This window comes from Dreissena polymorpha, chromosome 15 (assembly GCF_020536995.1).
Source record: "Dreissena polymorpha isolate Duluth1 chromosome 15, UMN_Dpol_1.0, whole genome shotgun sequence".
In the NCBI taxonomy this organism is placed as follows: domain Eukaryota; kingdom Metazoa; phylum Mollusca; class Bivalvia; order Myida; family Dreissenidae; genus Dreissena; species Dreissena polymorpha.
Window position 1 is genome coordinate 16,607,144 of NC_068369.1, and position 72,089 is coordinate 16,679,232.

Consider the following 72,089-nt stretch of genomic DNA (forward strand, 5'->3'; position numbering starts at 1 on the left):
TTACAAGTCCAAACCTGGGTCGGTAGTGAACTAAATCCATTAGAGTGGGGCTGGAGAAAAGAGAATGACTTGTTGACACCTGTAAAGTGTAATATGTTAGCAGCGCCTGAGCGGTTATTAAATGTCATACGATGTAACTGTAAAACCGGTTGTGATACCAAAAGATGTAGCTGTCGGAAACATGGTTTAAAATGCACGGGTTGTTGTGGTGAATGCAAAGTAACAAGTTGTAGTAACGTACAGTCAATTATTGAAGAGCTGGATATCTAGAATTAAAAAAATCAGATATCTTTCAATGTAAATGCAATTGGTAAAGTGTATAACATAAACCATCAAATGTTTTGTAACTTGACATAAGCAAAGCATAATTGCTCAGCTAGTAGCGTTAATTGTTACGTATCATCCTTTTTTAAATTCAAATCAATAATGAGATGAGATTGTATATTTCAAACACACTTTCCGTGTTAAATGTTTTAATATATATCATATTATATTATATATAATATAATTTTATACCTAAACTGTAATGTAGCTTGAATATTGCCTTTAACAAAGAATTATTGTTAAGTTGTTAATGCTAGTTGTTATGATTTAATTATTCAATAAGCATATTGAAAATGCAGAAATATCTTGATTATAAAAAAACTTCATCAAATTAACGCAAATTTCGATTTTTTAGTCAATTTGTCAAATGTTGAATTAAAAATTTTCATGTTAACATTAAGCTAAATCAACTGTCATAAATTTAGAGTTCTCTTTTATGCAAAGTCTTAGAATGAACTATGATTGATTAGTATAATTGCTAGCGTTGAAACGATAAGGGTTCATGCTTTATCACATGTTATTTCATCAAATTACTTACAAAATGACTAAAAAATGTAATTTCTGAAAAAAATATCACTTATTCAAGATAGATAATTTGAAAAATGTTACATATATATCATATTCCACCATAAAATGATAAATTAACATTGAAATAAATGGAAAATGTATGATTATTCTTTCGTAGTAGATGAATTCCAAAAATGTGTGATGAAAATTAAGAAAAGGGCATGTTTCCCCCAAAAAACACATTTCCCATCAAAATACAGCTTAGGACTTTTTTTCTAAGCTTCTCCTTTCATTTTAGAATAGAAAACTGTAAATACCAATTGTGAAGGAATTAGTTTGAGGTTAAGTGTTTTTGGGGCTAATATACCTAGCCTATAGAGATTTTTTTTAAATTAAAATAATGTATCTAGTTGAGTCTAAAACTGAAGTGGTTTTTAGCAATCTTTTATTTAAAAATCGCTCTCAAGCTAATACAAAAAAACTAGCCGGAAATGAATTTTGTGATTTAAATGAACAAGTATCGGAGTTATTCGCTTGCAAAACTGTGTAAGATGTCAGGATATGTCTTTTTTTTATTATTGAAAAGGACATATCAGCTTTTGTCTACAACTTTCTTATATTATTATTAAATAACGTTTTACATGTTGCCTGAAATATTATTAAATTTTCTTAATAACATCTTAATTCACGATTGAAATGTTCAACATGAAAAATAATGAGCCTTAAATAAACTTAAATAGTTCCAATTGTGTTCTCTAGATTTCCTAAACGTATGTCTTTATTAAATGTTCGTAAAACAGTCTACATTTACGCTTTAAAAATAAAAACACGCACAAAATAAGTGATTTATTTTTCTTTAATTACGGATTATTAATGACAGCAACATACATCTCTTGAAAAAAACATCAGCGATAAAGGCGCGAACGAATTCGATCAATGGGAGGCGATGTTCCAAGTGTGGATTAAAAGCGTTTATGGGTTTGCCCGTGACACCACATGTCTGCACATGTGTTGATACCGAAATTTAGATAAGATACCACGCGTCACCTTTAAATAACATGTTAAATGCAGATGAACCTTATTTCTACTAATTACGTAATTTAAATTTAATTAAAAAAAACACGAACTATTATGTGGTTGTCAGATCGATAACAGAAACTCTTTAAATCCTCAAATATATTTGATAAACCCGTTTCGCTTCCTTGTTTTGCGTAGGGACCTATACATACATATATAGGTCCATGTTTATTTCTTCAGTACCGTTTTGGAGGCGCGCGAGAGTATTCAGGGGCGGGTAATCCGGGAAGGTATCGATTTCTGGGATTGTCTATAGATATAGAAGGACCAATATCTCTGAGGTGTAATATTCCTTAATAGCGTCATTCTCTATACAAATCCCATCCACATTAAAATTACATGTAAATACCGTCATGCACTTCGCTTTTAATAGGGCTTTGCAGTACATGTACGTTTATTTTCAATGAACCACTGACACATTCTATCACTAATTTGTTATTACTCTAGTGTACGCATGCAATTGATTAGTATTATTTTATAATTAGATGTATCATTATTGTAATTTATTGAAGCTTTTCTGCAAATAATAATACGGCTAATGCATATAGCTTTTTGTTGTGTCAAATTGTCCGTCTTTCAGTCGTCAGACAATCTTTACTTTGATGCTAATGACGCGTTCTTTTAAGATGCAAATAAATGTGTTAATACATTCTTTTAGAACTAAATATTGTATTTTTGAAATATTATTTAGGTGTTGTTTTTTTAGTTTCTTTTCGATTTATTGACTAAACAAGTCTCGTAATCCATATGTTTTGCGTTAGCTGTAACTAATGCTTTTGCCTACCAGTGCATTACGCATGCGCGAAAATCGGGAATCAAAACAATAACAATGAATTGGTCTATACACGAATATGTGTACACTTATATACTGACGTAAATTCAAAACGAATTACCGAAACATGTTCTTATCCCTTCGGAATATGATAATAAAAGGGCAAGGGAAGTGTAAAGCTCAATATAAAGGGAGTTTTCCAATCTCTTTTAAATTTTGTGGCTACGCATTAATTAGTATACATCGTCTTCGACTTCATGATGCGATTCTTATGAGCACCAATGACAAAGGATTTTATGAGGTGTATTGGCCGCTTTAAGAACCCTTGCTCCCCTTATCTAGAGTCCTGCTATAAGTTATATAATTTTCGATGTTTGAAATTTATTGAATGAGTCGAAAATTACTTTCCCTTCACTATGAATTTGCCGCTAGAGGCGCTCTAGAAGCACGAGGTTTTCGTGCATGGTTAAAACGTGGTCAGTTTTCGTCATTCAGCTTTGGGAACTCGCACGGTATACATGTTATTTTTTAAAATAATGTGTTAATATTTCATATTATGGAAATTATGTATGAAATTGAATAATTGATATATGTATTGAACTAAATTTACATAGAATGTCACTGTATGATGAATGTTAGAAAGATTGTATTATGTGATGTATGTTTGACGTTTTGATGATGGTTATTATGTTAAGTATAATAATAAATGGACAGTCGGTATGCGAGTCCCTGCGGCTAGTACCAAAAAACAGAGTTTTTGTTTGTTTGCTATATAGGCAAAGGAGGGATGTAAGGGAACAATTGAAAACAGTCGTGTTGATCCACATGATCCGTTGTATTTTCAATTCTCTTAATCTCAATTTACTACTTTAAAAAACAAGTTTATTATTTAGACAATTATTTTCGGTCGTCACTTGAAATATATCACTACAGAAATAAGCATTTGAATCTTATTTAAAATTTGCACTTATAAATGCAATTATTCTCGGTTTAATAAATGCGGTATAGTATGGTTTATTACGTGTTATTTAGAAGAGAGATTATGGTAATGGTTTAGCGCGAATAATGCACGGGTTTTGTGTGCATGTTTTAGCGCGAAAGCGCACGAGTTTTTCGTTTTGGGGTATATATGATTTGCACATCTATTGAGTCGCCATTCGAGGGTGTATTTGACAGGCAAACGTTATGGAACAAGAAAACGAAAGGGTGATAACCCCGCCCGCCCTTAATGAGCAAATGTATGGTTAAATAATTGGTTACATTGCTTTTATGTTTATAATTTTGCAATGATAAAGTCTATATTTAGTATATTTTCAGTTCGGTTTTTAGTCCATGTGAGATGGGATCTCAACACAAACCGATTCCTTTACTGGGAAAGACGATGGGTGTATTTTCATTTAAGTCTTAAGCAGCCAAGTTTTCTTCATTATTTTGACTCATTTTTTACTTAATATTGTGTTTGAATGAGGTTTTTTAAGTTATGGGTGTCATGTTTTTCGAAACTCTCACTTCCTGGAGATAGTACCTCCAGCATATTTATTGAAATATTGGTATGCTTAAATTTCAGTGTTATTATTTTTGTTGTCTTTCGTAATGAACGTTTAATTTTAAAGACATTCTTATTGTACGATTACTTAATAATTCATTTTGGTGTGACTGGTTAGATGTTGAAGTCGGTTTAATATAGCTGTTCGTTATATGCATTTATATATTTCTCGGAATACTTATGATTTATCAACATTCTTTTTAGGTGCTTTATGGATTTTATGGTTTGAGTGATTTGTTTGTTTTTATGTTGATGTCCGGGGTGTGTGCGGGATGCTTTTGATGTTTTTTTGTTATGTTAATTTGCGCAATGAAATTGATAATGTTTTAATTAGATTTTTTACTAAATAATACTTAATGTTTACAGTATAATAACAGCTGCTTATTTGTAGATTTCTCTAAAATTAGAGGTTTCGGGAGGTGATGAAGGCACCTAGACACCGGTCTCGAGCCATGGGTCCTCATACATCCCCCCTGCCATTAAAAGACAAAATAAGAAAACAAAAATGGCAGTAGGGTTGCGTATCCCGCTCGCGGTTTTACCTGAATCGTTCATTACTACTGATTATTGTATGGGGTGTACGTGAAGTCATGTACACTTCTCTTGATTGGTGGTGATGGATGAATCTTGCAGATATTAGCAGCTTCTTTGAACAAATTAATGTTTCACAATTGTTAATTTATAATATTTAAGCAAGTTAGCGTGATTGATGGGCATTGGGGGCGTCCTGTGTGCACTTTGGGCATCGGCCGGGATCAGTTTATTCAAACAGTAACTCTTTATTTGAGATATATACATGACGTCTAATTGTTATGAATAAATTTGCATTTTTTCACATGACACACATGTGCATGTGAAGAATTCATAATTACATGCCCTACAGCATTTAAATAGTATCGTTTCAGTTCTTTTTACACCTGAACAAAGATGTTACACCGTTTCCAGTCGTCTCGAGGCTCATCAATTGAGCGGTGCCGTTGAGGTCTATATCCATTTCACATACAACACAAACGGGCGTCAGAAGAATTGTTTTTTGCATTTATATGTTGAAAGTCCTGTCAAATACAAGCACTCACTCCTATTTTGTCTTTGGTTAATTATTTGTATGATAATGATAATGATGATGATATGGGTTATAAAGATGATGAGATTTTAATAGTATTTTGAGAATAGAGAATAATAAATTTACTCATAACTATGAGTAATTTTAATTATCTAAATTAATAGTAATAAGATTTTTGAAAACGCACAAGGCCATTTGTTATATTTTACATGTGTATGTAATTACTTTATGCATAGATTCCCAATGTGTCGGGCTTGACAATGAAAATTGATTCGTACATCAAAATGTTTGGTAAGAATAGCTATAATATACATAAATGCATTTCAGGTAGAAGATAAAACTCGGTTATCAGAGTGCCCAATTTGTTGAAAGTCTCTGTTATCCGAAGTGCCCTATATCGGGAATAAAAGTATCCGCAACTTCATGAATACCAACTATTAAAACATGCTCTATCTTCGTTTATATTTCATTGAATACTATCAAAATTTCAGTATTTTAAGCACAATGATTACTCTACATGCTGCCTTTTGCTGGAATATCAAAAACTTTCTTGCAATATTTCTAAGAAGTTTTATTTTGTTAAAATGTTTGCTGTTCATCCAGTTTATGCTGTTTTCCGACCAACTTTTCTATTATTTATTTATTTATTTTTTTTGGGGGGGGGGGGATCAAACATTCTTCCGTGATGTTTTCCTTTGCAATAGAAAATGATACACCATTTATAAACTCGACCATGCGCCTTGTCTAAAAAACTAATCTTATGATATAACTTAAAAAAAACTAATGAACTTACCTCTGACTTTTGTTGTTATCTGGTATCGAAGTGCCATCTGTTATCAAAGTATCCGCATACCCAGCGTGGAAATATGTTCAATTAAGATATTCAGCGAGATAATTTATCGCGCCACTGTTTGTGAGTTAAATGTTGATGTTGTGAGCCTCTTTCTGGGCTTTATGCATGTGCGTTAAGTGTCAACCCAGATTAGCCTGTGCAGTCCGCACATCATAATCAGGCACGACACTTTCAGCTTAAATGATATTTTTCGTTTAAATGAGTCTCTTCTTAGCGAAAATCAAAGGCGGACAGTGTCGACACTGGGATGACACTTTAAGTACATGCATTAAGCCCCGTTTTCTCTGAACGAGGCTCGTATGTGCAGAGTGTCATTTTGTTTATAACATTAACAGTTTCATATTAAACGTAAACAAAAATATTTTAATGCGTAATAGTAGTCTTGAAGCTATTTAAAATGGGAGTTATGTTAAAAATACGAAAAAAAGGAATAACAATAAAAGAGAAAATACTAGTTGGGTATATGTCAGTTACTGACATATAACCATTATTAACAGTATTTTCCCTTTGAAATCAAACCTCCTCTAGAGTCATACTTTATGTAACATTTTTGTGCAAACTGTGTTGTAGATGATAAACATGTTATCATTTATTTACTTTGAAACTTTAGAGAAGGTTTGATTTAAAAGAAAAAATACTAGTTAGGTATATGTCAGTTGCTGACATATAACCATAACAGTATTTTCCCTTTGAAATCAAACCTCCTCTAAAGTCATACTTTATGTTACATTTTTGTGCAAACTGTGTCGTAGATGATAAACATGTTATCATTTATTTACTTTGGAACTTTAGAGAAGGTTTGATTTAAAAGAAAAAATACTAGTTTGGTATATGTCAGTTGCTGACATATAACCATAATAGTATTTTCTCTTTGAATCAAACCTCCTCTAGAGTCATACTTTATGTTACATTTCTGTGCAAACTGTGTTGTAGATGATAAACCTTTTATTATTTGTTTACTTTAAAACTTTAGAGGAGGTTTGATTTCAAAGAGAAAATACTAGTTGGGTATATGTCAGTTACTGACATATAACCATAATAGCATTTTCTCGTTGAAATCAAACCTCCTCTAAAGTCATACTTTAAGTTACATTTCTGTGCAAACTGTGTTGTAGATGATAAACATTTTATTATTTATTTACTTTGAAACTTTAGAATACTACATGGGTATATTTACTGACACATAACCATAATAGTATTTTATCTTTGAAATCAAACCTCCTCTAGAGTCATTCTTTGTCACATTTATAAATAAAGATTTTTGATTTTCAAAGGTTGCTTTTCCTTCTTCACCAAACATCATACATTTCTGAAATCTTTAGACTTCAGAAAGATGTTGATTTACTTGTAATATACCATAACTTTATATCACAAAATAAGGTTTTTATACGCATTAAAATTCACCTGGAACAGTGCTAAATAAAAACAAGAGCACCGCCTTGCGGGTGCAGACCGCTCATCTATTTTCTTTTCAAAGGTGAAGGGACTCTCATTTTCAATCACAAAGGAGGGAGGAGTGGAGTGAAGAGGGGTGTATAGTGTGGGGTTGTGGACATTTATTACATTATCTTCTAAAAAAGCGAAAAAAAATAAATAAATAAATAAATAAATCGGGGGGGGGGGGGGGGGGGGGGTTTGGGTGCGATGGTTGGACGGTATTTCAAACATAACCGTTTTTAAAAAAAAATGGGGGGGGGGGGTATAGTGTGAGGGTGTGGTGATCATTTGTGAGATGATCTTAAAAAAAAAAAAAAAAAAAAAAAAAATATGGGGAGTGGGGGGTGGGGTGGGGGGTATAGTGTGAGGGTGTGGTGGTCATTTGTGAGATGATCTTAAAAAAAAAAAAAATTAGGGGGGGGAGGGGGGAGGGGGGGAGGGCACGGGGGATGGTTTGGGTGAAGTCTATTGTGGTATGTCAGGTAAGAGTAGTTTCATCAAAGTATCAATCAAATCTAATCATAAATAAAGAAGTTATAACAATTTTAGCAAAATTTAATAATTTGACCTTGAGAGTCAAGGTCATTCAAAGGTCAAAGTAAAATTCAAGTTGCCAGGTACAGTAACCTCATGATAGCATGTAAGTATTTGATGTTTGAAAGCAATAGCCTTGATACTTCGAGTGGATCAAAACACAAAATTTAACCATATATTAAAAGTTACTAAGTCAAAAAAGGGCCATAATTCCGTAACAATGACAACCAGAGTTATGCAACTTGTCCTTTTACTGTACCCTTATGATAGTTTGTGAGTGTTCCAAGTATGAAAGCAATATCTATGATACTTTAGGGGTAAAGTGGACCAAAACATAAATCTTAACCAAATTTTCAATTTTCTAAGCATAAAGGGCCCATAATTCCGTCCAAATGCCAGTCAGAGTTACATAACTTTGCCTGCACCGTCCCCTTATGATAGTTCATAAATCTTGCAAGTATGAAAGCAATAGCTTTGATACTGTAGGAAAAAAGTGGACCTAAACACAAAACTTAATCAAATTTTCAATTTTCTAAGTATAAAAAGGGCACATAATTCTGTCAAAATGCCAGTCAGAGTTACATTACTTTGCCTGCACAGTCCCCTTATGATAGTTAGTAAGTGTTGCAAGTATAAAAGCAATAGCTTTGATGCTTAAGGAATAAAATGGACCTAAACACAAAACTTAACCAAAATTGTCAATTTTCTAAGTATAAAAAGGGCACATAATTCTGTCAAAATGCATGCCAGAGTTATTTAACTTTGCCTGCCCAGTCCCCTCATGATAGTAAGTAAGTGTACCAAGTTTGAATGCAATAGCATTGATACTTACTGAGAAAAGTGGAACTAAACGCAAAACTTAACCAAAATTTTCAATTTTTTAAGTATAAAAAGGGCACATAATTCTGTCAAAATGCACGCCAGAGTTATCTAACTTTGCCTGCCCAGTCCCCTCATGATAGTAAGTAAGTGTACCAAGTTTGAATGCAATAGCATTGATACTTTCTGAGAAAAGTGGACCTAAACGCAAAACTTAACCGGACGCCGACGCAAACGCCAATGCCGACGCAGACGCCGACGCCAAGGTGATGACAATAGCTCATATTTTTTTTTCAAAAAATAGATGAGCTAAAAAATATAAGGGAGGGGAAACCCCTCCCACACCATCCCAATTTCGGCCCCCCTGTTAAAAAATCCTGGATACGGGCCTGTATAATATACTCACACTTAGTAAAATAGTGGGTCCAATCATATATACCTGGCAATTGGGTCCATTTTCTGACATTGTTCAAATGAGCTTTCAAAAGAAAAGAAACAACTGCCATGCTTTTCTCTGTGTATACATTACTTCGTTTCGCACATATCTCTATATCTGATCTATATACTCAACAATTTAGGAACTGTTGGGTGTTTACCTTGTCTTGTCTCTATATATCTAACAATATACTTACATTACAATTGGGTGTTTACGGACCCGACCTTGTCCTTTCTCTCTCTTTATATAACTATATACGTTTTGTTGGTTCCTTACATGATTGTTGGGTGTTGAAGGACCCAAGTGTGTAGAGTCTGTATATAGAAGTATATAATTTGTGTTGGGTTGTAACTGAGTATTACATATTGCTTTGGTCTCAAGTAAGTGTTTAAAATAGTAAATCAATTCTATAGCAATAAATCCAGACGCCAGTGTTCCTGTTTGGGTCATTATTAGTTTGTGTTGACTGAATTGTTAACACCAGTCTTACAGAAAATACCTAGATTATCAACATACACCAAATGAGGGAATTTCCTTTTTAACACTGCGGGTTGCTGGAAACTGTCCCACCTTAAGTTAAGATTGAATGTGAACAATTGAAGCATCTTTGGCCAATCTGGCATAGGCCGAATACTGGCATGGTTGGACCCCACTCGGTAAAATAGTGGGTCAACTCATATATATATCGTGCAATTGTGTCCATTTTCTGACAATCGTCAAAGAAGCTTTTGACCACCCCAAAATTGAAAGGGTGTGCAGGGGAAAATGATGGTCTGCAACAAACTCATAAAATCTCGTTGAAATGGGATTGGGTTAACTAATGTATGCCTATTGCAGACTTCCAGCTGATGATATGAAATAATTTCTGAAAATAATTGAGATAACTTATTAGATCTGCTGTGTCATTATAATAATAATCATGAAAACAGTGACGAAACATAAACTGCCAATTGTGAGCGTTGTTTATATTGTTTCACTGTTTTCAAATGTTGGCTGCTATGAAACGTTCAAAGTATGCTGCAGGGACAACATATAACTTCAATTGAATAGTAGTTGCTTGATCGAGCCTAGATTGGCAGTTCAGTATCTAGGATATTCCTCCTTCATTATGATCCGGGCATCGCAATATAATTTAAAATTGTTGACGAAAACAACAAAATAACAACAGAAGTTACACACGATGCTTATTTCATTTTTATATAAGCAAAAGATGGTTCTAACAAACTAACAAACATATTCTATGAGTTAAAAATATAATGTGAACTTCCACGCACGTCCTTTAAATGTATTCAGTGCTTTAGAAAATTCGACTCAAAGTAGATTAAAAAAAAATCAATACTAATGTCAGTATTATTACATTCTTCATCATTAGCCCTTTGCATGCTGGGAAATTTGTCGTCTGCTAGATTTCTAAAATTAGCATTTTCTTTGATTTTTTTTCAAAGAATACTATCAGAATAGCAAACAGTTTAGATCCAGATGAGACGCCACGTTCTGTGGCGTCTCATCTGGATCCAAACTGTTTGCACAGGCCTTCAAAATTCGGTTCCCGCACTGAAAGGGTTAGTCAACGACTTATAGATTATTGTAATTTCAACAAGAGATGTGTTTGTCAGAAACACAATGCCCCCTACTGCGCCGCTTTGAAGCCAAATATTTGACCTTGACCTTTTACCACTCATAATGTGCAGCTCCATGAGATACACATGCATGCTAAATATCAAGTTGCTATGTGAAGGGACATAGAAGTTATGAGCATTTTTCCAAACCTAAATGCAAAACCTAAACGGAAAGTGTGACGGAAGGACAGACAGACGGACGGACGGTCCGATCACCATATGCCCTCCTTTGTGGGCATAAAAAGACAAAACATTAACAGTCCAAACAAACCAAATGTCATTCCAGAGACACAAGATCTTGTTCTGTTAAGGAATTACCTGGTGAAGAAGTTAAGAGACTGTTGACCAGATGAAACAGAAACCAACTGCAGCTGGCTTTCAGTGGCTTTCTTAAGTGACAATGTGCAGACTAATACTTTTCAACAAAAGGAAGGTTCAAGGTCAAAGGGGTCAAAATTTGTGTGAGTATGGAAAGGCCTTGTCAATATACACATGCATATCAAATATGAAGGTTACATCTGAAGCGACATAGAAGTTATGAGCATTTTTAGAAACCTAAACGCATATTTTGAAACCTAAACGCAGATCCTAAGTTCAAGGTCAAGGTCAAAGGGGTTAAAATTTGAGTGCGTATGAAAAGGCCTTGTCCATATACACATGCATATTAAATATGAAGGTTACATCTGAAGCGACATAGAAGTTATGAGCATTTTTCGAAACCTAAACGCAGATTTCGAAACCTAAACGCAGACCCTAAGTTCAAGGTCAAGGGGGTTAAAATTTGAGTGCGTATGGAAAGGCCTTGTCCAAATACACATGCATACCAAATATGAAGGTTACATCTGAAGCGACATAGAAGTTATGAGCATTTTTCGAAACCTAAACGCAGATTTAGAAACCTAAACGGGAACCCTAACTTCAAGGTCAAGGTGATAGAGGCAAAGTGTGTGTGCGTATGGAAAGGCCTTGTCCACATGCATACCAAATATGAAGGTTACATCTGAAGCGAAATAGAAGTTATGAGCATTTTTCGAAACCTAAACGCAGATTTCGAAACCTAAATGCAGACCCTTAGTTCAAGGTCAAGAGGGTTAAAATTTGAGTGCGTATGGAAAGGCCTTGTCCAAATACACATGCATACCAAATATGAAGGTTACATCTGAAGCGACATAGAAGTTATGAGCATTTTTCGAAACCTAAACGCAGATTTAGATACCTAAACGCGAACCCTAACTTCAAGGTCAAGGTGATAGAGGCAAAGTGTGTATGCGTATGGAAAGGCCTTGTCCACATGCATACCAAATATGAAGGTTAAATCTGAAACGAAATAGAAGTTATTAGCATTTTTCAAAACCTAAACGCAGATTTCGAATTCTTAATGCGGACCCTAACTTCAAGGTCAAGGTCAAAGGGGTCAAAATTTGTGTGCGTATCGAAAGGCCTTGTCCATATACACATGCATATCAAATATGAAGGTGACATCTGAAGCTACAAAGAAGTTATGAGCATTTTTCGAAACCTAAACGCAGATTTCGAAACCTTAATGCAGACCCTAAATTCAAGGTCAATGGGTTAAAATTTGTTGGCGTATGGAAAGGCCTTGTCCATATACACATGCATACCAAATCTGAAGGTTACATCTGACCCTAACTTCAAGGTCAAGGTGAAAGGGGCAAAATTGTGTGCGTATGGAAAGGCCTTGTCCATATACACATGCATACCAAATATGAAGGTTACATCTGAAGCGATATAGAAGTTATTAGCATTTTTCGAAACCTAAACGCTGATTTCAAAACATAAACGCGGACCCTAACTTCAAGGTCAAGGTCAAAATTTGTGTGCGTATGGAAAGGCCTTGTCCATATACACATGCATACCAAATATGAAGGTGACATCTGAAGCGACATAGAAGTTATGAGCATTTTACAAAACCCATACGCAAAGTGTGACGGAGAGACAGACAGACAGACGGACGGACAGTCCGATCACTATATGCTCTCCTTCGGGGGCATAAAAAATAACAAGGGACAAAATTGTCACAAAACCAGGTTTTCATTGTGAAAAAAAATCTGATAAAGGGAGAAAACTCAAACTGAACTTTTGAAATGACCAAAAAAAATTAACCCCCTTTGTAAGTTTTTTTTTTTTTTTAAATCTATTTTTAGTCGTGGCGACCTTGACATTGGAGATATTGACGTGATTCTTTCGTGGGACACACCGTCCCATGATGGTGAACAAATGTGCCAAATGATTTTAAAATCTCACAATGAATGACATAGTTATGGCCAGGACAAGCTCATTTATGGCCATTTTTGACCTTTGAACTCAAAGTGTGACCTTGACCTTGGAGATATCGACGTAATTATTTCGCGCGACACACCGTCCAATGATGGTGAACAAATGTGCCAAATGATTTTAAAATCTGACGATGAACGACATAGTTATGGCTCGGACAAGCTCATTTATGGCCATTTTTGACCTTTGAACTCAAAGTGTGACCTTAACCTTGGAGATATCGACGTAATTATTTCGCGCGACACACCGTCCAATGATGGTGAACAAATGTGCCAAATGATTTTAAAATCTGACAATGAACGACATAGTTATGGCCCGGACAAGCTTATTCCGCCAGCCCGCCAGCCAGCCAGCCCGCCAGCCAGCCAGCCCGCCCGCCAGCATTCGCCAATCTAATAACCAGTTTTTTCCTTCGGAAAACCTGGTTAAAAATCTTGATGCATATCTGTTTCGTTATGGAATTGAAGTTAAACAACTTCAGACAAAGAAGAATTTGCTTATTATGAGCAAATTTCCAAATTGTTTACGTGTTTTCAAATGCTGTGTGCTAAACAGAGCATGAAATGTCGTATTAGGGAAATGATTAAATTTCTTAAGGTTGTAATATAACCACAAGTATAATAGCTACTCTTTTAGAAAAAGGAATTGCTAAATCCAAGTGTAAAATGGTTTCGATACAGAATTAGTTTTACGCAGTTTCAACAGCACTTCAGTTATAAAACAGAGGCCAGTGTACCTATCAAATCTCCTAGTATTCAATCACTAGAACAGCATACAAATATTTAAACAACTGACGGCTTTTCAAGAACTATTTGCAGAGCCAGAGCTGAAACTCAGGACCTATTTGTGAAGAATGTCATCATAGATCAGTATGATTTTTATGCTCCCCCTAAATTTTTGGGGGGAGCATATAGTTGCCGCTTCGTGTGTCCGTCCGTCCGTGCACAATTTTTGTCCGGGCTATTTCTCAGCAATTAATGACTGGAATTCAATTAAACATTATGGGAAGCTTCACTACCAAGAGGACATGTGCATACTGTCAGCGGGTTCTAGTCCGATGATTTTTCACAGAGTTATTACCTTTGAAATTACTTGTACATATAGTGCAATTCTTGTCCGGGCTATTTCTTAGCAACTAATAACCTGAGTTCAATGCAACTTTATGGGAAGCTTCACTACCAAAAGGAGATGTGCATATAATCAGCTAGTTATGGTCCGATGATTTTTCACAGACTTAAGGCCCTTTGAAATTTTCCATTACCGGGTAACTGTACATATAGTGCAATTCTTGTCTGGGCGATTTCTCAGCAACTAATGACTGGAATTCAATGAAACTTTATGGGAAGCTTTAGTACCAAGAGGAGATGTGCATATTATCAGCCGGTTCTGGTCGGATGATTTGTCACAGACTTATGGCCCTTTGAAATTTTCTATAAACTGTACATATAGTGCAATTCTTGTCCAGACTATTTCTCCCCAACTAGTGACTGGAATTCAATGAAGCTTTATGGGAAGCTTAACTACCTTAAGGAGATGCGCATGTTATTTGTGGGTTCTGGTTAGATGATTTATTTAGAGAGTTATGGCCCTTTTTAAGTTGCTAAACCATCCATCGTATTATTTTGTCAAAAGTTATGCCCCTCAAGACGTTTCCTTTTATCTGAATGTATAGTGCAATATTGCGACAAAAAAAACTTTAGGGAGCATCACCCGTCTCCGACGGTTTCTTGTTTTTCCTATTTTTGTAATAAATCAATTTAACGAATAACATATCACTGTTTCTATTACAATTGAGAGAATGATTACTTGTTTAATTCGTGAAATTATGTGCCTGGTACATTGCCGGTTTAAAACAAGTCATTTAGGATCTAGTGATGGACTGCACCCTGGCGAGGAATGATCAGTGTTTCAGTTTCTGTTTGTCATTTATAATGTTATGCACTCTGGTCCTAATTTGGACAACAGTTCTGCTTTTAAGAGTGTCTGCTGCTTTCTGTAGCTTCCAGGTTGGCGCCATTTCTTTGTTTTCTATTTCATGTGCAAATTGTTCAAAAAATTGTTTGTTTTCTTCCGGCTCCCAAGGTCTTTTTGTGCCTCGTTTGACTGTGGCTATAAGCAAAAGATCACAGATGAATAAACATGAATAGCAGTATAGCAAAGACATAACTAGTCAAGGGTTTATCAAGTTGAAGTGATCTACTATACAATGCTGCACACCAAAGCTCATTGCTTTGACTTTACAGAGAAGACTAATACAGATTTTTCTATTAAATATATATACAAGAGGTCCATGAGGGCCTTAATTGCTCTACTGATATCTGTACAGTCTGTTAAAACACTAGCAAATCATTGTAAAATAATTTGTCAGAAATAGTCTATATGTTTAAGCTTGCATTTTAGGTAGAGGATTTTTAATAGAAATAAAGCTTTGAGATTCAAATGCAAATTATTATTTCCCAGAATTGTATCAACTCTCCATAGTATAAAGGGCTTATGGAAACAAACAATCCTTACAAGTTTAAAAAGAAGAAGCAGCAAATTTGTTAAATTCCTTGGTTGATAATTCTAGACTTCATGTTTCTGTTTTGCTCGTTTTCAATAGAATCTGATTTATTGCTTGAACAAGTGGAATTTCACAATGTTTTCAAATCCAAGGGGAGATGATTTATTGCTTGAACAAGTGGAATTTCACAATGTTTTCAAATCCAAGGGGAGATGATTCATTGCTTGAACAAGTGGAATTTCACAATGTTTTCAAATCCAAGGGGAGATGAGTCATTATCCATAGGATTCGAGTCTTCAAAGATGTATTTAAGACACTGCATGTTTGAAAAGAATCTGATCTTAACTATGTGCTTACCCTATAAACAAAGCAGAAATTTTTCATTTCTCAACTTCAAGGGGAGATATTTCTGGACGTTTATATTGCTCTGTTATTGATTATTTTAAAAAGAGCTAAAATACTTATTTATCTATAAAAAAATATGCAAGTTTGGAAAGGATCAGATTAAAACTGGATTTAATCGTGTTCCAAGCTAAATATTTCAATATTTTAAATCCAAGGGGAGATAATTCTGGACTAATAGCCTCAATGATATAAAGACACTGTGCAACTTATTCATGTAAACAAGCGGAATTACACCATTTTATCAAATTTAAGGGGAGAAAGACAAGCCAAAAAAACATCCCTGCAAACTTTGATTGCATTTGAACCAGGGTGTAATAGGAAATATTTTCTAAAGAAATGATAAATGCCACTTAATGACGGCCTAAAATGACAAATGATACACAACAAGACACAGGGAAATAGAATGATCTCACCTTGCGCACATAGTGCCCTAGTGAGTTAACAAGGGACAAAATTGTCACAAAACCAGGTTTTCATTGTGAAAAAAAAATCTGATAAAGGGAGAAAACTCAAACTGAACTTTTGAAATGAACAAACAAAATTAACCCCCTTTGTAAGTTTGTTTTAAAAAAAAATATATTTTTAGTCGTGGCGACCTTGACATTGGAGATATTGATGTGATTTTTTCTTGCGACACACCGTCCCATGATGGTGAACAAATGTGCCAAAAGATTTTAAAATCTCACAATGAATGACATAGTTATGGCCAGGACAAGCTCATTTATGGCCATTTTTGACCTTTGAACTCAAAGTGTGACCTTGACCTTGGAGATATCGACGTAATTATTTCGGGCGACACACCGTCCAATGATGGTGAACAAAGGTGCCAAATGATTTTAAAATCTGACAATGAACGACATAGTTATGGCCCGGACAAGCTTGTTCCGCCCGCCCGCCAGCCAGCCAGCCCGCCAGCCAGCCAGCCCGCCCGCATTCGCCAATCTAATAATCAGTTTTTTCCTTCGGAAAACCTGGTTAAAAATAGAGATTTATTGTTTTGGTAAACCTACGTTTATCTGCACTAGTAGCCCCAAGATCGGACGTTTCAGGAATGACCATGGTAGGATTCATACTGGTTTGAAGTTTGTCTGCTGACTTGTGCACCAATGGACGATCAATATCTGAAATGGTATGCATCAAAAGGAATTTTCGTTATATAAAACGAAATGGATGGACCTGAGCTCCATCATACTGTAGCTTTAACATATTACCTGGTTCCTATTGATATTTTTTTCAACATGGAGGAGATGTCAGTGATATAGCATGTTAGCTTTTCCTCAAGTCTTTAATAGCCACTTGAAAGCTTTCCAACTTGTGTCAATTTTACTGCTTTCAGCCAAGAATAATAAATACAGCATCTAACATTTTCCTTGTGTTATTCATTATTTAAAAAAAAAGGTTGATGCCTTTTTTAAAGGATGATTTATTAATTATTTTTTTTTAAGAATAATTGCTTCTGGTGTGCATTTAATGAGGATCACTTTCAAAATTTTTAAATCCTAAAGCATGAGAAAAATAGGTTAAGTTTAAAAGATGTACTTGGTAAAAACAGAAACCAATTTTGATAGGAGAGACTACACTGTGTTGTACTAAGGTAAAATACCTTGTTGGGTTAAGCAAAATGTTCCTTAATGTACATGTGAACAGTATTATATTATAGTAAGGGAACGCATTAATTTACCCCTTTGATTATCTGCTAATTTCTCGTCAAGAGGCACATCTTCCTCGTCCTCTGCCAAGGGCAGTTCTGGAACAAGTTAAAAAAGGTATGTGTGTGATCTGTTGTTTTTTTAAAATGTCAAGTTGCAAAAAAAAAGTGGACATGAATACGCAGACTTTTGACAGGGAGCTAAAGATGAGACCATGGCAAACAAAGACCTTACAACTTTTCTGCTTTGGTGGGGGTAAAATTTGACCAAATAATTAATGAAGTGGAACCATTTAATCATCTTAGAAACAAATTCAACTAACAATCATCTCCGAGATTTACAAATCAATCAAGCTGTTTAAGAGAAAATGTCATTTCAAGAAAGAGTTTACAACAAACGGACAATGTACAGAATGAACTATTCCAATGGCTCACCCAGATTATGCAAAATGACGGAAGTGTTAGAACTTTTTGAATTAAATTCTATAGTTCTTATTTTATAAGATTTTGTACTGAAACTATATTTAATATATTTAAAATGCTACAAAAATAGTTCTGCTCAAGCCAGCACTTTAAAGCGTCAGTGGTGTTGCATTTAATCATTATTACTGATGAAGAACTTCAATTGAACCAAACTGGCTAGTTTCATTTATTGTATATTTTTATCTGGAGCAGTTGCTTGGATCTGTTTCATATACAGGGGTAGTAATGGAACATAAGTCCCAATCCTAAAAATTAGCCAGGGTCCAGGGGCTGCAAGCCCTTGCTGGGTCTAGGGATGGAACGCCTAGCTGATGGTTCTACTCCATTACTGTGCTATTAAAGCAATTTGAAACAGAAACTTGAGTATAGACATGATAATGTAATCTTTTTATCCCATCATCAGACGTGCATTGTCGAAATAACCCACTGTGGAATAATTTTACCTCTATTTCGGCAGTGCTGAAATATAGCTGTCACGCGCGGCGGAGAATGGTCATATTACTCGGAATCAACTATTAAGTAATCATTTTTAGTAAAATCGAATCAGAGTCAACAAAACAAACAATTTGATACCAAGATGTAATATATTTTAAACAAATAATGCAACTCAAAAAGCAAAAAAAAACATTATTTACAAATATTAAGTGCGCGTACTCGTGACGTCATTATTAATACGTCATACGACACAATGCATGTTCTTTCACGCTAAAGCTGCAGTTGTTTAGTGTTTTTTTTTCATTATTTCTTAAAAATCGGGGACGTAGAGGTATAATAAACAGAAAAAACAGGTTAGTTACTGATCTTTTTGTAATGTATTGGGCTCGCCACGATTAAAATAATGAAATAAGGTTTGCTTAAAATAACTTTGGGATTTTCCGTGAAGTTCGATTTTCCTATTCTATTTTTAAAGAAGTAAATTACGACTAAGAAAATTGATGGGATAAATCGAATACTAGGTCGGTGCCGAATAAAGCAAAGATTATTTTGCTCGGCACGAAAATCTGAACCACTCGCCAAGGCTCGTGGTTCAGATTTTCTAAGCCTCGCAAAATAAACTTAGCTTTATTCGGCACCGACCTAGTATTCTCTATATATTCTTTTAACAACAAAACAAGGATATCAGTAAAACTGATGGATGCTCCTCAATAATGCTTTGTCGATATATGGTTTGTGTGGAAAAAAGTGTGACTTTAAGAAAATCTATTATTAACCTCAGTGACCTTGACCCCAGTGACCTCAAACCTCATCAAAAAGGTAGAGGTCCATGCAAAGTACCTACATCCCAAATATATAAGAGATTGATCAAATATTGAAGGCGCTATGAGAAACTGTAACCAAACTGTAACCTTGAGAAAATCTATTATTAGCCTCGGTGACCTTGACCTTGACCCAGGGTTCTCAATAAGAGCCGGCCGACGGCCAAATCAACCATGTGTAATCAGATTTTGACCGGTTGAAAATCGCTCAAATTCGGAAAATCAGCAATCGACTTTTCGATGCGTGACTTTTCAGTAATTTTGCTCCTTTTTTGCTATTAAACAAAGACGTCGCTTGATTATCTCCCTTAACGCACGTTTTTTTTACTTGTTTGAATTTTCAAGACATAATAATGTCATGAGACACGCGGTTCAGTCTAACATTGCATTCCCAGTAACTAAAATCATAACATAAATCTCGTTAGCATTTAGAGTCGATAGCTACATTCGACAGCGTATTAGAATTACAACAATGAAAAGGCGCAAATTGGAATCGGTCAAAAAGCAGTCAAATATTTTGATGTACTTTTCATCACATGGTGAGTTTTTGTTCCTGATTGCTTGCGTTTTTTGTGTTAATGCAAAGTTTTTGTTGTTGTGATTGTGAAAGTTTGTTTTAATTCAGTTACGTTTCAAACTAGAAGTGTCACACAAAATGTGCATGGTAGACGGACGATCAGGCCTTTTCCGCCCATTCCTGTAGGGCTGAATGTCTGCCCCATTCCCAATCCAAGAGCTTTTTTCATTTATCTTTTGTTAGTTAAAAAAGCTAAAATTCATAAATGCACATAAAATTGATCAAAATTAAGTGCCGGGTTGACCATTAAAATAGCCATAAAATGGCCCAAAATGCAGGAAATCAAGTGCTCTATAAAAAAAATTCAGGGGGAGCATGCCCCCCGGACCCCCCTAGAAGGCCTGTTGGTTTCACATTTTGGCCTGTTGGCTCAAAAGTTATTGAGAACCCTGTTGACCCCAGTGACCTCAAACCTCATTAAAAAGGTACCTACATGCCAAATATGTAAGAGATCTGTAAACAAGAGTGCCAAACTGTCACAAGATACGCCCGTTTTTAGGCTTTGGACAACTTGACAACTTTACCATGACCCATATTTGAACTTGACCTACATATCATCTAGACACAACTTCTGACCAAAGTTGGTGAAGATCTGATGAAAACTACCGGTACTTCATTAGAGAGCGGACACCATGCTTAATGCTTGAAATGCACTAAGTGACCTCTTGACCTAGTTTTTTACCTGGCATGACCCATATTTGAACTTGACCTACATGTAGACATTGTCTAGACACAACTTCTGACCAAATTTGGTGAAGATTGGATGAAAACTACTTCAATTAGAGAGCAGACACCATGCTAAATGCTTGAAATGGTTTAAGTGACCCTGTGACCTAGTTTTTGACCCGGCATGACCCATATTTGAACTTGACCTAAATATTGTCTAGATACAACTTCTGACTAAGTTTGGTGAAGATCAGATGAAAACTACTTCAATTAGAGAGCGGACAGCATGCTAAATGCTTGAAATGCACTAAGTGACCCTGTGACCTAGTTTTTGACCCGGCATGACCCATTTTCGAACTTGACCTAGATATTGTCTAGATACAACTTCTGACCAAGTTTGGTGAAGATCGGATAAAAACTATTTGAATTAGAGAGCGGAAACTGCTGTGGCCGCCGCCCGCCCGCCGCCAAGGTGAAACTATAATACGTCCCGTTTTTTTTTAAACGGGCCTATAAAAATTGAAGGCGCTATGAGAAACTGTAACAAAATTGTGATAGTAAAAATCTATTTTAGCCTCGGTGACCTTGACCCCAGTGACCTCAAACCTCATCAAAAGGTAGAGGTCCATGCAAGGTACCTACATGCCAAATATGTAAGAGAACGGTAAAATATGGAAGGTGCTATGAGAAACGGTAACAAAAGTGTGACAGAAGTAAGTAAGGAACCCCAAACTGGCAACTATATGCTCTCCATATGTAAATGGGGAGCATAAAAATACCCAAAGAGCATATCCAACATATAGCGGTAAGCGGCTAAAATAACTTCAAATCCTGATTTCAGGATTAATCCTGAATTTTACAATCCCTGGATATAATACCATTTTTATTAACGTAATCTTTGTTGCTAGGTTTCTTTTAAGGATCAGAGTGGTTAATCTCGTTTAATAAATAACTTACCATCAAGCGAAATGTCACTCATGGGCCTATCTTTCCACTCATTAACTTTGCCATTTTCCACTGCCATCAAAATTCTTGACACCTGTGTGCAAACAACCACATAGATTAAAGTTATAAACTTTCATTTCAATATTGACTGCAGAAAAAGAAATTGATTACCTATACTTTGGTTATTTTGGACTAAGCTTAATTTCATATATTCAGCCAAGTATAAAATCAATTTTCACAGTGATTACTTAATGAATTTACATTCTTCTTACTTCAAGCCTTAACATAATATTTATTGCTTTTCCTCAGATTAAAGAAACAAATATTAGTCAAGTTTATGAAGGTATAAACAAGGGCTGTGTTTATGAAACACAATCCCCCCCTTCTGCACTTTGGAGCCACACAGCAGCTATATACATTTGAAATGCATGGAACACACCAAACATCGGGACAATATCTGCAAGCGTTTAGGAAAAAAGTCCAGAAAACTGTTATTTTACAGAAATTAAATAAGGCAATGAGCTCCAATAAATCTTTACCTTTGATAATTCCAAAGTTGCAGAAGATAATTGATAATACTCTTTATGTGTCTTCACATCATGACCCAAGTGTTTGGCTAGAAGTCTAAACTCCTTGGATGTCATATCAAGAATCTGAAAATGACCATTTAATAAAGAGGACCATGATGGCTCGGAAACGCTCAACGGAAACAACTTCTTTTTTATCATGTTTGTGCAAAGGAATATAACAAAATTACACTTTACGCTATAACAAAATAACAACACTTAGTAATACGCTAGGCAGTAAAATCTCACAAATTTTCTTTAAATAACTCCTTGTATATCACTGCCACAAATTGCTCAACATGAGTAATTTCTCAGTTTCTCGCAATTATTTCTACCCTACTAAAGCAATTTCTTGATATTATATTACAATCTGTATTGTCGTCTGCAACCTCTTTCAATTTGGGACATTCCAAAATGTCTGTTGGGTAAAGGGTTAAGAGTGGGTATAAAAAGTACTATATTTTATGCCAATACGAAATTTAAGACCCACACGCCATTGGAGAAAAACCGCTGATGCACTAAAACATGTGAAACGTTGAAAAACCGCTGATGCACTAAAACATGTGAAACGTTAAAAAACCGCTGATGCACTAAAACATGTGAAACGTTGAAAAACCGCTGATGCACTAAAACATGTGAAACGTTGAAAAACCGCTGATGCACTAAAACATGTGAAACGTTGAAAAACCGCTGATGCACTAATACATGTGAAACGTTGAAAAACTGCTGATGCACTAAAACATGTGAAACGTTGAAAAACTGCTGATGCACTAAAACATGTGAAACGTTGAAAAACCGCTGATGCACTAAAACATGTGAAACGTTGAAAAACTGCTGATGCACTAAAACATGTGAAACGTTGAAAAACTGCTGATGCACTAAAACATGTGAAACGTTGAAAAACCGCTGATGCACTAAAACATGTGAAACGTTGAAAAACCGCTGATGCAGTAAAACATGTTAAATGTTGACAAACCGCTGATGCAGTAAAACATGTGAAACGTTGAAAAACCGCTGATGCAGTAAAACATGTGAAACGTTGAAAAACCGCTGATGCAGTAAAACATGTGAAACGTTGAAAAACCGCTGATGCAGTAAAACATGTGAAACGTTGAAAAACCGCTGATGCAGTTAAACATGTGAAACGTTGAAAAACTGCTGATGCACTAAAACATGTGAAACGTTGAAAAACCGCTGATGCAGTAAAACATGTGAAACGTTGAAAAACCGCTGATGCAGTAAAACATGTGAAACGTTGAAAAACTGCTGATGCACTAAAACATGTGAAACGTTGAAAAACCTCTGATGCAGTAAAACATGTGAAACGTTGAAAAACCGCTGATGCAGTAAAACATGTGAAACGTTGAAAAACCGCTGATGCAGTAAAACATGTGAAACGTTGAAAAACCTCTGATGCAGTAAAACATGTGAAACGTTGAAAAACTGCTGATGCACTAAAACATGTGAAACGTTGAAAAACCGCTGATGCAGTAAAACATGTGAAATGTTCCAGTAATATTTCATTACTCTCTCCAATAAGCTTGTGTATATAAATGCAAGACACAAGTTTCTCTATAATATCGTCGATGTCGTTCTTAAACCTCATAGCTCCAAAATTTTCAAAATATTGTTTTCGTCTTTTCCGAATATATGAAGTCTGGAGCGTGTTTTGTGCTATATCTCGTAGCTCTACGCCAATCAGAGCCCTTGAAAAAGCCACGTGAAGAAATGTTGTAGAATGATTGTTGGCTTTTTTCCCGGCGAAAAGTCGTAGCGACGCCATTTCACCTATAGGTATGTCGTTTCGTTTGGACAAATTTGACAAAAACGTTTTTATAATTTTTTTTATTTGCAACTACGAGGTTTCCTATCAGGACGAATTGTCGTACCTCATAAAAATGACAAAACTGTAGTGACAAAATATCGAAGCTACCATGTCTGACTGTCAGTATGACTTATCAGTATGACTTACGCGTCTATGGCTTATACCGTATTTTGCAGCTTTATTTGTTTGGTATTTTTACAGAATTTCAATTTCTAAAATATTGTTATAAAAAAATGAGACGGTTTTTTCTCTCTCCTGAAAAGTTGGCATTTTGTAGCTACGAGGTTTGAGAACGACAGCGACAATATGTAAAACCTATACTCAGTTAAGGGCTCACAAAATCAGGCTATTAAGACTTTTCCAACCGTAGTGCACAGCATGTACATGGAGTGACGATTATTAAATTGATATAATACTTGACTGTATCTCAAACACTTTTGGGGATTCATGCAACCCCACTTATTATGTATGTAAAATTTAAATAAATTCTAATAAAGGGCAGTTAAATCAAGTGTTTCAGCTTTGGCAGAGTGAAAACGCATTATGCACAGTTTCACATGATGATAACCATTTCTGTGACACAATTGCAAATATGTGTGACATAAGTTATATAACAGTATATTATGTAATTCAAAAATTAAATTTAATTCAAAATAATTTCAAAGCAATTTGGCTTAGGCAAATTTGAAACCCCTTCAACTTCACATGCTTATAAATGATCCCTTAAGGTTTCATGACTTTGTTTCGAATACTTTTGAGGATATGTGTAAAACAAGTTTGTGACAGACTCAGTACGAGGATATAATTACTGAATGAAACTTCATGCAAGAGTATGACATACCTGTGAGACTGTAGCTGTGTATCTTCTCAAAGTTGTTGTAATAATAATTTCTGGACTTTTCAAAAGTGGGCACTTGTGGACAATTTCCTTGAGAGAGGCCCCTCCAGAAAGTGGAGTGGATGCATTTAACCTTGCAAAGATGTACGGGTTGCTCTTGGGAATACCGACTGCCTCCCTTGATTCTATAAGGAGCATTATAGACTCTTTTGCCTCTGGTGTTATCAGGACAAAGGCGTGGTGATTTTTTTTAGATTTTGCAACATTCTCTATCATGTCCATCCTACAAAATTCAAAGAATTCATACAAAAGACATGAAATGGTAAACATCATTGTCAGTGTTCTCCAGAAAATTTTCAGAAGCCCGTTATATTTCAGACGCCGGTAACTAAGCAATAAAACTGGTGTATTTGCGCCATTTCAAATGATATTTTGGGGAAGTTAGTCGGTGTCTAGATAAAATGTAACCGGTAAAATCGATGGCTGTCGGTGTTTCCAGAGAACACTGAGCATTGTGTATGGGTTATAATATCAAACAGTAACAGATTTCCAAGCGTCCAGAGGCCTAAGAGAAGTCATCTTTTAATTATATGATTATCCTTAATAGGACTCATATCCCCTTACAAAACAAAAATATATTAAAGGTATAAAAGTCTAATTTGTCTTTGGTGCAATTCATGTTCCTTATAGTTCTGCGCTATTAACAAGAGCTGTGTTAGAGAAACAAAATGACCCCTACTGCAATTTGAAGCAGCTATACTCATGTGAATTGCTTGGCACACACCAAGAATCAGGTCAATATCTGCAAGCGTTTAGTAAAGAAGTCAGGAAAGCTGTTCTTTTATAGAAAATGTTTAAGTCTCTTGCCTGTAACCTCGTCAAAAATCAATGGACTGGAAAGAAACTTGAACTTGATCTACTGGTATTAGTCATGTAGATAGACACACACACACACACCAAAAAATAAGGTAAATTTCTGAAAAAAATTAGGAAAAAACTCTGGAAATAAACACTGGTCTGATTGCTGATTGCTATATGCCCTTCTACAGAGGGCATACAAACATAACAAGAGCACCACATAACAGGTGCCAACGCTCGGCTGCAGGTGCATCTTTTTATAAATGAAAGCTTGTCAGATTATTTTTTTTAGAGGTCACAGTGACCTTGACCTTTGCCCTAATGACCCCAAAATAGGTGTGGCATGTAGAACTCATCAAGGTGCATCTACATATGAAGTTTCAAAGTTGTAGGTGGCAGCACTTTGATTTAAGAGCAAATGTAAAGGTTTGAGCACGACGTGGACGTCGGACGACGAGCTGGCTATGACAATACCTCGGGTTTTTTCCGAAAACAGCCGAACTAAAAATGATGCTCAAACATTGAGTAGTTTTCTGCAATTAAGCTTGCCCCAAACATTTCATTTTACTGCCATTTCTATTGAAAAATATGTATACAATTTACCGAACAATAACAAGAATTTACAAGTTTGCAGAATACTAGAAAGCGTTGTTTAACCCTTTGCATGCTGGGAAATTTGTCGTCTGCTAAAATGTTGTCTGCAGAATTTCTAAAATTAGCATTTTCTTCTATTTTTTTTCAAAGAATACTATCAGAATAGCAAACAGTTTGGATCCTGATGAGACGCCACGTTCTGTGGCATCTCATCTGGATCCAAACTGTTTGCAAAGGCCTTTAAAATTCGGTTCCCGCACTGAAAGGGTTAAAAAGGAGAAATTGCTGATCATGATTTCTCCTTTTCCCACCATTATTTCTAGCCAAAGCAATGTCTTCATATTCAATACAATTTTAATTGTCATCTGCAATTTCTTTCAATTTGGGACGATCTAAAAAGTGTTGTTTGGTAATGGGTTAAACAAGAGCACAGCAGAGCGGCACAATATACGCCCAAAGTCCAGTATGGATTACATTTTCAGGACACGTAACTCCGGAATTTCAAATCAGATCTGGGATTTTTTTAACTCCATGCACAACTTTATATCATGGTTATCAACTTAAAGAATCTTTCCAAATTTAATAACGATTGTTGATTCATGACAAATTTGTCGATCAATTTCCACAATTGCTTTTCAAAAGATCAATGACATTTTATAATCCTGCTCCTTTTGCCGCAAATTACAGGGGCAAATTAGTTAAAACAAATATTTATTACAAAATCCTTTTCAAATTTTCTAATTGATCATAGACAAAATACTGTTGGGTTATGAACTTTTTGCAATGCAATCTTGAAGAAGATGGATCTATTTAAGAAAACAACACATTTGTAAACGATTCTTTGAAAATAATTGCATCCTATCACCATTCAGGTGCATGGTGAAATATAATCAACACAGGTTAACACTCCCTTCCAAGCCCATTCAAGTTAAAACATGCCAGAGTGAGTACCGCCTTGAAAAATCTTGGAAAACCATGAATCATTTTAGAAGTTTAAATAATTGTTGCTTATTTCAAGAGACCAGAGGACTTCTTACTTGGAAAAGTCACTGTCAGTGTTGAACACTGGTGTCTATACATGCAAGGGTACTTGAGTTTTTAAGCGGACAACTATTGGGAAGTCCGCCACGGGTGAATACACAGGGGTGTTAATTGGCTAAAATCTAAAATCCTGAAAATAGGCCTATCGTTTTAGGGCCAGAGCAAAGAAGGGTTAATAATTCATGTAACTTTGTTTACTATTGTAAAAAACGTATGTAACTTTGTTTACAATTGTATATAACTTTGTAAACATTATGTCAAAGTAAAATAATTTGTGTTTAAGATGACATTTTGTGACAATAATCTTAAAATTCCAGAAAAAAATCCTCTGATTTATATCAATATCAAAATTGGTCCTTAAGGGCCAAAATCCTGATTTCAGGCATAATCCTGAACTTTGACGCCTCTGATACATAATACGACCTGTCATAAATGATGGGCGTAAGACAAGTACTATACGAGGGACCAACATGCAAATGCAATAGAAGGCAGTGTTACCGTTTTGCTAGCTCTTTCTCCATGTGAGACAAAGACAGCTGGAACTCTTCTGAGTCTGTCCAACTAGGCCTGTTATTGAAGTCGTGGACCATTAAATCCTCCACCTCAGCCACTCTCCTTTTATTGAAAAGTATTAGTCTGCACATAGTCACTTTAGCAAGCCACTGAAAGCCTGCTGCAGTTGGTTTCTGTTTCATCTGGTCAACAGTCTCTCTTAACTCCTTCATCAGGTAATTCCTTAACAGAACAAGATCTTGTGTCTCTGGAATGACCTTTGGTTTGTTTTGACTGTTGATGTTTTGTCGTCTTATTGCTGGAGCATTAACTATGTACCGCCATTCTGCATCGAACAACTGTTTGAAATCTCTACTTTCTTTAAGCATGTCGTCATTGCATATTCTTATAGCCCAAGCACTCTTTGCCATGATGCAATGGCCGATGAGATGCCCCATTCTGATTGGTAAGGTGGCACTGTCTCTTGACATGCTACTAACACATTTCGTCACTAAATCAAAGTTTTGAGGGGCAAGAAGACCCAAAATAGATGCCATTGGTTTTTGTTTTTGTGCTTCAAGTACTAGCCTTGATAGTGATCTAGCATTTTGGCTGACCCTGTGAATATCATTCTTTTGTATGCTTTCATGTCCAAGAGCTTTGACCTGGACAGCTGTGAACTTTTTAATTATAGTGTCTCTCATAAATATACTTTTCACATCCCCATCGTTCATACGCTTTAGAACAGGTAAAATTAACTCTTCTTCATCTGTTTCAAGTAGTGAACAATATAATAATGTTCTGGAATTGCGCAAGAAGTTTGTGGTCTCTTCTGGTTCAACAAGGTCAGTGGCTTCTCTGTCATTTTTGCTTCCAAGATTCTTAACTTTACAATTCTTGGCATGGTGCCACAGCAGATTCATAACATAAAAGCCTTTGCAAAATTCACATGGATAATAGTCTTCAACCTTGTGTTTTTTATCATCTGTGCTGTCACGTCGAGCAGTAATAAAAATACCACTTCCATACTTCAGAACTGATATGTTATGCTTGTAATTCCCCTCATTTACAAGGGCAGAAAAAGCAGCTGCCCTCTCTGGGGATTTTTTAGGAAGTGTCTTTATTTTGAGAACTTCAGCCCTCTCTTTGTGCGTTAACAAGTGTCTGGTTATCTTGGACTTATTTTGCTTTCCACAGAAAGTGCAAACGTTTATCTTGTCATACCTCTTCTTGCAACCATTGCGAGGACCAAACTTCAACTGAGGTTCAGCTAAAACAGAAACAAGAGATGCATTATTGCAAATCACTGAAAACTTTACCAAGTGTGCTCATAGATCTAGCCAGGAGTAAGTGGGCTCTAAAACAAAAAAGATCCCTATTAAAAGTGATAATGAACAGCATTATAGGAATGAATGATTTAATTAATTAAACATATAGCCACGTAACAGACAATAATTTTTGCTACTGTACAACTTCATATGTACAAATCTCAACATTTACAACATATTTAAGGGCTTTTTACCCGCTTGCAAAACTTTGTCAGAGCCTGTATTTGTTGCTGGCAAAAGTCAATAGCGACTCGCAGTTTTGACTTTTTACAATAATAATTTCTATGAATGTACTTTGCTATATATGACATTGAGTAACTGTTTTAAAGAAGAGGTGTAATAAAATGTGAAAGAAAATGGAAGTAATGAAAACATGCATTTGAGTCAGTAATTGTTTTTGCTGGTTCTCAAGTCAATGTTCTGATACATTATAGAACACAGTAAGTCAGGACCAAGACTCCAAGCATACTATGCGCACATGAGCAGATGGATACATATTCTTTTGGTTTTCTAAGTTGAAGGTAAATTAGATGCCTAACGGTTCCGCAACATTTTAGACATAGTGCCTTTAACCATGGTAACTAAGTTTCAAAAAGAAATCTTGGTTAACATGGTGAAAGTCAATGATGATCCAAAATCTTGCAAAATTATTAGCTATCTAAAACCTTAAAGGTACCGTCAACCACAAATGACGAAAATATAAAAGTTCTAAAATATCGTATTTTTTTACAATTATTAGTTTATATTGATTAAAATATCACGACTGGTATATTACATTACTTAAAAAAAGTTGTTAAGTTATCATATTTTCAGTATATTTGGTAATCAACTTTACTGGGTTGAGGTACCAGTTAACTACCAGTTAACTTAAATAATGCAAGAAGATTGCTCATCATCGTCATATGGTAAACCTTGGAATGCAAATTGTGCATGCGTAGTGAATTGTATATATTTTATATCTACTTGCGTTATTTATAGTGTGTATATATCGTTATGTCACCTATTATCGTGATGTACCGGTACTTTCGATTTCACATCGCAAAATTTTATTACCAAATATATTGAAAATATTAACTTTTTTCAAGTAATGTAACAAACCAGTTGTGATATTTTAATCAATATAAACTAATAATTGCAAAAAATACGGTATTTTACAACTTTTCTTTTTTTCGTCATACATGGTTGACGGTCCCTTTAATGTGCTGCTTTTAGTTCAGAATAATTCACATTAAAGGAGCTTGTCATGTACCTTGCTTTTATCTATTTTGTTTTTAAAATGAAATGCAAAATTTAACACTGGCAGTTTTTTACCAGTGACAAAATTTTCAGCTGAAATTCATAAAATCAACTAATATGTTGACAATAAGCAAGAGCAAAGATCAAGCCCTGTATAAACGAGACCACAATATTGCAGAACAGAGACCAAGATATTAACCCTTTCAGTGCTGGAACCGAATTTTGAAGGCCTTTGCAAACAGTTTGGATCCAGATGAGACGCCACAGAATGTGGCGTCTCATCAGGATCCAAACTGTTTGCTATTCTGATAGTATTCTTTAATTTTTTTTTAAAGAAAATGCTAATTTTAAAAATTCAGCAGACAACATTTTAGCCATACATGTCATAATTTTTCAGACCAATTCCGGGACATCGAGTTAAATTGTCCGGGACTAAGATAAGGTACATGTATGTATGGATTTTGTAAATTCCGGGACATTTGACAGATTTCCGGGACAGCAGGACAAGTTCTTCATTTCCGGGACTGTCCCGGACAATCCGGGACGTATGGCATGTATGTTTTAGCTGACAACAAATTTCCCAGCATGCAAAGGGTTAAAGAATGTGTATACTTTTATAGCCATTAAGCTTTAATCAAAACTCATGTTTCAATTACTGTTGGAGTGATAAAAATGTTACTAGAAGCTAAAAAATAGTTTTGTTACATGTAATTTCTACGCCATCCTCCTACCATTCTTGTTCCAATTAGGCGAACATAATTATTGTTTAGGTTGCCTGACTTTTTTTCATTCTCCATGGTGATTATGCAGGTGCTAATTTTGAAAACTGAAATCCTATAGCGACCTTGACTTAAAAATTGATAGCAAAGTTGCAAAATATTACCATGACTTCTTGTGTTGTCATCTTCATCGTTGTCACTTCCTTCTTCAATATGTATGTCATTCTGCAGCATATGATCTGCAACACATCAAAATAATACTGTTGTCTAGCCTTTTGAATGCTGGGAAATTTGTCGTCTGCTAAAATGTCGTCTGCTGAATTTCTAAAATTAGCATTTTCTTCGATTTTTTTTCAAAAAATATTATCAGAATAACAAACAGTTTGGATCCTGATGAGACGCCACGTTCTGTGGCGTCTCATCTGGATCCAAACTGTTTGCAAAGGCCTTCAAAATTCGGTTCCCGCACTGAAAGGGCTAATATGGTATCTGGACAGCGATTCCTAAGAACAATGGTTCCTACACTTATTTTAAAACAGGGGCACATTGGTTCCTACGTTTTTTGACAATCTGGACAAAGGTTTCCACATTATTTTCCGTACCCAGGATGGCACTAGATGGCAAAGAATAAGCATAGATTCCTAAAAGAAGAGAAAAGAATTGCAATGCTATGAGGTTGATTTTTATGAACACCATAATATGTGCATTTGCTATGTGTGTGCCTCGAGCATAGTTTTAGAGTGTCAATGTTTGGCAATAATGTGGTTCCTTGCCATAAATATAGGACCATATTTTATAATAAGGGATCCCTCTACTGCTTATTAGGAAATTATTATTTTTGATATAAAATATTAAATCATTTGTAGATGCAGAACAGAAAAAATAAACAAAATGTTATTAAACATGAGGCCTATGTCGAAAAAAAGAATAGATTCTTAAAAATAGAGACAAGATAAACATACCTGCTTTATTAATTCCTTTTAACAAAGGAAATATATCTTCTGCATCATCTGCATCATCATCTGACTCAGAAACATCTGTCTCTGGTACATCATCTGCATCATCATCTGACTCAGAAACATCTGTCTCTGGTACATAATCTGGATCTTCATCATATCTTCTATCTTCATCATCTAAAAAAATATTATTTTTAGCTCACCTGAGCGATAGCTCGGGGTGAGCTATTGTGATCACTCAGCGTCCGGCCGTCCGTCTGTCTGTAAACAATTTGTAAACATCTTCTTCTACTAAACCATTGAGCCAATTTCAACTAAATTTCATGTGGAGCATCCCTAGGTCATGGGACAAAAAAATTGTTAAAAAAAATTTGATCACATAACCAAGATGGCCGCCATGACCATATATGGTAAAAACCTTAAAAAATCTTCTTGTCAGAAACCGCTCATCAGATTTTCAAAAAATTTCACAGGGATGACCTTTGAAGGCTCCCCTGAAAAAGTTGTTCAAAGAAATTTGATTCGTCAAAAAACATGGCCGCAGGAGCTCTTTGAACTTCGCATGTTTATTCGTTTTTGCCTATTTTGTGAAAACTTTCAAAAATCTTCCACCTTTTTGTCGGATCCTTTCCAAATTTACACAGTGTCTTTATATCAATGAGGACACGAACCCTACAAAAAATGAGCATTATTGGTCCATGAAGTACAGAATTTCCTCCCCTTGAATTGAGAAAATGGTTTTTATGCAATAAAGTCCAAATTTTTCATCCAATTCTTTCCAAACTTTAAAGGATTTAGCATTCTTCAAACAAGGGAAACAACTACGGTTAATGCATGTTCTTTTTATTACAGATTTGCCTCCCTTTAATTCATTCAAAATCTCATTTTACAGCAGAGATTCTAAATCTGACCTGTAAATGAGCCCCATATTTACTGCCAGTGCTAGGTTACCTTTTCCCATTTGATCATTCTTAAGTATTGGTCTTGTAATGCTGCTACTGCTTCTGCTACTGCTACTGCTGCTGCTACTACTACTACTACTACTACTACTACTACTACTACTACTACTACTACTACTACTACTACTTCTACTACTACTACTACTACTACTACTTCTACTACTACTACCACTACTTCCACTACTACTACTACTACTACTACTACTACTACTACTACTACTACTTCTACTACTAGTACTACTACTACTAGTACTACTACTACCACCACCACCACCACCACCGCCACCACCACCACCACCACGTCTACTATTACTACTTCTACTACTACTGCCACTACTACTACTACTTTTACCACTACTACTACTACTACTACTACTACTACTACTACTACTACCACTACTACTACTACTACTACTACTACTACTACTACTTCTACTACTACTACTACTACTACTACTACTACTTCTACTACTACTACTACTACTACTTCTACTACTACTACTACTACTACTACTACTACTACTACTACAACTACTATTACTACTACTACTACTACTACTACTACTACTACTACTACTACTACTACTACACCACCACCACCACCACCATTCACAGTGACAGAAAACGTATTCACACAATGGCTGCTACTACAACTTATAGCCCATATAGGGGGGCAAGCATGTTTTACAAACAGCCCTTGTTTCTATGGGATTTTAACCACAACTGTTCATGTTTATCTCCGACACATATTTTTAGGTCACCTGTCATGAAGTGACACGGTGAGCTTATGTGATCGTGTGATGTCCGGCGTCCGTTGTGCGTGCCTGCGTGTGTCCGTGTGTCTGTCCGTCAACAATTTGTTTGTGTAGACAGTAGAGGTCACAGTTTGCATCCAATCTTAATGAAATTTGGTCAAAATGTTTATCTTGATGAAATCCGGTTTGGGATTGTATTTGGGTCATCTGGGGTCAAAAACAAGGTCACTAGGTCAAATAATAGAACAACTTCTGTAGACAATAGAGGTCACAGTTTTCATCCAATCTTTATGAAATTTGGTCAGAATGTTTATCTTGATGAAATCTGGGTTGGGATTTTATTTGGGTCATCTGGGGTCAAAAACTAGGTCACTAGGTCAAATAATAGAAAAACCTTGTGTAGACATTAGAGATCACAGTTTTCATCCAACCTTTATGAAATTTGGTCAGAATTCTTGATGAAATCTGGGTGGGATTGTATTTGGGTCATCTGGGGTAAAAATCTAGGTCAAATAAATAGAAAAACCTTGTGTTGACAATAGAGGTCACAGTTTTCATCCAATATTTATGAACTGTGGTCAGAATGTTTATCTTGATGAAATCTGGATTGGGATTGTATTTGGGTCATCTAGAGTCAGGAACTAGGTCACTAGGTCAAATCATAGAAAAACATTGTGTAGACAATAGAGGTCATAGTTTTCATCTGATCTTAATGAGTCAGGTGAGCGATTCAGGGCCATCATGGCCCTCTTGTTTTAAATAGACATGCACAAGCAAGCTTTGTAATTTGGCCAATTACAACCTTATTAGGTCTTCTTCCTGCCTTGCATGACGATCATCTGAATGAACAAGAGGGCCATGGGCCATCATGGCCTAGGATCCCTTAATGATTTATCATTCTAACCAAAGTTCATGATAATTGAGCTGAAAATTTAGCCTCTAGAGTGCAAACAATGTTTTTCTAAGATTTAACAGAGTGACCTAGTTTTTGACCCGATGTGACACAATTTCAAACAAATCAGGGTTATCATCATAACAAACATTTTGACCTAATTTTCATGATGAGTAAGCTTACATTTTTTATCCCCACGCTTTTTGAAAAAAAGGTGGGGATATTGTGGTGATCTCCGCCGTCCGTCCGTCCGTCTGTCCGTCCATCTGTCCGTCCGTCTGTCCGTCCGTCCTGGCCACTATCTCCTCCTACACTAAAAGCACTAGAACCTTGAAATTTACACACATGGTAGCTATGAGCATATGTGCGACCATGCACTATTTGGAATTTTGATCTGACCCCTGGGTCAAAAGTTATAGGGGTTGGGGTGGGGCCGCGTCAGAAATTATCCCTCATTTTTTTAGGTTATTTTACATTTACTTCTTTATTTCTACACCGATTCACTTCAAATTGATACTGGACCTCACCTATGACAATACGGTCAATCTCAACCATGCATGGCCCCATTCCCAACCCTGGGGCGCCCCGCCCACATAGGCCACACCCACCAAAAATTTCCATTTACTATAATTTTTTCATTTCTACACGGATTCACTTCAAATTGATACTGAACTTTTGTTATGACATTAGGGTCAATCTCAACTATGCATGGCCCCAATCCCAACCCTGGGGCGCCCGCCCACATAGGCCACACCCACCAAAAAATTCCATTTACTATAATTTTTTCATTTCTACACGGATTCACTTCAAATTGATACTGAACTTCTCTTATGACATTAGGGTCAATCTCAACTATGCATGGCCCCATAACCAACCCTGGGGCCCCGCCCACATAGACCACACCCACCCAAAATTGCCTTTACTATAATTTCTTCATTTCTACACCGATTCACTTCAAATTGATATTGAACTTCTCTTATGACAATACAGTCAATCTCAACTATGCATGGCCCCATTACCAACCCTGGGGCGCCCCGCCCACATAGACCACACCCACACAAAATTGCCTTTTACTATAATTTCTTCATTTCTACACCGATTCACTTCAAATTGATACTGAACCTCTCTTATGACAATACGGTCAATCTCAACTATGCATGGCACAATTACCAACCCTGGGGCGCCCTGCCCACATATGTCACACCCACCCAAAATTGCCTTTTACTATAACTTCTTCATTTCTACACCAATTCACTTCTTATTGATGATGAACTTCTCTTATGACAATACGGTCAATCTCAGCTATGCATGGCCCCATTACCAACCCTGGGGCACACCTAGGTCAAACATTCGGCGTGGGGATACGCGTCGGCCTCTGCCGCGCCATTTCTAGTCTAAGATTTGACCTAGTTTATATGATGATTAAGCTTACATTTTTATAAGATTTGACCTAGTTTTCATGATGATTAAGTTTACATTTTTCTAAGATTTGACCTAGTTTTCATGATGATTAAGCTTACATTTTTCTAAGATTTGACCTAGTTTTTATGATGATTAAGCTTACATTTTTCTTAGATTTGACCTAGTTTTCATGATGATTAAGCTTACATTTTTCTAAGATTTTACCTAGTTTTTATGATGATGAAGCTTACATTTTTCTAAGATTTGACCTAGTTTTTTACCCATGAGACTACTTTTCAAACTTGTCCAGGATTTTGTCAAAAAAATCATTCTGACCAAGTTTCATGAAGATTGGGTGACAAACGTGACCTCCAGAGTGTTCACGAGGTTTTCCTATTATTTGACCTAGTTTTTAACCCCATGTGACCCACTTTTGAACATGTCCCAGATACCATCAAGACAATCATTCTGACCAAATTTCCTAACAATTGGACCAAATGTGAGTTTGTTATGTAAGTGTGTGCCCCGTGCATGGTTTTTGTGTGTCACTGTTTGGCAATCAGTTCCTTGCCATACATAAAGGACCGCATTTTATAATAAGGGTTCTCTCCACTGCTTATCATAAAATTATAGTTTTTTATATATCATGATTAAATTATTTGTTAAATGTAATTGATGCAGAAAAGAACAAATAAACAAAACGTTGCTAAACAAGAGGGCATAAAGGCCTAGGTAGATAAAAAGCATAGATTCTTAAAAATAGAGACAAGATAAACATACCTGCTTTATTATTTCCTTTTAACAAAGGAAATGTATCAGATGCATCATCTGCATCATCATCTGACTCCGAAACATCTGTCTTTGGTACATCATCTGCATCATCATCTGACTCCGAAACATCTGTCTTTGGTACATCATCTGCATCATCATCTGCCTCCAAAACATCTGTCTTTGGTACATAGTCTGCATCATCATCTGACTCCGAAACATCTGTCTTTGGTACATAGTCTGGATATTCATTATAACTTCTATCTTCATCAGCTAAACAAATATATTTAAAAAAAAGATCAAGAAAATCATTCTGACCAATTTTCCTGACAATTGGACCACAACTGTGACCTTTAGAGTGGTCACAAGCTAATTGTTGACAACTCATGACAAACATTCAAGTATCCCATAAAGCTAAACAAGTAAAGGATGCCATGTCTCTTAAGCTTTTAAATAAAGACGCGTTGTAGTTGATACTTGTTTCTGTTTTCTTTAAAAAACAAGAGATGTGTTTGTCAGAAACACAATGCCCCCTCATGCGCCGCTTTTTTTGTTGACCTTCGACCTTGAAGGATGACCTTGACCTTTCACCACATGCATGCCAAATATCAAGTTGCTATGTTCAATATTTAAAAGTTATTGCAAAACTTCAATGTAAGGTTAAAGTTTTGGCAAAGAATGACGGAATGACAGACAGACAGGCTAAAAACAATATACCCCCTATTTTTCGATCCGTGGCATAAAAATAAATATTATGACAAAGATTCATAAAATCTGCAACAAAATTGTAACCTCTAGAGTGTTTACAAGGACTTTGTACAATATCATGAAAATGTTGACAATCATTCTAAGGTCAATGATTCTGGCATTTATTATGCAATTTTGCTCATCATCAAACTTGACTGAGATCCTGTGGCCATATAGCTTCTCAGCAACTTTGAAAAAAAGAATGCTTGAGAAATGTGAATGCTTGAGTGTTTTCAAACCAAATGTGGACGGATGGACGACGGACAAAGACAGATTCGAAAACTGCACCTAAGCAATCAGGTGAGCTAAAAAAGAGTGTTTTTTACACCGGAAAATGCGCTCCCCCCCCCCCCACACCCACCCGTAACAAGTAACATGAAGATTGGGCATGAAATGCGAATTCTGACTGACTGACTAATAGGGTTGTTTACCCTCGGGACTTCGGTAAAAAAACATTGCCCGAGCACACTGCTTAACATAAAACTCTGCTTTAAAAAGGTCGAAAACAGCCATAATATGGACAGCCCAATTTTACTGGGCTGTACCATTTATAAAATAGGATACTTTGCAGTGTTGATGCGGTGCTTTAATAAAAGTCTATAATTTAAAAATAGCTTTACTTATAATTAATTAAAGGCGTTAAAAACGCAATACTCAGTATAAACAACATAATGACTGTGCCTAAGCCTGTTAAAAAAGCGGAGTTTCTATTGGTTAATAGGCTAATAAAACGACAGCTCTGATTGGTTGAAATTGCTTACTAAAAAATACAAGTAGGTCAATCCGTTTCGGAGTAACAAAAATTGCACAGCAGATGACCTTGACACTAGGTTCACAATGTAGAATGTAAACAATAAGAATTTCAGTACAGGAAATATTTGAAATGAAAGAAAAAGGATAATTACATCCAAAAGAACTTGAATTTCAATAAAATCACACATAAATTGTTTTATAGTAATAAGTTACTATGTTGATGTTATATTATTATTATTATTATTCTTATTATTATGATATTGGTGTTGTATGTTTTAAAAGGAAAGAGAAAGAGAGAGTATAGCCCAATTTTCACCCAAGAAAAGATGGTGAAAACACATACTGTTGTATGTGGCATCATCATTACTAGACCCACTGTTCAGTAATGCTGCAATGGGTTTGTCGGAGTCTTTCAACTTTGTGATGTGTGTTTCAAATGTTAAAATCAAAATAGAATTACTTTTAATTTTATGTTTCTAGGAAAGACAAGAAATACACGGATGTGCAGGGCTTTTTTTCCTTCTTTGGGACCCGCCTAAAAACGGCCCTTTCCCCTCGGATTTTTTTTCCCCTCAGCAGGTAAATTTTCCACCAGACTTAATTTTTTTTCCCCTAAAAAAACACACTTTAAATACATAAGTTAACCTGATCCAGTGTAGAAAATATAACATATTGCATAATTAAATAATCTGTTGCCTTGAATTTGTTTTAAAAACAGCAAAATATGTTAAATTGATTATTTAAGACTTTCCTTATTTTCCCCAAAATCCGGCGTTTCGTGTGTTTTTTTCCCCCAAATCCAGCATTTCGCGCGATTATTTTTCCCCTCAAAAAAAGCCAGGCCCTTTCCCCATAATAAGACAAGAGGGCCTAAAAGGCCCAAAGGCGCTCACCTGAGATAACAAGATATTATTGGGACAAATCTTCTGACCAAGTTTCACGAAGATCGGAAAATAAATGTGGCCTCTAGAGTGTTAACAAGGTTTTACTTTAGCCATATAAGGAAAAATGCCCCGCCCCCTGGCAGCCATGTTTTCCAACCAACCGGCATCATTTTTGAACTCGTCCAAGATATTATCAGGATGAATCTTCTGACCAAGTTTTATGAAGATCGGACAGTAAATGTGGCCTCTAAGAGTGTTAACAAGATTTTACTATAGCCATATAGGGAACAAGAAATATCTTTAAAAAAAGATAAACGGCGTTGATAGTTCAATGAATGAGATCAATGATAGCGAATGTCTTTTTCTGTGCAGTTCTTAGCTGCATCACACGCAGTAAGGGATGTTACGCGGAGTTTTCGCGGCTTATTTTACATTATTACATATTGCTGGTCATAAACCTGTAGATACAAAACAGAAAACCAAAAGAAGAATGGAAGTTAAACTAAAACATATGAGTCAACCGGCCACACGCGAAGTATCCGTATTTATAGGCGCGTTCTTCGAACAAACCTGTTTTAGTAATTAGTCGGACATTGCTATATGATTCGATTATTAATAGTTTCGAGAATCATCGCGCTCATGCTTAATACAATAGTCAATATGGTGGAATAATTCTTGTTAAATTAATCTAAAATAATATTTATCATTGTATTGTTGAAAACAAATTAATAATCTATTATTGACATATCTTAATTATATTGCTGAATATCTTCATTTAACATTTTTCTATTCTAAAGAAAATTCCAGGTCACCTAGTTCACGGATAGAGTCTTTATTATATAACGATTATTTTACTGGCTGCGAACCCCGGTGATGAACTGTATATAAACTCTGACTTTCACACACTGGCCGCGAATTGACCCGAAACCTCGCGGGTTGAAATGCAATGCATTAAAGTGAGGCCTCGCTTCCACTGCTCTTTATACTTTTACATGTTCACATGTTGACATGAATATGGAAGTAAGTACTAAATATGAGAACATAGCCTTTAGTATAAACGCTTTTGCGCTGGTAATTCTCTGAAAATAAAAGGTGCACGCACAAACTGTATTTATGTCGAGAATTGATTGTAAAACTGTTTTATCTATTGAGCCTTTTTATTAGAGATAAAATTGTTTCATGCAGTATCACAGTGTTACAAAGACGCGGATATGTTTCCAATGTTTTGGTGTTATACTCAAATCAGCCAATGGAATAAATGAAGTGTATTCATTCGTACCTAGCCCCGGGAAATTTTATTTGAATATTATTGGACACTTACAAAGGTCAGGTCAGGTGAAAAGCTGGCTTAATACAGCACGCCAAAAAATGCCCCGCCCCTTGGAAGCCATTTTTTTCAAGCAAACATAATTATTTTCGAACTCATCCAAGATACCATTGAGACCAATCTTTCATGAAGATTGGACTATAAAAGTGGCCTCTAGAGTGTTAACAAGGTTTTACTATAGCCATATAAGGAAAAATGCCCCGACCATGGTGACCATGTTTTTAAAGCAACCAAAACCATTTTCGAACTCATCCAAGATATCATTGGGACAAATCTTCAGACCAAGTTTCATGATGATCGGGAAATTAATGTGACCTCTAGAGTGTTAACAAGGTTTTACTAAAGCCATATAAGGAAAATAGCCCCGCCCCCGTAGTGGCAATGTTTTTCAACCAACTGGCATCATGTTTGAACTCATCCAAGATATTATTGGGATGAATCTCCTGACCGAGTTTCATGAAGATCGAACTATAAATGTGGCCTCTAGAGTGTTAACAAGTTTTTACTATAGCCTTATATAGCCATATAAGGGAAAATGCCTCGCCCCTTGGAAGCCATGTTTTTCAAGCAAACGTAACCATTTTCAAACTTATCCAATATATCATTAAGACAAATCTTCTGACCATATTTCATCAAGATTGGACAATAAATGTGGCCTATCGAGAGTTAACAAGGCAAATGTTGACACCGCACAACGCAAAACGGACAAAAAGCGATCACAAAAGCTCACCATGAGCACATGGTTCTCAGGTGAGCTAATAAACAAGAGGGCCAAGATGGCCCTAGTTCGCTCACCTGAGAGGAGTCCGTTCATTCAATCTTTACCGAACGTCAAACTTGACCTAGATATTGTCCACTGACAAACATCCTGTTCAAGTTTCATCATTATTTAACCAAAACTCTGGCATATGGAGTGCTTTTGTTTTTGTTTTTGTAAGATTTGACCTGGTGGTTTATATTTTGAGTTGACCCCCCTTACCAAACATCTAACTTTGCTTACAAAAATAAATATAATGACCAAGATTCATAAAATCTGAAACAAAATTGTGACCTCTAGAGTGTTTACAAGGATTTTGTATAATATAATGAAAATTTGGACAATCTAAGGGCAATAATTATGGCACTAATTATGTGATATAAATAATGATATAAATAAAACCAAGTTTCATGATGATTGGGCAAAAAATGTGACTTGTAGAGTGTTCACAAACAAGCTTTTTTTACTATGTATAAATATTAAATATAAGAAAACCAATGTTTTGACAAACTTTCATGATGATTGGGCGAAAATTGTGAATTCTCAATTGTTTACAAGGTTTCTCTATAGTCAAATAAGGAAAACTACCCCCCCCCCACCTCGGCAGCCATGTTATTCAACTGACTGGAACCATTTTCGAACTCAACCCTCATATCAAGGAAACAAATGTTCTGACCAAATTTCATGAAAATTGGGCCAAAAATGTGACTTCTAGAGTGTTCACATGTTTTCACTATATATATAGAGAGAGAGAGCGAGAGAGAGAGAGAAAAATGCCCTGCCCACTGGCGGCCATGTTTTTTCACCGATCTGGACCATTTTCAAGCTCGTCTGAGATATCAATAAAACCAATGTTTTGACCAACTTTCATGATGATTGGGCAAAAATTGTGACTTCTCGAGTGTTTACAAGGTTTCTCTATAGTCAAATAAGGAAAACTACCCCCCCCCCACCTCGGCAGCCATGTTATTCAACTGACTGGAACCATTTTTGAACTCAACTCTCATATCAAGGAAACAAATGTTCTGACCAAATTTCATGAAAATTGGACAAAACATGTGACTTCTAGAGTGATCACATGTTTTCACTATATACATATAGAGAAAAATGCCCAGCCCACTGGCGGCCATGTTTTTTCACCCATCTAGATTATTTTTGAACTCGTCCGAGAAATCAATAAAACCAATGTTTTGACCAACTTTCATGATGATTGGGCAAAAATTGGAACTTCTAGAGTGTTTACAAGGTTTCTCTATAGCCAAATAAGGAAAACTGCCCCATTCACTGGCGGCCATGTTTTTCAACGGACCAGAACCACTTTTGAGCTCGACCAACATATCATTAAGACAAACATTTTGACAAAGTTACATGAAGATTGGGAATGAAATGTGACTTCTACAGTGTTTACAAGTTTTTTTCTTTTATTTGACCTAGTGACCTAGTTTTTGACCCGGCACAACCCAGTTTCAAACTCGACAGAGATTTTATTGGGACAAAGCTTCTGACCAAGTTTCATGAAGATCGGACAATAAAGGTGGCCTCTAGAGTGTTTACGAACAATTGTGGACGGTCGGACGGACGAAGGACAAAGACCGGTCACAAAAGCTCACCTGAGCAATCAGGTGAGCCAAAAACCCTGATGTGTAATATGTTTGAAATAAGCAAAATTGATAATATTTTTAAGGATTTTTCAGATCACAAAGTGGTTTAACATTACCACTATATGCTTACATACATAGTAAAAAACCAAAGATGGGTGTAAATTTATTGTTTGAATTTTATGTTATACAAAGAGATCTAAGCAATGGGGAAATATGAAGATTTATAAACATACATTTATGATCAATATACCTATGAAGTTTCATGATCCTAGGCATAAGCGTTCTTGAGTTATCATCCGGAAACCATTTTACTATTTCGGGTCACTGTGACCTTGACCTTTGACCTAGTGACCTGAAAATCAATAGGGGTCATCCGTGAGTCATGATCAATGTACCTATAACACTGTATTATGTGAATTGGGAATTAGACATCAAACTGGGAATGGACATCATTTTGGTGATTTTCTCAAACAAAACTATTCATTTCATGATCTACATATATTTTTGTAATATATTATCTATAATTTAAGCTTAATAAGAAATTTTCCATGACTTTTTCATTAACAGTGATTGAATTTGTATCATTTAAAGTGAATTTTTAAACCTTGTCCATGCGCGGCATGGACACAGTTTCATTTCATGAGTTGTTTTTTTTAAATTAATAAAAAATCCAGTTTTGAAGTATAATCAATTTAAATGATGCTATTATATTATGCAAGTATATGTTTTAATTATAATTTGTAAAACTAGAAAAATGCAACATATAAAACTGCATATTATGCACTTTTGATAAAGCACAATTTATTCCCAAATTGATGTCTTATTCCCAATTCACATAATACAGTGTTCTATGAAGTTTCATGATCCTAGGCCTAAGCGTTCTTGAGTTATCATCTGGAAACCATCTGGTGGACGGACGGACGGACCAACCGACTGACGGACAGACTGACCGACATGTGCAAAACAATATACCCCCTCATACTAGCACTACAAACTGTTACTATGTTTTGACCTATACAAAGAACTGAACCAAAGTATAAATACTAAGTGCATTTGTTAAACATCAAATTTGATGACTTAACGCTCAAGAAAAATTACTACCGGTAGATCAGAAATACTTTGTACAGTCAAAAGGCCACAACTTTTCTTTCATTTATATCTGCAAAATAGAATAGGCGATGTCGGTCGGATTTATTCGTTTTCATTTCATAGTTATTTTTCGCTTCAAAAAGGATATGATTGAAATGCATACATATTCAAAATCCCTTTTTAACATGCATTCTACAGTTTATTTCAGCTTATTTTAAGTTATGGAATGTAGCAACCATTATTATCAAACCCTGAATTGTTAATTCAATGAATCTGATCCGAGTGTAAGTAAATGGATCGAAAACAACACTCGGATGTACCAAGACAAAATATGAGAGTCGGTACAAACAATAGGGTAGGTTCTTCGGTTTGTTGAGACCAACAACTTTGCACGCCTAGCCTCATATGGCTATATTTTATATTGCGAGGCGGATGCTAAGAGATGCGAAAACCATACAGTTTCCGATTCTTTATTTTAAGCTCTATTTTTCACCGAATTGTCCGAGAAATATTCTCGCCGGGGGCGGCACGAGTTAATATCGTTCCCTCGAATAAGCATTTCGTGGGAACGAGATACCCAAAAAGAGGAGTGAAATTAAAACAAGATGGCCATGGTGGCCCTAGGTCACTCACCTGAGTAGTTTTAACGTTAAGCATGGGTTGTTAACGTTGCTTTGTGAAAAGAAAAGGTTTGTTGTTTCGGCAGATAAATACATATATGCGTTATAAGTTGTTGTGGGTGTGTGTGTTTATGTTTTTAAAATAGACATTAGTTACCTGTTGCAACAAAGCTATATTTTGAATAAAAAGTAATATGAGGACATTTATTAAATAATGAGCATCAGCAAAAGAAAATGGAAGTACTTTTTTTCACAAATTGTTGTCCAGCTTTGTGATCATGAGATAAGCATATTTGGGCGTTATATGGGATGACTTAAGTTACAACCGGTTTTTGCATGAACAGCTTTAGATACCGAAAACAACTGTATTTTATCAATAGATTTAGTGTTTATGAAATAGATTTTGCATAATTAAATACAATATTTTAAATTGTTATCATATATCAAATTCAGTTATAAACAAGATGTGTTTGTGAAACACAATGTCCCCCTATATGACGCTTGACCTTGTAGGATGACCTTGACCCTTCACCACTCAAAATGTGCAGCTCCATGAGATACACATGCATTTCAAATATCAAATTGCTAGCTTCAATATTGTAGAAGTGACATTACATGAGCAATTTTGACCCATATTTTGACCTTAAAGGATGACCTTGACCTTTCACCACTCAAAATGTGCAGCTCCATGAGATACACATGCATGCCAAATATCAAGTTGCTATCTTCAATATTGCAAAAGTATTCATAAAATAAGCGATTTGGGCCACATATATTTGACCTCTGACCTTGAAGAATGACCTTGACCTTTCACCACTCAAAATGTGCAGCTCCATGAGATACACATGCATGCCAAATATCAAGTTGCTATCTTCAATATTGCAAAAGTACTCATAAAATGAGCGATTTTGGCCACATATATTTGACCTCTGACCTTGAAGGATGACCTTGACCTTTCACCACTCAAAATGTGCAGCTCCATGAGATACACATGCATGCCAAATACAGTCAATCTTGTATTAAGAGACCACTCAAGGGAGTAATCAAAAGTGGTCTCTCAATAAAATGGTCTTTAAATAAAAAGGCCATTCTGGAAGAATGCTTACCCTCAATTTTAATCTATATGAAGGATAATCTCTTTTGTCAACAATGATTTAAACTTTTATAATAAAATGAATATAAACACAATACATAAACAATAATTTACTTATGTGTTTTATTTTTTCACTTATTATAAATTATCATATATTATAAATGAATTGTGTGTACATATTTATTTGCAAAAACAACATAGACAAGGAAATATTTTTCGCGTTTTTTTTCACCTGACACATAATTTTCCACTTCTTCAAGCACCTCGGCTTAACGCTTAAGAATGTTCTGAATTTGAGTTTTACAGACTCCAAACTCATCTGCAATTTTACGCGCACTTTTACTCTTTGACAATTCCAAAACCCGAATTTTCTAGTTCAACGTTAACCCTTTTTCGTTTTGACATTTTAATTTCTGCATGTACGCTTAAGGAAATCTGACTCGATTATGATACATAATGAGCCGAAAAAATTAAAACACGTCAATTGAAAACAAACAAACAGACTTGATTGGAAAATTTATTAAGTAAATAACAATGTGATTGGCTAACAAATATCTACTAATTAGCAAAATTACAAATTGGTAATGAACGGATTTCGACAGATGTTGCCGATTAATAGTTTATTTTCCGCACTTCTCAGGAAATGATTGTCGCGTACAGTGCATTGTTTCTGCACCTGTTATCTATACTCGAGAAAAATCAGCGTTGTCTCTTAACGTTCCACATAGTAAACTTTTTCAGCTGTAGACTGTGCATAAAACGTTCCTCTATTATTGAACTCAATAAATTGATATGCAGTCTACAACAATACCGGTCAGAACCGGTCAACGAGACAAAGCATAATCATAATGGTTGGTGTGAAAACAAAGCAGCGGTGTAACAATACATCTTATGGGCTTAGATAAACAATTAACACGGAAAGATCCCTGTCCCTGAAAGATCAATACATTAACCACTTTTACCTCCTAGTGGTCGCTTAATTCAAGATTTGGACATCAAAATACATAGAAATCAGCGGTCGCTGGTCGCGTAAGACAAAAGTCGCTGAATACAATATCATTATATAGCGAAACAGCTCCGTGGGATTTCAAAATGGTCGCATAAAACAAAGGTCGCTTAATACAAGTGGTCGCATCCACAAGATTGACTGTATCAAGTTGCTATCTTGAATATTGACATACTGCAAAGTGTACATTAAATTAGCGATTTTGACCCATATATTTGACCTTTGACCTTGAAGGATGACCTTGACCTTGAGCTTTCACCACTCAAAATGTGCAGCTCCATGAGATACATATGCATGCCAAATATCAAGTTGCTATCTTCAATATTGCAAAATTTATTGCAAATGTTAAAGTTGGCGCAAACAGACAGACAGACAGACCAACCAACCAACCAACCAACAGGGCAAAAACAATATGTCCCCAATTACTATAGTGGGGGACATACAAAGTAAATGAGTATCAGAACATGTACTAGGAATTCAACATTGGTCTTCATTTAAGGTACAAAACATCACTTGACCTATCCCATTATTACAAATGTGTGCAAATATAGAAGTAAACACACTCAAGATATTGGAACATTTATCATATCAAAACAACTATTTGTAATTTAAATGCACAAACAAGGGCTGTTTGTAAAACATGCATGCCCCCCATTTGGGCTGTCCGTTGTAGTGGCAGCCATTGTGTGAATACCTTTTTTGTCACTGTGACCTTGACCTTTGACCTAGCGACCTGAAAATCAATAGGGGTCATCTGCGAGTCACGATCAATGTACCTATGAAGTGTCATGATCCTAGGCCAAAGCTTTCTTGAGTTATCATCCGAAAATCATTTTACTATTTCGGGTCACCGTGACCTTGACCTTTGACCTTGTGACCTCAAAATCAATAGGGGTCATCTGCGAGTCATGATCAATCTACCCGTGAAGTTTCATGATCCTAGGTATATGCGATCTTAGGTTATCATCCGAAAACTATTTTAATATTTCGGGTCACCATGACCTTGACCTTTGACCTAGTGACCTTAAAATCAATAGGGGTCATCTGCGAGTCATGATTAATCTACCCATGAAGTTTCATGATCCTAGGCGTATGCATTCTTGAGTTATCATCTGGAAACCATTTTACTATTTCGGGTCACCGTGACCTTGACCTTTGACCTAGTGTCCTCAAAATCAATAGGGGTCATCTGCAAGTCATGATCAATCTACCCAAGAAGTTTCATGATCCTAGGCGTATGGGTTCTTGAGTTATCATTCAAAAAACATTTTACTATTTTGGGTCACTGTGACCTTGACCTTTGACCTAGTGACCTCAAAATCAATAGGGGTCATCTGCGAGTCATGATCAATGTACCTATGAAGTTTCATGACCCTAGGCCCAAGCGTTCTTGAGTTATCGTCTGACAACCACCTGGTGGACGGACCGACCGACAAACCGACCGACAGACCAACATGAGCAAAGCAATATACCCCCTCTTCTTCGAAGGGGGGCATAAAAATCTGTAGCATAAATACCTTATTTTTGCAAAAATAACTGCCAAAACAACTTTTCTTTCAGCGAAACAGTTTGTTGTGCTTCTTAAAAGATGTGATATAATATTGTTGTTTTTTTTACTACCAAATTGTTCACATTTTTGACATAGTGTTTTTAAACAACTGGAACAATTTTCAGACTCACCTTGCAATGATATTTCCAATTGAAACAACAATAAAACCTGTAAAACTCACAAATATTTGATAGCTACACACAAACTACTGACTGTCTAAAAAATGTAGGCCTTACACCTTTCAAGTTGTAATCTATGTTATAAATGGTGTCCATCTGACACCAATCAAAGGTCTTGGGAGTTAATTGGGGCCAATTTCCAAGGAGTGTTACACAAATGGCTATTGAAAAAGTCATCAATCAACACTATTGTACTGGAAGAATGCAAGCATGAGCTTTATAGAGAGTAGGATATAAAGTGAATGGAAGGTTAAATAACATTCATATGTAACACTTTTTGTTGTTTTATTGGTTTAACCACTATGTTGATTTTTTGCAAAAGATAAAGATAACAATCTAAAGTAATGGCAAAAATTATTTTGAGTAAAGCAATAATTATAATTAACAAGAGCACCGCCTAGCGGGTGCAGACCGCTCATCTATTTTCTTTTTAAAGGTGAAGGGACTCTCATTTTCAATCACAAAGGAGGGAGGAGTGGAGTGAAGAAGGGTGTATAGTGTGGGGTTGTGGACATTTATTACATTATCTTCCAAAAAAGCGAAAAAAAAAAAAAAAAAAAAAAAAAATCGGGGGGGGGGGGGGGGGGGGGTTTGGGTGCGATGGTTGGACGGTATTTCAAACATAACCGTTTTAAAAAAAAAATGGGGGGGGTATAGTGTGAGGGTGTGGTGATAATTTGTGAGATGATCTTAAAAAAAAAAAAAAAAAAAAAAAAAAAAAAATCAAAAAAAAAATTGGGGGGGGGGGGGGGTGGGGGGGATGGGGGGGGGTATAGTGTGAGGGTGTGGTGGTCATTTGTGAGATGATCTTAAAAAAAAAAAAAAAAAAAAAAAATAGGGGGGGGGGAGGGGGAGGGGGGGAGGGCACGGGGGATGGTTTGGGTGAAGTCTATTGTGGTATGTCAGGTAGGAGTAGTTTCATCAAAGTATCAATCAAATCTAATCATAAATAAAGAAGTTATGGCAATTTTAGCAAAATTTAATAATTTGACCTTGAGAGTCAAGGTCATTCAAAGGTCAAAGTAAAATTCAAGTTGCCAGGTACAGTAACCTCATGATAGCATGTAAGTATTTGAAGTTTGAAAGCAATAGCCTTGATACTTCGAGTGGATCGAAACACAAAATTTAACCATATATTAAAAGTTACTAAGTCAAAAAAGGGCCATAATTCCATAACAATGACAACCAGAGTTATGCAACTTGTCCTTTTACTGTACCCTTATGATAGTTTGTGAGTGTTCCAAGTATGAAAGCAATATCTATGATACTTTAGGGGTAAAGTGGACCAAAACATAAATCTTAACCAAATTTTAAATTTTCTAAGTATAAAGGGCCCATAATTCCGTCCAAATGCCAGTCAGAGCTACATAACTTTGCCTGCACCGTCCCCTTATGATAGTTCATAAATCTTGCAAGTATGAAAGCAATAGCTTTGATACTGTAGGAATAAAGTGGACCTAAACACAAAACTTAATCAAATTTTCAATTTTCTAAGTATAAAAAGGGCACATAATTCTGTCAAAATGCCAGTCAGAGTTACATTACTTTGCCTGCACAGTCCCCTTATGATAGTTAGTAAGTGTTGCAAGTATGAAAGCAATAGCTTTGATGCTTAAGGAATAAAATGGACCTAAACACAAAACTTAACCAAAATTGTCAATTTTCTAAGTATAAAAAGGGCACATAATTCTGTCAAAATGCATGCCAGATTTATCTAACTTTGCCTGCCCAGTCCCCTCATGATAGTTAGTAAGTGTACCAAGTTTGAATGCAATAGCATTGATACTCACTGAGAAAAGTGGAACTAAACGCAAAACTTAACCAAAATTTTCAATTTTTTAAGTATAAAAAGGGCACATAATTGTGTCAAAATGCACGCCAGAGTTATCTAACTTTGCCTGCCCAGTCCCCTCATGATAGTAAGTAAGTGTACCAAGTTTGAATGCAATAGCATTGATACTTTCTGAGAAAAGTGGACCTAAACGCAAAACTTAACCGGACGCCGACGCCGACGCCAACGCCAACGCCGACGCCGACGCCGACGCCAAGGTGATGACAATAGCTCATAATTTTTTTTCAAAAAATAGATGAGCTAAAAATATTTGGGTTGTTGTTTATGTGTCTGAATTCATGACCGGTATCATCATCATAATTATCATCATCATCATCATCATCATTGTGCACCAACATCCTCATTACAACTAGAGTGTTAACACTCTTTGAATATAGTCATATTAGGAAAACTGACGCTCCCCTTGCGACCATGTTTTTCAACTAACTGTAACCATTTTCGAACTCAGCCGAGCTATCATTAGAACAAATCTTCCGACCACGTTCATGAAGATTGGACTATAAATGTGACTTCTAGAGCGCTAACAGTGTTTTACTATATCCATTTAAGGAAAACTGCCCGGCCCCCTGGCGGCCATTTTTTTCAATGGACCGGAACTATTTTCAAGCTCAGCCGAGCTATCATTAGAATTAATGTTCTGACCAAGTTTCATGAAGATTGGACTCTAAATGTGTCTTCTAGAGTGTTTACAAGGTTTTACTATAGCCGTATAAGGAAAACTGCCTCACCCCATGGTGGCCGTGTTTTTCAACCAACCGAAACCATTTTCAAACTTAAATAAGATATCATAAGAACAAAATGTTCTGTCCAAGTTTCATTGACATTGGACTATAAATGTGACTCATAGATTGTTAACAAGGTTTTACGATAGCTATATAAGGAAAACTGCTTCGCCCCTTTGTTCAACAGACCGGAACCAGTTTCAAAACCAACTAAGCTATCATTGAAACAAATGTTATGACCAAGTTTCATCAAGATTGGACTGTAAATGTGACTTCTAAACAGTTAACAAGGTTTTACTATAGCCATATAAGCAAAACTGTCCCGCCCCCTGGCAGACATATTTTTTCAACGGACCGGAACCATTTAATAACTCAGTCGAGATATCATTAGAACAAATGTAATGACCAAGTTTCATGAAGATTGGACCAAAAATAAGACTTCTAGAGTGTTAACAAGGTTTTACTATAGCCATATAAGGAAAACTGCCCCACCCCATGGCAGCCATGTTTTTAAACTGACCAGAAGCATTTTCGAACTCAGCTGAGATATTATTGGGACAAATGCTCTGACAAAATTACATGAAGATTGCACAATAAAAATGACTTCTATTAAGAGTGTTAACAAGCTTTTTTTTTATTTGACTTTGTGACCTATTTTTTGACCTCACGTGAGCCAGTTTCAAACTGGACCAAGATATAATTGTAACAAATCTTCGATCAAGTTTCATGAAGATTAGACAATAAATGTTACCTCTATTGTGTTAACAAGGCAAAATGTCGACGACGGAGGACTGACGACGGACAATAGGCGATCACAAAAGCTCACTATAAGCACTGTATGCACGTTGTGCTCTGCTCAGGTGAGCTAAAAAAAGAGGAGTGAATGTCACTCTATGCCACCGTATTATTTGCTTACCAAATAAATCGTTAACGATGAAAAACACTTTGACAATGACATGATTTCCTCTAGTTCTCAATTTCTTCAACAACATGTTTATTGGTGCGATCAGTAACTTAAACCCCACCTAGTTCGTATAGCATTATTTTATTATTAAACTAAATTGGTTTTCTCGATTCGTGCCTTAAATGGAACAAGTGCTCTTTTTGTTATTTTCTCGGTAAATCCCTTTCTCTTGTTGTCCTTAATTCTGCCTGATAAGGTAACTAAGCTTAGTATTCCAATATACGTATAGTGTGTTATGTCTAAATGGCAATTTATTTAACCTCTTTAGCAAGATATTCTGTTCTGTCCAGATTGGAAAATAGTTAGCCCCTCTTGTCAGTATTTTAAGTCAATGTGCCTATATAAATGCTTTCGAAACTTACGATGAAGAAATGGATTTATATTTATTAGCTGTGGATATTTCTTTAAAGAGACGCATAAAGGACAAGACACATGTAATTCGTTTTAGTTTCTTTTTTGAAAACATGTAAACGTATTTACAACATGTATGCGAAATAAAACTTCACAAATGAGTCTGGTTATGAGATATGTACATAAATAAAAGCCGTGTTTTATTTTTAAAATGATAAAATATTACCAAAACTGTATAAAACAGTTTCATCTGCGTAATATTTCTATACATGATAACGTAGGTTCGTAATCAACCCTCGGAAAGTGACCAGTGTACGTTTTGGGTTAGCAAAATAACTGAGTTTTTAAGACTTTGTATAGAAACATGATCCTATGAATGTATCTCAATTAAGAAAATAAACATGGTCCCCATAGTAACAGGTTTACAAACCACTGTCGTGTTTTATCAAATGTTTATTCTATGGCCTCCTCTTCTAAGCTGTTAATAGACAAGACTATGCCTTAATAAGACTACAAACAAGCCTCGTTCTGGGAAAACGGTGTTTAACGAATGTGCGTAAAGTGACGTCCAAGGTTAGCCTGTGCAGTCTGTACAGGCTTATCAGAGACAACAATTTTCCGCCAGAGAAGATACTTCCTTTGGACAAGAATAAATTGAAAGTGGAATGTATCATCCCTGATAAGCCTGTGCGGACTGCACATGCTAATATGCGACGCCACTACATGGACTGCACATGCCATTATTGGACGCCACTTTACGGGCTGCCCATGATAATATGGGACGCCACTTTACGGACTGCACATGCCATTATGGGACACCACTTTACGGACTGCACAAGCTAATATGGGACGCCACTTTACGGACTGCACATGCTAATATGGGACGCCACTTTACGGACTGCACATGCTAATATGAGATGCCACATTATGGACTGCACATGCCATTATGGGACACCACTTTATGGACCGCACATGCTAATATGGGACGCCACTCTACAGACTGCACATGCTAATATGGGACGCCACTTTACAGACTGCACATGCTAATATGGGATGCCACTTTACGCACTGCACTTGCTAATATGGGACACCACTTTATGGACTGCACATGCTAATATGGGACGCCACTCTACAGACTGCACATGCTAATATGGGACGCCACTTTACAGACTGCACATGCTAATATGGGATGCCACTTTACGCACTGCACTTGCTAATATGGGACACCACTTTATGGACCGCACATGCTAATATGGGACGCCACTCTACAGACTGCACATGCTAATATGGGACGCCACTTTACAGACTGCACATGCTAATATGGGATGCCACTTTACGCACTGCACTTGCTAATATGGGACACCACTTTATGGACTGCACATGCTAATATGAGATGCCACATTATGGACTGCACATGCCATTATGGGACACCACTTTATGGACTGCACATGCTAATATGGGACGCCACTCTACAGACTGCACATGCTAATATGGGACGCCACTTTACGGACTGCACATGCTAATATGGGACGCCACTTTACGCACTGCACTTGCTAATATGGGACACCACTTTATGGACTGCACATGCTAATATGGGATGCCACTTTACGGACAGCACATGCCATTATGGGACGCCACTTTACGGACTGCACATGCTAATATGGGACGCCACTTTATGGACTGCTCATGCTAATATGGGACGCCACTTTATGGACTGCACATGCTAATATGGGACGCCACTTAACAGACTGCACATGCTAATATGGGACACCACTTTACGGACTGCACGTGCTAATATGGGACGCCACTTTACGGACTGCACATGCTAATATGGGACACCTCTTTATGGACTGCACATGCTAATATGGGATGCCACTTTACAGACTGCACATGCTAATATGGGACACCACTTTATGGACTACACATGCTAATATGGGACGCCACTTTACGGACTGCATATGCTAATATGGGACACCACTTTATGGACTGCACATGCTAATATGGGACGCCACTTTATGGACCGCAGATGTTAATATGGGACGTCACTTTACGCACATGAAGTTTGGTTTTTCCAGAGCGTTACTAAACTACAAACGACAGAGTTGCTGGTCACTTAAAACACAGCAGGAAAACATGATAGAGACGCTATACCAGCGCTACATGTTCATGAAATGGTTAAAAGGTAGCCTACACATTAACTTTTTCTCTATGACGCACATGCTAAGAAAAGCAAGTATAACGCTAATTTGCTACAGGAATTGTTAAAATTCAGAACAAAAACTCAACAAAACACAACATGGCGAGTATATGAATACATTTGCAGTTCTATACATTCATACAGCTTCTTTTAAACGCCTTAACATACGATCGCAATGCAGTTTGCAACAGCGTATCCGAACATTTGCACATCCGAAGTACGAGTCACAACATACCTTTTTTTTGCCAAATTTCGTCCACCGCTTTCTGTTTTTCTTTCAATAGTTCCTTAAGTTTTCTTAATCGTTCTTCCCTCGGCGTTATTCCTTCAAAAAACGGCTTAGACTCTTTGACGTCAACCGATGAAGTCGTAATGTTAGACGTCAAAAGGAAATGTTTTGTCGGTTCGTACCGATATTGTCGTATTCTTAGCGCTATGTTCAGCGCTAGATGTATTGGTGAGGGATGAATTACAGATCGTTTCTTTTGCAGAAGTTTCCCCTCTAAAATCCTTTAAAAAGTCGCGAATCGCCGTTTTTTCTGATACATTATATTCCGATTTCATGTTCACCAGCTTTGTCTTTAACGTCTGAAGTTGTGTCTCTTTTACGTCAGTCGGTGAGTTACGAGCGTCAGATTTCGCTAGGTCATGTTTAGGCGGTTCGGATTTATTTCCCTCATTCTTAGAGGTCTTTAAAGTCTGAAGCTGTAACATGACCTCCGATTGTGTCGGCCGTAAAAACGCGGTAACTTTCGCTAAAGGTTGCGTCGATTTATTGGCCAGCGACGTTACTTGACCGACAGTTTGTGTGACATTGTTATAGCTCTGAGCGGCTCTCACCGATGCATCAGTTTGGGTACTGGAGGCCAAGTTCTTCGTGTTTATAGTATGAGCTACTTGAGTCAGCGTTGTTTGCAAAACTGACGCATTATTTCCAATATCAGAATTTTGTGTTTTAAGAGTCTGTGCCTTTTGAGTCAACATTGTTTTCGACATACCTTGTGAATTGACAACGCCTAATGTTTCAGTCGATTGCACCACTAACGTATTGTTTGCACCAACAGACGGTACTGTTGTTGACTTTGCCGAGAATATGGAGGCGCTTGCAGCTGTGGATAATTTTGTGGTATTTACAGTCGGAGCTATTTGAGTACACGTTGTTTTCACAGCTGACGCATTTTTTCCACCAACAGACGGTGCGGTTCTTGGCGCTACAGAAACAGTAGAAACGTTCCGAGCGGAGGATGATATTGTTGACGTCATCGCCGTGGGCACGGTTGTCTTCAGTAACGATGTCCCATTCATGACGTACGCCATAGGCGTTGAATGGTCAGTCGCCAGCGGAATGAGAATGTTCTTCCCGTCAACCTTCAGCAAATAGAATTTGGCATTGCTGTTTGGCTTTTTATCATCTGCGTCATTTAAGGTTGTCGGTAACAGTGAGGATACTTTTTTCTGCTCCGCGTTAGTTGTGAGTAACGTAGTGGGCTGCATGCTACCTACTGCCTGCACTGGGGGCTTACTCGGATCGTGTGCAGAATACCCAACAGTTACTTTTTGCGGCATCTGTGGCATTAATTGGTTTTCTAACTTACTTGTTGTCAACGCTTGGTGGATAACGATAGCCTCACACTGGCCTCTAACTGATGCTGGAACTAAAGGTTGGGTTGTCACCTGAAATTGTGCGCGCACGGGTGTTGGAATGGTTACTGGAATGACCATCACCTGCGGTCTTATGTTTTGTTTTGGTAAAATCACCGACACCGGCTGGGATGGCGGCTGAATTTGTTGACTGTTCCGTAACATGTTTGTTATATTATGAGTGGCGGCGGTAGATACCAGCGGTTTGGCGGATGCTGAATTCCCAGTAAGAATATGCGACTGCGATTTATTTATAAACAACTGCTTGACCTTGTCTGGCACTTTAAATTTCTTGAATTTCTCTTCAATAAGAGCATTGTTCGCCTGCTCGTAACCGTTATCTATAGGCTCTGTTTTGACGTGTTCTTCTGACGTCATAAGGTCTGAAAACATCATCGGTTCTTTATCTACATCATGACTATCCAACGGTACAGATTTCACTTGCGAAAGATCGGGCGAAAACGACTTTGTTGTTAACAAGCTACGTGTGTAGCTATTTGACAAGCTTTTTCCATTTCGCATCGCCGCCCTTTTCATGCAGATTTCGTTTTCAATATCCGCCATTAAACGAATACGATTTAATGCGGCCCCAGTCTTTCCATACATCCCCACTGCGGTAGCTTTCTCTACATTTACCTGTTTCTTGTTAACAATGTCGACTTTCTGCTTTTTGTGTTTTTGGGTCACTTCCAAGAAAGAATTTTCCAGCGCCTTGCGGTGGCGGTCTTCTACCAGTTCTAGCTCCCTTCGGCTCACCTCACTAGCAGTTTTTATCTTCGCCAGCATATCTGCGGCGATTTCATCCCCTAACTTCAATCTTTTTAATTTTCTATTCCAGCTCCGTTTGATTTCAATCATTTTTCCAAGAGTTTCAAGTTCACAGATTTGTTCGCGTTCTCGTCTTTCCTCCCATAGTTCTTTCTCCTTATTTTCCAATACTGTTTTAATGTTTTTTTGAATTTCAGATTGTTCAAGTTCCCCCATGGCGACGCTTGTTTTAAAATCTGCAGGGACGCGAACAATCGTTCTCCTCACCCGATTTAAGTATCTCTTCGCAGGACCGTTTACCCCTCTCAGTATTCTGTTATCCTGTCTGTCCAAAAGGTCCTTGATCGACATTCCTACTCCTGGTTTCTTAGACGCATCGACCTCTTGAGCTTTCTCGTACTTCTCAAGGTATACCTGGTAATCCTTTTGCTTACTCGGCGTTTTCACGTTGAAGACATCATCTCCACGCGCCAGTCGATGTGTAAAGCTGGTCTTCTTGCACATGTTGGAGCATTCAGTCTGCGCATGCGCGAAGTCACTCAAAGTGACGCTACTCCGTGTTCCCAGCCAGGGGTCTATGCTGGTGAGCACGATGTAAGAGGGGTCGATCTTTCGCTTTTTCACCGGTAAGGGAATCGAGACATAGTCACCTGCAACAGCGAATATATGACGTCATAACGTATTTTCTACATCATCGCATGGCGTTATAACATATTTTCTATGTCATCACATCATTATGAGATGGGAAATCTCTTGGGCCTATCAGTGATAGTTTCTTCGTACAGCAAGATATATGAGTATTCAATAGGGTTTATTCATGTAGCTAAAATATTGAACAAGAGCTGTTTGTAAAACATGCATGCCCCATGGGCTGTCAGTTGTAGTGGCAGCCATTGTGTGAATACGCTTTTTGTCACTGTGACCTTGACCTTTTACTTAGTGTCCTGAAAATCTATAGGGGTCTTCTGCCAGTCATGATCAATATACCTATGAAGTTTAATGAGGCCTAATTATTCTTGAGTTATCATCCCGAAACCATTTTACTGTTTCAAGACACTGTGACCTTGACCTTTGACTTAGTGACCTGAAAATTAATAGGGGTCATCTGCCAGTCATGATCAATGAACCTATGAAGTTTTATGATACTAGGCATAAGCCCTCTTGAGTTATCATCCGGAAACCATTTAACTATTTCGAGTCACTGTGACCTTGACCTTTGACCTAGTGACATGAAAATCAATATGGGTCATCTGCCAGTCATTATCAATGTACCAATGAAGTTTCATGATCTTAGGCCTTAGCATTTTTGAGTTATCATTTCGAGTCACTGTGACCTTGACCTTTGACCTATTGACCTGAAAATCAATAGGGGTCACAGGCATTGCGAAATTAGAAAAAATCTGCCGGTCATCCGGACAGGCATTTCAGAAAATGTGCCGGTCCGGAGAAAATTTAGCCGGACCGTAAAGCAACAACAACTTAACTAGAAAATTCAAAAATGGCAGCGATCACATCTTGATCTCTTTATTCAACCGGCCTTAAAATTGATTTTAATCGCTTAGAGGTTACACTGGCAGCTAATTGGTGTTAATCGGTTGTGTAATGTCAATCATGTTGTGAAAAATTCGCGTGTCAGTTTTTATTACATGTATTCCCTATTAGAACGGTTCGGTGCGATAATTTCAATAACGTATGTGCAAGCCGAATAATTATCAAATTAAAGTTATTCGAAACGATTTAAACATTCTTACTTTAATATGATTGCAGTTTGGAGCGGCTGTTAAAATATACTGCGCACAGTACAAAACACGTTACCTGACATTTAATGATTAAGCCATTTCATTTTTCAGAACGTTTACTAGTAATTAATTAAATAAAAAAGACGATTCATTTACATGCTAACGCAGTGTAATTGTTAACAGAGATTCATTTTCATTTTTGACCAGTATCAGAAAGTCCCAGAAGCACGTTTTTTTACATGGCACTGCATATGATGCAATAAAAACATTTCTTTGTACATGTATCGTATTGCATTCAATCTAAATTTAAATTCGCTCGTCCAATGAAAGCTCTGTCCCATAATGCACTGTACTCTTTACACTTATGAAAAATGGCGTATGCATATGGTTGTGTTGATCACGATACCATATTTTATTGTCCTTATCCTACTCGAAAAATATGTAAAAGCTATCAAGATCTTTTTTGTTAGAACGCAGTTGGCGATTTTGCAAACAAGTTTAAAGTAGGTGTTGTGTAACAAGTTGGATTTGCTACTTGTACGTAACAAACCTACAGCAAACATCAAAAGAACGAGCGATTTCATTTTCATGATGTAGTAAGCGATTTGCTCTTCGAATTTTCAACTTGAAAAAAAAAAGATTTGTTTGCAATCATTTCACATTTTGCCGGTCACCAGGACCGACATTCTTGTTAAACCTGCCGGACCAAATTGAAATCTGCCGGTCAGGACCGGCGGACCGGCAATTTCGCCAAGCCTGGGGTCATTTTCCAGTCATGATCAATGTACTTATGAAGTTTCATGATCCTAGGCCTAAGCATTCTTGAGTTATCATCCGGAAACCAATTTACTATTTCAAGTCACTGTGACCTTGACCTTTGACCTAGTGACCTGAAAATCAATATGGGTCATCTGCCAGTCATGATCAATGTACCTATGAAGTTTCATGATCCTAGGCCCAAGCGTTCTTGAGTTGTCATCCGGAAACCATCTGGTGGACGGACCAACAGACAGACGGACGGACCGACCGACATGTGCAAAACAATCAGGGGTTTTTTTTACTAAAAAAGTGACGCCGATATTCGGCGTCTTCCCCTAAAAATACCATTTCCCCTCCAAAAATATAATTTTTACACCAAAATATAATATTTTACCGTCAAAGAAATGTTTTTTTTTCTTTTGGGAAGTCAACACTTATCCACTTTGTACCATGTACAACGATCTCACTCTCTCTCTCCCGACGAACACTCAAATCTGGGAATCCCAGTGATTCTATATATAGCTCTTATGTTACGTCATAGAACCGGGCAACTAATCTTATTAATCATGTGACTATTTTACTGGATTCCAGTCTTGCGCGAGAAGGGTGTTTCGTCAAATAATTACCAGAAACCAGTCGAATTTTTATCCGGGTTATGTGAAAGCCAAGATATAAACGTTAAAACAGAAAAAAGTCTCACAATTGGCGTTCATACACGAACAAAATAAAACGTTCGGACTCGGAAAATATTAATTGCGTTGACGCATTTTTTAAGAATGAATCATCAAAAACCGCAGGATTCGGAGGTACATGTAATCAAAATCAATTAATACTGTCGGATTATTGTGAAAGTGAAAGTAGACAATCGGCAGCTGCCGCACCTTTCCCTTACAATACTGTAGCAGATCTAGATCGTCAACCCATTCATCATGAAATTGAAATCATAATATTGACATCGTTCCCCGGCCCCAGTTGAAAACATTTCCCATTATTAGATCTACACCTGCAACTTTATTTAGGACTTTGACTTTATATCATACTTGTTCATGTGTATAAAAACCAAAAGGTCAGAGACATGCCTCTTTTTCTAAAAAAAACCCTGAAGTCTGTAGGTGAGTTATAGACATTAAAATGAATAGTTGTTATTTTTTCCCCAAATATGTCTCTTTCGCGCTGGATTTTCCCCCTTTACCCAGCGTCCAGCGTCTTCCCCTTTTTCTAAAAAAAAACCCTGACAATATACCCCCTCTTCTTCGAAGGGGGGCACAAATATGACCAGGTGGGGACTTTGCTTTTGTAAAGTAATATGCAGATTGTTCCACTATTAAAAACTACAAGATTCCCATCTCAGAACAAACTCAAAGTCCATTGTATTACGTTGAAATCCAATTATATATCAACACATTTTGAATATTTTTAAATCGATGTTTTATGTACATGGCAAAGTTGTGTCTTTTTTAATTAATTTAAAAAAATATTAAGTTCTGATGTTGACCTTTGCAAAAGTTGGAAGTTAGTTCTGATTACCATGGCAAACTATTTGTCAAATTATTTCAGAACCAAAACCAATGTTGCATTTCATTTTTGCAGTTTCGTTTGTTTTTTTACAAACTTACATGTTTTTATACAGACATAAAACAAAATTTTCGCTGTGTAATGTCTAATACACGACGCATGAAAGTCCTCCAACCAGAGTATGGCATATTTTCTATATATTGCAATTGCGTGAAAAACATATAAGAATATGTATACATCACTATTATTTCCGAATACCGTTATTGCATCATTTAATAAACAACTTCTTAAGTTCTGAGTTGTGACATTAAAAAAACGCCAGAAACGCTCTCTTAAAGACTTTGATAAATTTGTACGCCTCAAACAAATTCTCACGCCTCATACAAATTCTCACGGCTCATACTTCCTGATCGTTATTAAATGCGCAATAATCATTGATAAATAAAGTTTTTCCTTAAAATCAACTCTTGTCGTTATATATGCTAGTCTTTCAAGCCACTTAGAGCTACTAACACCCTTAAATCACGTCAAAATCGAAGTTCAGTGTTGTTGCTTTTTGTTCAAAGTCAGGTCCGGTAAGGCCCATTTCCCAATGAAAAAAGACAAAAAAGTATTTAAATTCCCAAGGTGGACATAAAGATTCTCAATTGAAGTCCGCACCCCACATTTTTTTATCTCAACATTGTGTCCCCCCACCCCCCAGATATATAAGTTCAACCTTAGTGAATATAATACTGTACATGTAAAACACTTTTATTCCAAATTTGAAGCAATTTTTAGCAAAACAACAACAACACTCATTTACCAATTTTAGTCAAATGTATTCATTCAAAAGATACCAGGCCCCATTCCATAAATGGTAAAAAAACACTGCTTTATCTTAGCCGTTGATGTTTTTTCGTGTTAGTACAATTATTTTGAAAACAACGTTCAGAATCCAAAAAAGTCGTAGACAATTTCAAATAAAACAGTGCCTCGATTATAAAGCAAATTCACAAACATAATGTCTGGTCATCGGGGAAAGTAGTGTAGTGCCATCTTAATTAACAGAGCATGTGTTACAATTAAAATTTAACTTTGAGATGCGATATACAACATGTGTGTATTTTACAGAGTGTAAGCAAGGTATATGTTTTTGTCGATATTATGGTAATAATTTTTTTTATTACATGCTATACCCTGTTTCCAATGTAATACAACCATTACATATTTTTTTTATATTACACATGTGTAATACAACATTTTTAAGCGTTTTCATTTGCTTAGTTTTCGTTTATTGATCAATCGCATTTTGTTATTTTGCTCTGTAAAAGCCGAGGCATTCCAAATGACGTCAGGAAATGTAAACAATATTCGAGATTTATCAATATGTTTGCGTAAATAGTTATTTAATTTGCTCATTTAAAAGCATGTGATAAAACAGATCTTACACTCATTGTCATATCATACCATATTTTATTAAACTCGTCCAGGAAATTCGTTAAGATAGCTCGCCAAAGGCTCGCTTACTAACAAAATTCCTGAACTCGATTAATAAAATATGGTATGATATGAAAACTATATAACCTTCATAGAAGGTGCTCAGTATCAAGCAATTAATCAGTTGATCTCTGTTTTGACTGTGCGTTATTTGAAATACATGATAATCAATCAAAAAGGGTGAGATATAGCGGAGCGTACATCAGCTGAGTAAAATAATCGAAATATGAAAGTTAATCCTAGTGTCACAATTTATTTGTATAAAGTTTAAGTTTGGTTATTGTTAAACTTTTGAATGCAGACTTGTTCAAAGTTGATATATAAGAACGCATGTTTGTGTCTCTATTGCAAATATATGCTGCCCAGCGTGTTAATACTGTTGTTTTTTTCGTAATTAAAATAATGATTCATAAAGATATTTATCTGAAAATTTCAGACATGTATGTCAATCAGTAAATAAATCTTCTTAAAAAATCTGTTAAATTTATCAGCCTGCATGTAACATAATCTTAACACGTTAATTATACTTCCTCTTTCAGGTAAAATACAATACGACGTAAGAAAGTTGTCAGTTTCCACTTATCCGAACAAACCTAATTTGTTTAAGCTGACACACTTTATATGTTTCCAGGTTGAATTGTTCAGTAGCTACTATATTTTTTCTTAAAAATTATTATAAGACAGTGCCCAGTTTTAAATGAACATGTGTGCGTTAAACTATGCCTTACGTGTGGAGGAGACCTTGGTCTTCGTGAGCGTTGGAACTTCAGGTCGCAAAACTGGCGGGGTGATGCTGTCTTTATTACCCATGAGATCATCTCCCACCAACTTCCTGACAGAATACTCTTTCGGAAGACGCGGCGGTGAATCATTCTCAATTACGGCTGCGATGTTTTCTTTAATGCTATGTGTCGGCAATGATAATGGTTTCTGTTTTATCAAAGACAGGGATGACATACTCTTGTCGTTATTCTTTCCCGTGGTAAATGTATAAGCTTCAGCTGAAAGAAGCGATTCGAATATGTGGGGATGAGAGTCATGCAAAGCTTCATCGGCGATAGCTGACATTTTTGATGACGTCATGTCGTTTACATATGACGTCATCTCATTCAACTGTGACGTCATATCGACACCGGCTGTAGGCGTTTCGCCATTGCTCGCGTTGCTGTCGTCGTTGTATGTCACCAAAGCAACGCCCTCTTTAGGCCAGGCGCTCTCAAATGTGACGTCAGTCTCGTCATTCTGGAGACTTGCCAGCGAGAACACAGCCCCTATCTTCAAGTGATTTTCGTCAGTGGTCATACCTGAAATGCATAATTGTATAGTTAGACATATATATGGTATTACGGCTGTTTAAACCCATACAAGCGGAAAGCGTAGTCTTGGATTAACATGTGTGGACTGCAAAGGCTTATCTGGGACGACACTTTCCCCGCACAGATGGGGGGGGGGGGGGTGAGAGGGGGGTATAATGTGGGGGGGGGGGGTAATTTATTAGATGTTAAAAAAAAAAAAAATTGTGGAGGGGGGGGGGGGTATAATGGGGGGGGGGGGGTAATTTATTAGATATTTACAAAAAATAAAAATGGGGGGGGGGGGCTGGGGGTAGGGGGGATGGGGGGTGAGAGGGGGGGTATAATGTCGGGTGTTGTTATTTATTAGATGTTTAAAAAAAAAATCGGGGGGTGGGGGGTAGGGGGGAGTGAGAGGGGGGTATAATGTGGTGTGTGGTAATTTATTAGATGTTTAAAAAAAAATATATTTATTTTTTTTGGGGGTGGGGGGGGGTGGGGGGGGTTGGGGAGTGGGGGGTGAGAGGGGGGTATAATGTGGGGTGTGATAATTTATTAGATGTTTAAAAAAAAATTAGGGGGGGGGGGGGGTTGGGGGGTGGGGGGGGTAGGGGGAGTGAGAGGGGGGTATAATGTGGTGTGTGGTAATTTATTAGATGTTTAAAAAAATTAATTGAGGGGTGGGGGTGAGAGGGGGGTATAATGTGGGGTGTGGTAATTTGTTAGATGATGTTTAAAAAAAAAATTGGGGGGGGTGAGGTTGGGGGGGGAAGGGATTCTGGTAGGGGCGTGGGTTATTGTTTGGGTGGAATCCATTGTGGTATTCAGGTAAGTGTTGTTTTGTCAAAGTAATAATAAAATGATATCATAAAAAATAACAAAATTAATGACCTCACACTGACATGAACAAATATCCTCTATTTATTAAACATGAAATTTAAACTTATTGCATTTGTTTCCCTGAATATAAGAAAGATATAATAGTGTATTACCTCCCCTGTCCTGCTTATATTTATATTAATCTACAAAATTAAACATTAACACAATATTTAATATACAAAATATACAAAAAATCTCATATTCTGATAATATTGTTACTGCTCCACTTTATTTTACTCAAAAGATGATGTTTCATTGGACTGATAATTATAGATTTAGGATTACAGACCAGTTGCTTCAGTTATATTGTTTAGAGTTTGCCCTGTTGGCTGCGTATGCGTTCTTGAGTAATCATCCAAAAACCATTTTACTATTTCGAGTCACCATGACCTTAACCTTTGATCTAGTGACCTGAAAATCAATAGGGGTCATCTGCGAGTCATGATCAATGTACCTATGAAGTTTCATGATCCTAGGCGGAAGCTTTCTTGAGTTATCATCCAGCAATCATTTTACTGTGTCAAGTCACCTTGACTTTGACCTTTGACCTAATGACCTGAAAGTCAATAGGGGTCATATGTGAGTCATGATCAATGTACCTATGAAGTTTCATGATCCTAGGTGTAAGCGTTCTTGAGTTATTATCCGGAAACCATTTTTCTAAGTCAAGTCATCGTGACCTTGACCTAGTAACCTGAAAATCAATAGGGGTCATCTGCAAGTCACGATCAATGTACCTATGAAGTGTCATGATCGTAGGCAAAAGCGTTCTTGAGTTATCATCTGAAAATCATTTTACTATTTCGGGTCACCGTGACCTTGACCTTTGACCTTGTTACCTCAAAATCAATAGGGGTCATCTGCGAGTCATGATCAATCTACCTATGAAGTTTCTTGATCCTAGGCATATGCGTTCTTGAGTTATCATCCAGAAACCATTTTACTATTTCAGGTCACCCTGACCTTGACCTTTGACCTAGTGACCTGAAAATCAATGGGGGTCATCTGCGAGTCATGATCAATCTACCCATGAAGTTTCATGATCCTAGGCGTATGCGTTCTTGAGTTATCATCCGGAAACCATTTTACTATTTCGGGTCACCGTGACCTTGACCTTTGACCTAGTGACCTCAAGATCAATAGGGGTCATCTGCAAGTCATGATCAATGTACATATGAAGTTTCATGATCCTAGGCCCAAGCGTTCTTGAGTTATCGTCTGACAACCACCTGGTGGACGGACCGACCGACCGACATGAGCAAAGCAATATACCCCCTCTTCTTCGAAGGGGTCACAAATATTGTTGGGTCCCACAGGGATTTCAAAAGATTTTAAAAACCAGGAGTCAATGACCCCTGGACTGAAATTTTGAAGAGTCGAATTGGAAAATGCTGGGGTCAATTTTGAAGCGCGTTAATTGTGTTTTTGTCTGTATTATTAATTTTTTTAGGATAAAAATATGCCCTAAGAGTAACACAATATCTTAAAAAGTTATACTGCTTTACTAAATAACAATACCATGATACATAACACAACATATTTTAATGAATTGGTACATTAAATATACTTCTTTACAACACATTTAAGTCTTTTAACACATTTAAGTAATTTAAGATATGTACCGGTAGCACCTTTTCATCACATATTTATCGTCATTATATTATCATCATCCCTATGATAGCTTTTCTAACACAACACAATATAAATGCATGGAACATCTAGTATATCTATTACTGTTTATCCGAATACTAAACATGTCCGAAATATGTACACTTAGGAATTCCTTACCTGTAGTAGTTTTACTTTAATAATCCAAATTTTTCTTGTTGTTATCGGGTTTAACAAACCTTATCAAATGTTTGTTAAATCCAGTTAATGCTTTCTCCATTATCGAATCGCCATTACTTGCAATTTGAATCGCCAGCTTTAAATTGAACGCGGGTTGAATGATAAGTCCGCCATTTACAATGTTGAAGGTCATGATGCAGCAATTTAATTCTACTCGGATAATTGATATCTAATCGAGAAAATGTGTTTTCTCAATGTTTATGTGTAGTATTATTACTTGTTAGTATAAAAAATGAACTGTGATTCCAGTTTATATAAGATGGGTGTTACTCGTAATTATCGGTGGATTAACAAACTGACAAAATTGCTGGACTTACTAGTGGATCTACGTAATTAATAGACCTTTGCACGCACTATTTAGACGGTGACATGTGTATTGGAAGAGATGAGATAAGATAAACAACGCCCGGGGTATTCCCTCTATTATAGACCGAGTTTAAAATACTGAAACATTAATTTCAATTAGGAGCACAGCGGTATTTATTACCAGGGAACTTGAGATGTTAACTGACTGACCCACGGGTCAAATTTTCGACGCGTCAAAATGACGCACGGCAGAAAAAGGGTTGCGTCAAAAATGAGTCATTTTTAATTTTCGAACTCATCCAAGATATCATTGAAACCAATCTTCTGACCAAATTTCATGAAGATTGGAAAATAAATGTGGCCTCTAGAGAGTTAACAAGGCAAATGTTGACGTCGCACGACGGACGACGGACAAAAGGCGATCACAAAAGCTCAACATGAGCACGTTGTGCTCAGGTGAGCTAAAAATGTGGTGAAAACTGTCAATACACATAAATCATACACAGAATTATTACAAATGCATTTGCTCATACCTACTAAAATGATATGGGCCGTGCTCTGTGAAAAGGGGATTTAACGCATGTGCATAAAGTGTCGTCCCAGATTAGCCTGTGCAGTCTGCACAGGCTAATCAGGGACAAAACTTTCTGCTTTTATCATATTTTTTGTTAACAGAGAGTCTCTTCTTAGCAAAAATCAATATTAGGTGGAAATTGTCATCCCTGATAAGCCTGTGCAGACAGCACAGGCTAATCTGGGACAACACTTAACGCCCTTTTCACAGAGCGTGGCTGATATTTAAGAAATGAAAATTAACGGGCTATAAAACACTTGATTATATTCCAAATATCATCTGGTAACACAAAAAAGAGCTCATTTTTTGTATTAAAGTTCTCACCGTTGATCTGAATCTTTATAATGGCAGAGTCACTTCCAAGGTCATTTTCCAAGGTGAGCCTCCATGGACCCGAGTCTTCCTTAGTGGCTGACTTGATAGTCAGCAAGGCATGACGCTTAATGACGTCAATGTTGTAGCGATGTCCAGACACCGCGGTGTTGTCCCTCAGCCACTTGACTGAAGGTTTCGGGTTGCCAGTGAATGGGATCTTAATGACCACGTCCTCCCCTTTCTCATACGCGGACACACTTTGGAACCTCCGTGGAACATTGATCTTGGGGGCAGCTACAATGAGCAGAATTTATACATAACTAGAGCTTTGTCACAGACTTGACGTATACCCCCACATGCCGCATTGACACAGACTATTTTGCATGCTGTCTTCTAAAATGGTGATTTTTAAGGATTATTATGCCATTATTATTTATGGCCATTTTGACCTTTGAACTCTTTAATTATTTCGCATCACACGCTGTCCAATGACTGTGAACAAAATAAGTGTACAGAGTCATTTTTAAATCTCATAATGAATGACATAGTTATGGTCCGGACAAGCTCATTTATGGCCATTTTTTACTTTTGAACTCCAAGTGCGACCTTGACCTTGAAGATATCAATGTAATTCTTTTGCAAGACACATTGTCCTATGACTGTGAACAAATGTACCAAGTAATTTTAAAATCTCACAATGAATGACATAGTTATGGCCCGGACAAGATCATTTACGGCCATTTTTGACCTTTGAACTCACAGAATGACCTTGACCTTGGAGATATCGACGTAATTCTTTCGCGCCACACACCATCCAATAATGGTGAACAAATGTGCCAAATGCTTTTAAAATCTCACAATGAATGACATAGTAATGGCCCGGACAAGCTCATTTATGGCCATTTTTGACCTTTGAACTCAAAGTTTGACCTTGACCTTGAAGATATCAACGTAACTCTTTCGCGCGACACACCGGCCAATGATAATGAACAAATGTGCCAAATGATTTTTAAATTTTACACTGAACAACATAGTTATGGCCCGGACAAGCTCATTTATGGCCATTTGAGATTTTTGAACATAAAGTGTGACCTTGACCTTGGAGATATCAACGTTATTCTTTCACGCGACACACTGTCTAATAATTCGATGAAGACCATCTCCCTGTATCATGAGCATACAAGGTGTGAATTTGTTAAATAAAAACCTCATTAAATATTTAATTTTACATAAAACTATCGAATGTGAACAGCCATTTGTCTACAGCTGCTGAATGGTCATAAGCTGTAACATCTGCAGTGCTGAGTTTGATCATCATGAGAGTTTGGTTTGGCTCTTTCACCAAATTTTATTATTAAAGATATTAAAAAATAAAATGAAAACAAAATCACCAGTTATATATCTGGATACTCTGTTTTCCTTCGAACTCCTGTGTAGATATTGTCAGATCGCTTTGAACTCCTGTGTAGGTGTTGACAGATCGCGGGAAGATCACAATGACCTGTGTTAATGCCCTTCTTGCTTACAAATTAATCGGATATAACGGGAACCAAAAGTATATGATATCTATTCTCTCCCTTTGCGAATCTACTCATATAGTGACGACGTAGTGTGTAATTTGCATCGACGATGCAGCAAAAATCTTCGGATACCGTATATGCACATACGTCATTCAAGAAATGCAACAAATGAAAAAATGTTTTACATGATTGGAGTATTCATAAATAATTCGGTATATTGCCTCTTTTGCCTTGAAACTTTTCTGGAAATAGCTTATGGAATTCCAAATTTCGCCATAATTTTACTACCGGACAGTCACACTAGGTCTGGCAATATTAGAATCATTTCCGGATTTTCCAAATTATAATCAGAAAAATCCGAGGAGCGACGGTATTTCGGAAAGACTGCACTGGGGGCCATGTTTTTTCACTGATCTGCATTATTTTCGAACTCGTCCGAGATATCAATAAAACCAATGTTTTCACCAACTTTCATGATGATTGGGCAAAAATTGTGACTTCTAGTGTGTTTACAAGGTTTTTCTTTTTTTGACCTACTTTTTCACCCAGCATGACCCAGTTTCAATCTCAATCAGGACATCATTGGGACAAATGTTCTGACCAAGTTTCATAAAGATCGGACAAAAAATGTGGCCTCTAGACTGTTTACAATCAAATGTGGACAGACGACGGACGGACAGACGACGAATCAAGACCAATCACAAAAGCTCACCTGAGCAATCAGGTGAGCTAAAAAGTGAAAATGTATAAAAATGTCGGTTACATTACTTATAACATTCAAGGCCTTGTCCATATACACATGCATACCAACTGTGAAGGTTAAATCTGAAGTTACATACAAATTAAAAAAAAATTAATCTAAACGCAAAAGTGTGACGGAAGGGCAGACAGACAGACAGTGCACTATAATTATGCACTCCTTCGGGGGAATAAAAAATGAGTTTAAGCATTCATAATTAACGAAGAATGAATGCTCTTATAATTTTCTTTTTTCAAAGTGACTTCATTAAAAGTAGTCCGGCTAGAATGGTTATATGGAATTGGAAAACTTGTGAGTAGTTTAATACGGGAATTATTTCAGTGCAGATAAATTTTACTGATTGATACAACTTGTATTTTTTGGGAACATAAAGCAGATATATTACTAGTGACCTGAAAATTAATAGGGGTCATCTGGCAGTCATCATCAATGTACCTATGAAGTTTTATAATCCTAGGTGTAAGCATTGTTGAGTTATCATCCCAAAACCATTTAATATTTAGAGTCACTGTGACCTTGACTTTTGACCTAGTGACCTGAAAATGCTTAGGGTTCATCTGCTAGTCATGATCAATGTTCCTGTTCCCAAGTTTCATGATCCTGGGCATAAGAATTCTTGAGTTATCATCTGGATACCATTTTACTGTGTCCAGTCACTGTGACCTTGACCTAGTGACCTGGAAATCGATGGGGGTCATCTGCCAGTCATGATCAATGTACCTATGAAGTTTGATGATCCTAGGCGTAAGCATTCTTGAGTTATCAACCAGAAATCATTTTACTATTTAGAGTCACTCACTCACTGTGGCCTTGACCTTTGACCAAGTGACCTGAAAATCAATAGAGGTCATCTGCCAGTAATGATCAATGTACCTTTGAAGTTTCATGATCCAAGGCCTAAGCATTGTAGAGTTATCATCCGGAAACCATCTGGTGGACGAACCGACGGACGGACCCACCGACATGTGCAAAACAATATACCCCCTCTTCTTCGACGGGGTGCATAATAAATGTAAATAGTTTAATTTTCTATTATTATTAAAAAAAAAATCAATCAACACATATTTCAAGTATTCAGAATAAAGTCTACATATTAAGTGAAGACAATCATATCGTGTACTGAATGTAATAACTTAACTAACATTTTGTATATTTTTCAGGAGAGCATATTTTCCAAAATACATTAAGAGCACTTATGCTACTTTTTGCATTCAAAATATTTCAGTGATAAAATTATGGTAACTGCTTCTTTCTTAACTTTGTATTGTTTTTAATGATATCTCAATTTGTAGTTGTGTTTTGTTTTACAAATTTTACTATAACACTGATAATAAAATTGGAATACTCAAAAGTATTTATTATGTTAATAAAATAGATTTTAGCTTCTCCTGAAAAATTTAACAAAATGTCAGTTACACTACTTATAAAATTCAGAAAACAACATGTGTTTGCTTATTTCAATAAGAAAAATTTGGTTAATTTTTTTTTTAATGAGCCACTCATTTATTCCAGAGTGAGGGGGTCAGGGCCGCTACACAAATCAGAAAAGAGCGCTGTTGTCAAGTAAGTAAGTATTAATATGTATTCTTACCTTTTTTGTGTTGAAACTGTCGTTTCTTTGGTCTCCCGCGCCCGCGGGTATTTCCAGTTCTGTTGTTATTCATAATTGTTTTGAATCTATTGAGAAAAAAAATATGGGTTTATATCTACATGTAGAACTGTTTAGAAAGTGACTACAGGTACGGATCCGTACCTCTAGAATCTCGTTCTAGGGATATGGATCCGTACTTCTAGCCAAAACCACTAGGGTTTTGCTACAGGTACGGACCTCCCGTTTTCACATATGCCCTTTTTCATAGTTAAATTGTTCCACACGTATGTTAGATCAATAACAACAAAGTATTTACATTAATTTTAAATCAAATGCAATTTATCCGCTCTGCAGGACTCGTTTGTTTACATTGTTCAGGTCAGCAATAATAACCAAGTAACACCGGTTATGGTATAATC

The 72,089-nt window shown here is 36.6% G+C and overlaps 1 protein-coding gene across 1 annotated transcript; it reads right to left on the reverse strand.

The window, feature by feature from the left end:
- Positions 1-10,544: 10,544 nt before the first annotated feature.
- Positions 10,545-55,059, reverse strand: LOC127861006 (uncharacterized). Its single transcript, XM_052399343.1, has 11 exons — positions 54,920-55,059; positions 37,006-37,266; positions 32,225-32,395; positions 31,427-31,501; positions 27,986-29,249; positions 24,998-25,277; positions 22,305-22,418; positions 21,778-21,859; positions 17,872-17,937; positions 17,201-17,311; positions 10,545-15,391 (listed from the first exon to the last, which is right to left on the reverse strand). The coding sequence occupies exons 4-11, from the start codon at positions 31,494-31,496 to the stop codon at positions 15,183-15,185; spliced, it is 2,196 nt and encodes a 731-aa protein (XP_052255303.1). The 5' UTR covers positions 31,497-31,501; positions 32,225-32,395; positions 37,006-37,266; positions 54,920-55,059; the 3' UTR covers positions 10,545-15,182.
- Between the last annotated feature and the right edge of the window lie 17,030 nt (positions 55,060-72,089).

Coding starts and splice junctions, on each gene's coding strand:
- LOC127861006 (XM_052399343.1), bottom strand. CDS start 31,496: ATGCTGCAGAATGACATACATATTGAAGAAGGAAGTGACAACGATGAA. Junction 25,278..27,985: donor GAGAAAGAGCTAGCAAAACG/GTAACACTGCCT, acceptor TGAATTTTGTAG/GATGGACATGATAGAGAATG. Junction 15,392..17,200: donor GGCTACTAGTGCAGATAAAC/GTAGGTTTACCA, acceptor TTTTGCTTATAG/CCACAGTCAAACGAGGCACA.